The 70864-nt window shown below is 49.2% G+C and overlaps 2 protein-coding genes across 2 annotated transcripts; one reads left to right on the top strand and one right to left on the bottom strand.

Moving 5' to 3' along the window:
• The first annotated feature begins 5064 nt into the window (after positions 1–5064).
• Positions 5065–14688, top strand: KLF11 (KLF transcription factor 11). Its single transcript, XM_012778974.2, has 4 exons — positions 5065–5305; positions 6822–7091; positions 8010–8973; positions 12060–14688. The coding sequence occupies exons 1-4, from the start codon at positions 5261–5263 to the stop codon at positions 12338–12340; spliced, it is 1560 nt and encodes a 519-aa protein (XP_012634428.2). The 5' UTR covers positions 5065–5260; the 3' UTR covers positions 12341–14688.
• A 5897-nt stretch (positions 14689–20585) lies between these two features.
• CYS1 (cystin 1) lies at positions 20586–43574 on the bottom strand. Its single transcript, XM_020288024.2, has 3 exons — positions 43208–43574; positions 26676–26728; positions 20586–21999 (listed from the first exon to the last, which is right to left on the bottom strand). Exons 1-3 carry the CDS (start codon positions 43547–43549, stop codon positions 21894–21896), a joined length of 501 nt encoding a protein of 166 aa, XP_020143613.2. The 5' UTR covers positions 43550–43574; the 3' UTR covers positions 20586–21893.
• Positions 43575–70864: the final 27290 nt, after the last annotated feature.

Raw genomic sequence — 70864 nt, forward strand, 5'->3', positions numbered from 1 at the left:
TCTCAGAATGATGATTCTTAAGTTATACTTAATGTCTTAGTCTGTTTTGTGTTGTTATAACAGAATACCTGAGAAACTGGGTGATTTATTTATTTTTAAAAAAAAAATTTTTTTTGCCGGGCGCGGTGGCTCACGCCTGTAATCCTAGCACTTTGGGAGGCCGAGGCGGGCGGATCGCTCAAGGTCAGGAGTTCGAAACCAGCCTGAGCGAGACCCCGTCTCTACCAAAAATAGAAATAAATTAATTGACCAACTAAAAATATATATACAAAAAAAAAATTAGCCGGGCATGGTGGCGCATGCCTGTAGTCCCAGCTACTCGGGAGGCTGAGGCAGTAGGATCGCTGAGCCCAGGAGATTGAGGTTGCTGTGAGCCAGGCTGACGCCACGGCACTCACTCTAGCCTGGGCAACAAAGTGAGACTCTGTCTCAAAAAAAAAAAAAAAAAAAAAAAATTTTTTTTTTAAGAGATAGGATCTCACTCTGTCACCCAGGCTGGAGTGCAGTGGCTTGATCATAGTTCACTGTAGCCTACATCTCTTGGGCTCAAGTGATCCTCCCACCTCAGCCTCCCAAGTAGCTGAGACTATGGGTACATGTCACCACACCTGGCTAACTTTTTCTTATTTTTTGTAGAGATGTTGCCCAGGCTCAAACTCCTGGGCTCAAGTGATCCTTCTGCCTTGGTCTCCCAAAGTGCTGGGATTACAGGTATGAGCCACCATGCTTGGCCCAAGGCTGGGCAATTTATAATCAGAAATTTATTGGCTCATGGTTCTGAAAGTTGGGAAGTCCAAGACAGAGGGGCTGGCATCTGGCCAGGGCCTTCTTGCTTCATCACCCCATGTGGGAAAGCAAAGAGAGGGTGACAAAGAGAACAAAAGGGAGGGGACTCATCCTTTTATAAGGAACCCACTCCCACAACAGCATTAATTCATTCACAGGGTGGAGCCCTCATGGACTAATCACTTCTTAAAGGTTCCACCTCCCAATACTGCTGCATTGGAGATCAAGTTTCCAATACATGAACTTTGGGGACACATTCAAACCAAAATATTGTATGGAAAGAAAATCCATTTTTTTACCTTATTTTTTCTCATTCACAACAAAACTCTGAAAACTAACTTGATCATAGTTCAGGGCCGATTAGAAACCCAGAGCTAATCCAACCCCACTTTGCAGGTCTGAAAACAGACTCAAAGAGGAGAAAGGGACCTGCCAAAGGTGACCCAGCACATTAACACCAGGACCTATGACAAGAACCCCATTTTTTGTCCAAGGTCATTTTAAAATTCTAACTGGGTTTTCAATGCCAGGAGCCATCAGTCCTGCCACTCCTCCCTGGCTTAGTCTTTAACACATTTCTCTCTGGGTCAGTTTCGAACCTTTCTCCTCTCACCCAGTCCCAACCTCACCAGGGCCCATGCCTCCAGCAGATGGCTTGTCCTCACAGGGTCACCAAGGTGGTGGATCACATGTGAGCACCCTGACCCTCTCTTTTCTCTAGCCCCAAACCTTCCTGCATCTCTAAGCATCTTCTCCTCCTATCTCATCCTAGTCGTCTCATGAAGCACATCCTTCCTCTGCATGGGGCTGGCTCCCTGCCGGGTGCGCTCCCTTCCCACCCTCCTCACCCCCCCACCTCTCCAACCTCATTCTGCTACCAGCTCCCCCTTGAATTGTTCCATTTTCTCCACTGACTCCTTCCCTTCAGCATAGAAACATGCTCAAGATTTTATACTACCATTTAAAATTCCTTCTAAAGTTCACAGAAAATCAAGATGGCTTTCAAATATAGGAAACATTCTCCAGTCCATCAAAGAAATACAAAATAATATTATAAGCTCTCATTTTTTTTCACTTAGCTTGGTAAATGTCACAAAACCTAAGGTGGCCTAGTGTCAGTAAAAAATGGGAAACTGGGCTGGGCGTGGTGCCTGACACCTGTCATCCTACCAATTTGGGAGGCTGAAGTAGGATAGCTTGAGGCCAGGAGTTTGAGACCAGCTTGAGCAACATAGCAAGATCCAGTCTCTACAAAAAATTAAAAAATTAGCCGGGTGAGGTGGTGCATGCTTGTAGTCCCCGCTACTGGGGCAGCTGAGACACAAGGATGGCTTGAGCCCAGGAATTTGAGGTTGCAATGAGCAGTGATGATGCCACTGCACTCTAGCCCCGGGGACAGTAAGACCCTGTCTGAAAAAAAAAGAAAGAAATCGGGAACTGGCTTTGCAGTCCATCGTTATTGGTGGGGTAAACAAGCAGGAAAGCACATTTGGAGGGCAAAATGACAGTATCTTTCCAAATTAAAAATGCACATACCCACGTATGAAAATTTTCATAGCAGCTTTCTTCACAACAGTCTCAGATTGGAAACAATACTAATGTTCACCAACAGAAGAATGGACCAATAGATTGTGATATATTCTACAACGAGATTAAATAAATTGCAACTACATGCAGCAACACATTGAGTGAAAGACTGTAGACCCAAAATTGAATATACAGCATGTCCTTTGTAAAAGTCGCAATACATACAAAACCAACCAGTGGTGTTAAGAAGTCATGATAAGGATTATCCTGTGCAGGGGGGTCAGAGAAGAGGAAAGTAGTGGCTGGAAGAAGTCTCTAGGGGTCTTTTGGGATTCTGCAAGTATTCTGCTTCTTGGTCTGGATGCTGGCGACACAGTGCAGTTGCTTTGTGAAAATTCATTGAATTGTACACATTTTTGCACTTTTTTATATCCGTGCTATACTATGCTGCACTTCAATAAAATGTACAAAAAAGAAAGAAAGGAAGAAAAGAAATGCACAGATCAGTTACCCAGCAATTCCAATTTTAGGATCGGATGCTATAGCTTTCCTTCCATGTGGGCAATGGATGGACATTATGTTCCTGGCAAACTGGAAACAAGCTCAATGTCCTGGTTATGTAACCAGAGGGTTAAATAAATTGTAACACATCTATATGATAGAATATTATTTAATGATCTTTATTATTTAATGATCTTATTATTTAATTGATCTTTATGTACTAACAGCAATAAACTCCAAGATGTATTTAATATTATAAAGTCAACAAGCAAGGCACAGGGGAGTATAGAGCACTATCCTTTGTGTAAGAATATGTGTGCATGGGGGGCATGGGCAATAATACATAACCTTAACATTTGTACCCCCATAATATGCTGAAATTAAAATATATATATATATAATAAACAGGAAAAAAAGAAAAAGAATATGTGTGCATATCCATGGACTCTCTGGACTTATGCACAAGAAAGTGGTGGCCTCCTGGCCTGTAGTTCATGCTTCTATATAGGAGTTATCTGTGGCCACGTCTAGTCGGCCTGCCAGACCCTGCTGTACCCGAGGGTCTGTGGGGCTTGGTGCCAACAAAGTTCTCAGTGATGTCTCTGAGTGAATGACTCGAAACTGTCTTTAGCTTACAAACACGTCCCAATCTCTCCGACTATGGGCAAATCAGGGGTCTGGCAGTGACCACAACCCATCTGCCCGGAAGACTGGCTAGGCGAGGGCGGAGCAGGGGCTTGTGTCTGCAGCCTGAGCCAGCCTGCTAACCACATTTCCACATAGGCCTGTCGTCCAGGGAGTAGAAACAGAGCCTGGGATGAGAGAAGCCAGAGACCAGCTCCTGAGAGAGCTGCCGCTACCTCCTGTCCTGCCAGAATGAGGACTTGGTCAAGGTCACAATGGCAGAGCAGGCATTTGGATCCAAGTCTGACTCTGAAGCCCATGCACTCTGCCTTCTGCTGAGTCAGTTAATCATGGTCACTTCATCTTCACCCTTTCTGTTACTTTCAGCAAATACCCTCTTCTGCCTACTCAACCCCTGTGCCCAACCAGAGAACTGTTGGTGGCAAGAGCCCTGGGCCAACCTCAGTTTCCTTCTCAGAATGAGGGGGCCACTCTGCCTTCTCGGGTGACCTTGCTGAGGCTGAGCCTGTCCCCGTGGGCCCAGGGCTTCTCTCACTCAGAGCACAGTCCCCGTGGAGCGGGGATGCTGTCTACGCTCACAAGCTGTGGGTGTTTTTAAGGATGAGGATCCTCACTGCGGCCTCGGCACCTTGCTGTGCGCCAGCCCCTGTCAGGGCTCTGCAAAGGTGGGCGCCATGGACGAAGGGGGCGATGTCCCACTGCTGCACTGCAGGCTGAGGCGATACAAACACCTGCTCTCCAAGAACTTAGCGCTGTAGAAGTGGAAAAACCACACCAAGAGACACGAGCAAAGTGCAGAACAAAAAAAAGGAGCACTGGCACAGGGCCAGCTTTCTCATTTAGGCCTGACGACTTCCCGGAGGGGGTGGCATTTCCACAGAGGCTTGGGAAAATGGGCGGGTTTTACCGGGCTCCTTGCAGGTAATTACCCATCCTGGCTTCCCCGACCCTGTAACCGGGCGGCAGACTTCAGCCCAGAGACGCCTGAGGAGGGGCGTCCGCGAAACTCCGGCGGAGCTCGGGCTCTGGGTGTGGGTAGATGGAGCCAGGCAGGAATGTCACCTAGAACCAGCCAGCTCTCAAACCTCCTCCCAGTCGGGGATGCATTCCTAAGAACCGAGGGTAGATTACCAGAAAGTAAAAACAAGCAAACCGGGTCGAGACCTCCGGGTCGGTCCTTGCTACCCGGCGGACTCACCCCGCGTGGCCAGCTCTCCGGGCAGATGCAGGCGGCCCCTTTAAGCGCGACCCCCCACCCAGGATATACTGCCCATCCCTGGCCCCGGCCCAGACCCCGGGACTTCCCAAGCCGCCGCGGCGCCGCCCCCTCCGCCCCAGCGCCCCCTCGCGCCGCGCTCCCGCCGCGCCGCCGCCGGGACCTTTCCCCTACTTTCCAGGGACTCAGGCCCCGCCCACTCGCTCCGACCAAAACACGTGCCGCGTCCCGCTCCGCCGGATCACGCCGCGACCAGGCTCCGATCACGCGGCCCCCTGCGGCGCCCATTGGCTGGTCGCGCACGGGCCGGCCCCGGATTGGTTGGGGGCGGTCGGCCCCGCCCCGAAGGGGCGCGGTCTATTTTGGTTTTGCTTGTGCGCCCCGCCCCCGTGCGGCCGCTCCATCCGCGGCAGCCCCGCCCCTCCCGCGCCGCGAGGGCCGCGCCGGGGCAGAGCAGCGCGGGCGGGCGGAGGCGCGCGCCGGCTGCAGGAGCTCCGGGTTGCCGCGGCCCGCCGCGCACGTGCGGCCGCTGCCGTGCACCGAGCTCACGCCCCGCGGCCGCTTTGTTGCCTCCTGGCCGCCGGCATGATGCACGCGCCGGGCTCTGCTGGCCCGGGCGACGCGCGCGCGGTGAGTGAGGGGCTGGCGCGGGCGGCGCCGCCTGCGCGAGGGGCGAGGCGAGGGGCGCGCCGCGGTGCGGGGCCGGCGTGGGCGGGCGGTGTGCGGGTCTTGCTGCGGCTGCCGCGGCCGCAGGAGTAGGGGCCCGGGGCGGGCTGCGGGCCGGGCGGGGCGGCGGCCGCGCGGGGCCGGGCCGGGCCGGGCCGGGGAGGGGGCGTGTGCCCCGCGCCGTCGGAGGCGCAGCTTTGTCTCGCGCTCCGGCGGCCGCCCCGCCCCGCTGGCCGCGGGCTATTTCCAGCCATGACGTCACCCCGGTCCAGTGCGGAGGGCGGCCGTTAGGCAGGGGCGCGGCTGGCGGGAACGCGGCACGCGGGTGGCGGGGCGGGGCGAGCCCGAGGGGGCGGGAAGGCGGGCTGCCGGGCGGGCGTGTGACAGGGCCGGGAACGCCGCATGCGGGCGGCGGCGGCCCTGCGCGCCTGGACCTGCGGGTTGCGGGGAGGCGGCCGCGTGGACTTGGGCCGAGCCCGGTGGCCATGGTGTGCGGGCAGCTGCGGGCCTGAGCGGCGTCCGGCGGGCGTGGCAGGGCCTTCGCTGCGCAGGCTGCTTGCTCCGGGGTCCGCGACGCCAGACGCCGGGGGGCCCGCGTTGTGACTTCACAGAAGCCAGGCGGAGTGGCATCTGTAAAGGCCTTTCCTTTACTCATTTGGTCTGTGGGGAACACGGGCAGGCAGGAAGTTTTGGTGCTTAGGCAAATTGAGTGGAATGTGTGTCTTTGCAGACTTTCTTTTGGAAGAAATCAGTTTATTCCATTCGCTTTTCTCCTCCCACTTAAAAAGAGATGGTGCCATACACCGGGAAGCGATCCCTCTCCTGGGTTGTGGCAGATCGCTTAGACTCTCGCTCATCCTCTACCATCCTTGGGGCAGTAACAAGTGACAGTGTTTCTGAATCTGTTAAGGAAAGAGGCTAAATCGCCATGGGGTCTACCTGCAGGAGCCCATGGAGTTCATCCGCTGGGCAGCTGAATACCTTGGCTTAAAAGGCCAGGGTGAATGCCCCAGCGAGTGTCTAAAAAGGCCTCTGTAGGGACACTGCTGTGGTGGCTTTGCGAACTCAGCCATCGTCAGAGGGCCTTATTCACTGGTAGACCTGTTAGATGGCCTCAGTATCAGTTCATCCTTCCTGTGCGACAGTTTCACAGGGGCCACTTGGGCTTAGACCTCTTGGGTTAAAGTCTTACTAATCATTTACCCAAGAAAAACATGAACTCGGTAACCTTTTTTAAGAGTCAGGGTTTTGGTGGAAACTGCTTGCCAGCAAGTTCAGTCTTCATAGTGTTGGCTTGAAAGCAAAGTTGTCATGAGTGTTCCCTTAACAGCTTTTACTAGCACATAGAGCTGCTGCATGTGGAATATTGCACGTGCATTACATGCATAATATAGGCTTCTGGTGTGCGTATTCACATACCCATCAAGGGTTACCTTTCCTGTTTTTCCCCTGCACTGAGAAGCCATTGTGTTGCCTTTAGGTTGACATCATGGACATATGTGAGTCAATCCTGGAGAGGAAGCGGCATGACAGTGAAAGGTCTACGTGCAGCATCTTAGAGCAGACAGACATCGAAGCTGTTGAGGCTCTTGTTTGTATGAGCTCCTGGGGTCAAAGATCCCAAAAAGGTGACCTATTAAAGATAAGACCCCTCACACCTGTCTCTGACTCTGGGGACGTCACCACCACTGTGCATATGGATGCATCTGCACCGGAGCTACCAAAGGACTTCCATTCTTTATCGACTCTGGTAAGAGGAAGTGGGAACAGAGGGGCATTTCTGTGAAATAACTAGAGTAGCTTAAATAAATGTGTTCCTCACAGAGTTCTTCAAGGACTCATGGGGAGATTCTCTGGGATGCTAGTAAATAAGTTGCAGCCCTCCCTTTGTGTGGGTCGGAAGGGGTAAAAACTCCCTTTTCATTTCTTGAAAATGTACTCTTTTCATAGCTTGCTAGCTATGTAGTTAGCGTCCATAGGATGAAACCTACAGATTGATGGAGAAAGTGAAATTTACTTGTTTTCCTGGGGAATCCTGGATTGGGGCTGAGATTCTCCCTACGACCTAGTCTCAGTCTAGGAGCACGGTGTGTGGGTGGCAGCTGGAGAAAGCATGTGCTTTGACATCAGGCAGCCTTAGTTGGGTGGCACCTCTGCCTTCCTGTGGCAGCCAACTTCTGTGAGTTGGGTGCTGTAAATCACTATTTTTTGTCTTTTAGCTTGCTACAGCTATCAAAGTACTTAGAGAAATGGTTTCTCAGCTTGGAGAATTTGAGAGCTAGAGGTTACTAATAGTGAAAACTGTGATGTGATGTCCTGGGCTGGAAGCTTGCACTGGAAGAAGAGTGTAGAAGGCAGATCTCCAGAGGGGTCAGAAGGCACCGTGGTGGCGGACAGGGTGGTAGAAGTGTGGGCCTGGCTGCTGGGAGCCCCACTGAATTCCGCAGCATTGGGATCTTCTGCAGGTTTGAGAGGGCTCAGTGCCGTGGGCAGAAGCTGAGAAAGCGAGTTGCCTCGTGCAGCCGTGAAACCTGAGGTGTTAAGAGCAGGCTTAGACCAGTCTCCTCTAGATGTTTCTGTTTAAAGGTGTTGGGGGCAATGTGATCAATTAAGTCTCTTTTAAAATTTAACCAAAATGACATTTTCACATGGTACTTTTGTTTTTAAGTGTATAACACCTCCTCAGAGCCCTGATCTCATGGAACCATCAACGGGGTTACCTGTTCCTTCCCACGCAACTGATTCCAAAGCACGCAAAGTCATGGCCACCTCCCCAGCCTCTGCTGTTGCAGCCAGAGTGCTGAGCAGCAGGCTGGAGAGGGGCTTGCCAGGTTTGAAGCCAGAGCCATCAGAGCCAGCCCCTGGCCCCCCCTGCAGGGCCGTGGTGACTAGTGTGATCCGCCACACTGGGGAGAGTCCTGTTCCTGTCCACTTTCCTGCTATCCAGACTCCAGAACGACGACTTTCTGACAACAGAGAAGGAGAAGCACAGTTTCTGGGACATTTTGAAGCTTTGCAGGACTCGGGCCTCACAGACCGTTTACTCAGCACTAACCTGGTGTCCTGTCAGCCTTGCTTGCGCAAGTCTGGGGGCCTGCTCTCCGCTGACAAAGGCCAAGAGTCAGGGGGGCCCATTGCAGTTCAAACCTGTTCACCAAAGAATTGTGAAAATGACTTGCCAAGGAAAACCACCCCCCTAATCTCTGTCCCCGTCCCCAGTCCCCCTGTCCTTTGCCAAATGATCCCTGTGACTGGACAAAGTGGGACATTATCAGCTTTTCTGAAGCCCCCTCCCCAGTTGTCTGCTGGGACTGTCAAACCCATCCTACCCCAGACTGCTCCGGTACCTCCACCTGTGCTGGTGGGACCGCCTGTGCCTCAGGGAGCTGTCATGCTGGTTCTGCCCTCAGGAGGGGTCCCCCAGCCTGCCACCTGCTCTGCCAGCGTCATGACTATTGGGAATACCAAGTTGTTGCCCCTTGCCCCTGCTCCAGTGTTCATTGCGTCCAGCCAAAATTGTGCCCCTCAGGTAGACTTTTCCCGAAGGAGGAACTATGTTTGCAACTTCCCGGGCTGTCGGAAGACCTACTTCAAAAGTTCCCACCTCAAAGCTCATCTTCGTACTCACACAGGTAAGTAAGTACTGGGGCAAGGTTGGGCATTGGGCAGGTGAGACCCTGTGGTTAGGCAGCACACTTTGAGCCTTTGGGTGGGAGGGAAGTGTGAGGACCACTGGAGAAGGTGGAAGTGTGCTTTTTCTTTGGTTCTGAAAATCCCTCATGATCTTCTAGGGGTTGGGTTATCACTAGCACAGCCAACAGAGTGGCCAGCTGCTCACCCTGGGGATAAAATTTGGTATAGATCTGTGATTGGGGTCCTTTGATAGCTTTTAGGGTGACTCAAATTTACCGTACCCATTTCAGTAGACATCTCATGCTTTGCATTCACATTCAGTAAATGTGTCTTACCAGTGTGACTTAATATTTACTGTGGGGGAAAGGCTTGTCTATACTACATAAAAGTTCAAATTCTAGAATATTTTAAATGAATATTGTTTCTTTTGAGAATATATAGTTTTTAATTTACAGTAAGTCACACCAGAAACTAGTGACCTACTGACCTAGTGACTTATTATCTAATCAGCTTTGTCCAATAGAATTTTCTGTGACAGTGGAAATGTTCATTATCCATTAGGGTAGGCACTGGCCACATGCACTTGAAATGTGGCTAGTGTGACTGAGGGACCAAATTTTACGTGAATTATTTACATTTATTATAAATAGCTCCATGGGGTGGGCCAGCAGCTACCATGTTATCTAGCAGCAGTCCGGGTGTTGCCTGGAAGAGAATCACTCTAGCAGATGAGGGTAGGGTTTCTCAGATGTTCTGTGGAGCTTTTGTTCAGTGAGTTAGTGTTCTGTTGTTTAGTTTTTTTAAGGGTCTTCTATGATTAAGTTGTATGCTTGTTAAATTCGCTTTTCAGAAATTCACACATGCGTTACATATAAGCACTTTTTTTTTTTTTTTTTTGAGACACAGTCTCTCTCTTTTTGCCTAGGCTAGAGTGCATCAGCCTAGCTCACAGCAACCTCAAACTCTTGGGCTCAAGCAATCCTCCTGCCTCAGCCTCCTGAGTAGCTGGGACTACAGGCATGCGCCACCCTCCCTGGCTAATTTTTTCTATATATTTTTAGTTGGCCAATGGATTTCTTTCTATTTTTAGTAGAGGCGGGGTCTCGCTCTTGCTCTGTCTGGTCTCGAACTCCTGAGCTCAATCTGCCTGCCTCTGTCTCGGCCTCCCAGAGTGCTGGGATTATAAGTGTGAGCCACCACGCCCAGTCCCCATATAAGCACATTAACAGAGTGGTTGCCACTTAATACTTAGCATAGGAAAGCTCTGATCATGGTAGCCTCGTGCGCAGAATGAAATGCAGCCTGGTATTCAGACCTTCTAAGAAGAACTCTACTATTTCTTCACGCCACAGAGTGGCTGTTTGCTTTTGGGAATAATGTTCCAAACCTATTTGCCTCTCTGCCTTTGCAAAAACAGCCTCTCCCAGGTTCCATGTCTGCCCTTCACCGTCAGCCCTCTGCCCATCTCTGCTTGCTGGAACCTTCCAAGGGCCTTCTCAGAATCAGTTCTTAGAATCTTTCCTGATCTTCTTTCCTTCTTTAACCCTAGTCGTTTATTGTATGTCTCACCAAATTCTTCCTTTGCATTTTACTCATTTATATACTCGTCTTATCTCACCTGAATCTCTTCCTGAGGCCTGACACTAGTAATGATGGCCAGTGTGGGGTGAGCATGGGGGATATGACTTGCTTGGCATTGTCATGGGCTGTTAATTTGGTAAGTGCTAGTCTTCTCTGAGACTACCTAGGTAAACTTCAAATCACAGCACAGCTTCCAGAGTTGGAAGGGGACTAAATGAGGTTCCGTTTATTCAGTTTGCCTTCTTGGGTAGAAGTACTGATAAAATGGCATAAGATGTGGTGATCCAAACAAGTTCCTTCCATGGAGTTCCTTCCTTCAAGTTAAATAACCATAAGCCTGGTGTGGTTGCATGAATCTACAGCTACTCAGGAGGCTGAGGTGGGAGGATCACTTGAGCCCCAGAGTTACAGGCTGCAGTGAGCTATGATCAAATCACTGCACTCCAGCCTGGGCAACAGAGGGGAGACCCCGTATCTACAAATTAAAAAATCAAAAATTTCAATAACCATAAAGGTTCTGAAGAATACCCTTGTTCCATTTTGTAAACTCAGTTGGTATTTTCATGATTAATAGAAACTTTGGGTAAGATTACCTTGGATAATATCGCTTTTTATATATTCGTACCAACCTGAAAAATATTTAAATTGGAATAAGGTAGAGTGAATGGATGCTACATTTTTGTTAGGTTGAAAACAAGTAGGGAACTATATATTAATATATCCTATGCCAAGGGGCTGTTAGTCTGTGCAACACCCGGACATCGTGGTATGCTGCCAGCCGTGACGGCAGGACCTGGGATCAGGTAGGACACCTCATGCTTTATAGCATGGGGTATTTGAAATCATGAAGTTTCAAGGCCCTGCTGCTTAATTAAAATGGTTTGTGAAAGACTATTGTGGTGCTGAATCTCCTTGTTAATTCAACTCTGAAAAATCGCATATGTTTGGTTGGTCTCTTAAACTGTTTGCCACCTGCTGTATGAAGTGCTGTGCCAAGGGCTTTGCTGACAGTGGTGGCTGAGCTAGACAAGTCATAAATCCATGGAAAGACAGGCCACGTAACAGCACATAGCAGCGTTTTACAAATCAGTGGTTGCACATGGCATGTGAATGTCATAGCATGAAAAAGAGAAGCGCTTCAGGTGGCAGGAAAATCGATGCTCTGCTACTGGCTAGGAAAGCCCCAGAGGGCTCTATTGGGGGGTGTGGCTCCTGGTGGGGGCTCCCTCGAGTACCTTGTAACTCCAGGAAGACACAGGACGGGGTACTTTATATCATCTTGTGAAAGATTAGTTTGGGCCCTGACATATTATGTTTTAGGTGTGGCAGAAAAATTCATCTTGGAGGATTTCTTGACTTCTGAATCACACAATACCAAAATGATAGGATACTATTTTCTTCTTCTGAGATTTTGGTGTCCAAAATATTGAAATGACTTGAACTAACCTGTCCAATAAGGTTCATACTGAATGTTTACTTTAATACGTGTTTTCTCACCTCTTAGGGGAGAAGCCTTTCAGCTGCAGCTGGGATGGCTGTGATAAGAAATTTGCTCGCTCAGATGAACTGTCGCGCCACCGCAGAACTCACACGGGGGAAAAGAAGTTTGTGTGCCCGGTGTGTGACCGGCGTTTCATGCGCAGCGACCACCTGACAAAGCATGCCAGGCGCCACATGACTACCAAGAAGATCCCTGGCTGGCAGGCAGAGGTCGGCAAACTGAACAGAATTGCCTCCGCAGAGAGCCCCGGGAGCCCACTTGTGACCATGCCGGCTTCTGCCTAAAGGCTGGCTAGGGGTGGCCCAGGGGATTTTTAAAAACCTTCTTTTCAGGAATGGAGGTGATGGGTTCCTCTACAAAAAACAATGCTCTTAGGGGTAGGGGAAAGTTGGGGAGTTGGTTCTGATGAAAGTATGTTAACTTTTCTTTTCTGGTTGGGACCCTGTTCAATATCTTTTATAGTTTGAGAATTTTTTTTAAGGAAATGGAAGAAAATTTGGTAATTTAAATCACCAGCATTCAGGCAGACATTTCGGCAATAAAGTTTACAAAATCTGGACTTTTACGACCTTTCTATTCATGTTTTGTAGAAATGAGACAGGGTACTAATTTTTATACTATTTTTTATAAGAATATTTATATTGTTGGTGCTCCCATCACCAATTTCTAGATAGATGATTTTACAACCTTATTTTCAGTGTTTAATACGAATGTTTTATATGACCCTGCCTTTAGTAAACTTGACACAATATTCAGCCAAAAAAAAAAAATCACATGTTTTTTTATCAGGCCTTTTAGATCTAAGAATTTTTTGAAATCAGAACAGGTTGAATAAGGGCCTATTAAAGAAAAGGGAAAAATAAATTTTGCAGTCAACTTCTTTATAACATTTTCAAGGAAAACTCCAGGCAACCGTTCCTGTCATCCAAGGAACTATAGTTTTGGTTGACTTGAAGTAGTGACCTATGTCCATAGTGGGACTTGTGAAGGACGTACCCCAGAGGGTAGCTTAAGCCCCTGGATAGATCCCAGGAGCAGGAGCCAATGCTGGATCGAGTGTCCGTGTGTGATGCTGTCTTTTGGGTTACTGCTCTGCTGAAAGCAAGGCATTCAGTCTCCTGTCTTTGTACCTAAAACACCAAAAAAGACAAGGTAGACACTCAAACCCATCCCCTTTGGCGATTGTCTTCTTTTGTTGTGGCCTTATCCATACTATATTGTTGGTAGAACAACAACTTAGATAAAAAGGACACGTATGTGTTGGTTGATGAACTTTCCACCAAAGTATAGCTTATCTGAAGTGAGGTGCATGTGCAGGTAGATGGCTCCAAGGATCTGATTTTTTATTAAACGTTAAAAACTATAGGAAATGCAAGTTACATTGTGGCAGTAATACTACCCAGCTGCCCTTTCATTCATTTTCTTTAAAGGGAATTGTTTTGATCAAACAAAATTACTTGGAATGAGGTTTTTTACAGTCTACCTAGAAAATAGACTGTGGACACCACTTGCAAGCTGTGTGAGCACATGTCCTACATGTACAAGAGACTGTGGCCTCCTGCATCCAAGCAGCCACTGAAACTGATTTTTGTTAAATATTAGAAGTTCAGGCAACAGAATAAATGTAAGATTACACAGAATGTTGCACTACTTTGGTAGTCTGGGAATATTTTTTTATTGTGCAGTATGTGTTTAGAGTTTATCTTGGCCTGTTAGTTATTGGCATTTACCTTTAAAATGATGGTAAGGTGAAATATCAAATAATTGAATAAAATGAGGTTTCGTGTTCAGGTCTTTCTAGTGTGATACGGCTCCCATCTGGTCATTCATTGTTTGTTACTTAATACCATTAAGTTGCCCTTTACTATCAACTGTTATGTGACATATATGTATGTATGTATTCTTAGGAGGTTTTCATATGTTTGGATGCTTCCATAGGTGTGTGTTCCTGTTGTCATGAGACGTAGCACAGTTGCAGGAAAACTGCAATTGTACGTAGCTCATCTCTCCCCATCCTTTCTCCAACTCACGTTAAATCAGCATAAACATTTTGACTGCATGCCATAAATGGCATCAAATTTGGATATTTTTCTTAATTATGACATGCAAAGTAATGTTAGCCCTGTTAGTGTTTGGTGGATAATACAAGGCCTTTGAGTATTCAGTTGCTTGTCACATAGAATGTCATTCTCTGAGCGGTGTTGTTTCTGCAGAATAGATACGTTGAAAATGGTTTTAAATTATACTTCCATTTCCTGATTAGATTTGGAAATACCTCTGTAAGCGATTCCCCGCCCCCACCCCATTTGTCTGTTGACTGTGTTGGGAAACAGTTCCCGTCTGAGAAACACTCTCCTGAGCTCCAGAGCCCTCCTCGCCGCTTCAGCTTGCAGCGTCCGCGGCTCTGGGCGCTGGCGGTGCAGCGGGAGCAGGAGGGTCCCCAGTGCACTTTATCGCCTGAGCAGTTTTGCTTGATCTTTTTTGACTTTGAGCCTTTTAAGTAGTTTCAATTATAAAACTTTAAATGTTTCGTAATTATGTTTTATGTAACAGACTTCGACTTATTTAAATGAGTATGTGTAATATAACTTCTTTCTTTGAATCATATAAAACTTTCTCGATTTGCAAACTAGACTGCGTCCTGTGTCATTGAACTGCTTCATGTAACATAAGTACACCCAGAGGGCCCAGGAGTACCCCATAAGTACACCCATAAGTACACCCAGAGAGCATGGTGGCTCATGCCTTTAATCCTAGCACTCTGGGAGGCTGAGGCTGGAGAATTGTTTGAGACCAGCCTGAACAAGAGCCAGACCCTGACTCTACAAAAAATAGAAAGATTAGCCAGGCATGGTAGTGCATACCTGTAGTCCCAGGTACTTGGGACTGCAGTAGCTGGGACTGAGGCAGGACTGTTTGAGCCCAGGAGTTTAAGGTAGCAGTGAGCTGTGATAATGCCACTGCACTCTAGTCCAGTGACAGAGCAAGACCCTGTGTCAGAAAAAAAAAAAAATTGTATATCCTGCATCTGACCACTTCTCACTACATCTGCTGTTGTCACCTGGTCCAAGCCACCATTGTACCTCCTGGATTATTGCTAGCCTCCCTGCTTCTGTCTGGGCCCCTTCAGTCTGCTCCGCAGCCACAAGAAGCGCTTGTGTCGGGTCATACGGTCAAACGTCGGGCATACGGCTCTGCCTAAACCCCTCCAGGGGCTCCCATCTCTCTCCAGGTGAAAGCTGAAGTCCCCACAGCAGCCTGCACGGCCTTAGCTGACCTGCTGCTGCAGAGAGCCGCCTGCACCACTTCACTGTTTCCACTCCACCCAGTAGCTCTTCTCGGGTGGTGACAATGGCACTGTGTCTTGGGTCAGTTTCCCTGGAAAGAGACCTTCGAGACAGACTCACATGCAGGACAGTTACTGGATGAAGCCCCCAGGAACACCACCTGGGAGGGAGTGAGGGAAGAGGATTGGGCCCAGGAAGAAAGTAAACTGCAAAGCCAGTGCGACAGCTGGACCCCACAAGAGCTCTGGCGCTGGGAGGGCCCTGCGGAGGGGTCCCAGGCTGGGACAAGGAGTGAAGCCTTCCTCACTGGATGAGGGCTGCCCCAGGGGAGGAGTTGGCCTCGGGCAAGGGAGCTGCCTTCAGGCAGAAGCCCACTCCTGCTGGGCTCGCCACTGTCCCCTCTGCTGAGGGGCCCCAGCACCCACGACCTGTTGCTGGCACTAAAGGGGCCTACTGGGCCAGTGTTGTATCCACTGGCAGCAACACACCCCAAACCTACAGGCCCTGCATCTCAACCCTCACCTGCTCCCCAGCCTACTCTCTTTCCACCTTTAGCACCGTCTCAAATGTGCCCTAAAGCTCTAAGAGTTGGCGGTGAGGTCCTGGAAGGACTGTTAGACTTGGAACAGAAAAAGACCTAATTGAATCCAGGTTCGACTACTTCCTAGCTTTGCAAACTTGGGCTTTATAATGCTGACCACACAGGGGAGTAAAAGGAAGATTTGTGCCGGAGTTTAGTGGAACCCATGCATGTGTTCAGTAAATGCTCCAGAATATGATCACCATAAGGGCAAGAACTGTCATCTTCCCACTGCGATGTCCCTTGGCCAGCCCGGTGCCTGGTCTCAGTGTGTGCTGAGCACGTGTTTGGATGCCACTCCTTGCGCTGGACTCCGTAAGCCCGGTGCTTGGCTGTCCATGGTGGGGTGAGCTCAGCGTTGGCTTCTCGTCCCCTAGCTCCTCTGCAAACAGCCTGTGGGAGCAGCGAGCGGGCCTTCTGCTGGGGCTCCCTAGGGGTTCCGGGAAAGAGCAATCCGCGTCCATGTGGGGACGGTTGCAGTCGTGTGGCGAATACAAAGGGCCCTACCTTCCAGAGACGCCTATCTGGTAGGTGGTGGACAAGACCTGGAGGTGCGATCTTGTCACCCACACTGCTCCTAGCTGTGTGTGCGTGCGTGTGTACAGCCATGTCACGGTTTAGTACGGAACAGTGGCCTTCACACGCAGCATCTCACCTGAGAGTCTCTCTGGTTCCCCCTGTGGGTGGCGGCCATAAGCCTGTTACCGTCAGCTTTATGACTCTGTATCTGCTATTCTCCCTGTTGTCACCAAGGTTCTCAACTGCTTTCTGGCCAAGACATCACTGTTTCTTTACTTTCAACCTGCCTCTTTGTTCCCCTGAACAAAGGGGAACAAAGGGGGACTTTTTTTTGAGACAGAGTCTCGCTTTGTCGCCCAGGCTAGAATGAGTGCCATGGCATCAGCCTAGCTCACAGCAACCTCAAACTCCTGGGCTCAGGCAATCCTCCTGCCTCAGCCTCCTGAGTAGCTGGGACTACAGGCATGTGCCACCATGCCCGGCTAATGTTTTCTATATATATTAGTTGGCCAATTAATTTCTTTCTATTTATAGTAGAGACAGGGTCTCGCTCTTCCTCAGGCTGGTTTCGAACTCCTGACCTTGAGCAATCCACCCGCCTTGGCCTCCCAAGGGATTTTTAAAATGAGGAACTTGAGACATTTTCCTAACAGTTGGGCCCCATCCTGGGAGTGAGCCTGGCCCACCCCAGGGATACAAGACACCCAATCCTCTAAGTCTCGGAGGTTCACTCTCACCGTCCTCTTGCCTTTCCTCCTAAGACATGAGCTCAAAGGACAAATTGGCCAACAAACAAAGATGACAGAGAGGAAACAAGGCAGCACGGCCGAGTGCTTGGGAGGAGGAGCTGCGCGTGCACAGTGGGCCAACAGTGCAGAGCGGCGGAAGCCGAGGGCCTGTGTCCCCTGCTGCCGACTCTGCTGCAGCCGCCTCAGGGGAGCTTGCCCAGGGCCCCTCTGCATTCCTCCAAGACCAGAGATTCTGACCCCTGCTAAGAACATGCTGGGATTTACTGACCTTAGTTTACTGCAAATCTCATTTACCTGCTAAAATATATGTAAGCTCTTCCATGACAGGGATATCACATCCACCCAGCCAGCCAGCCACCCACCCAACAAGCATTTCATGAAACCCAAAGATGAATTGTCCCAGTTCTTGCCCCCACAGAGCCATAACCGTGTGGGGGAGACGTGGGAAAACGTGATGCACAGAGCACCAAGCACGCTGTAGAGGTGGAGAGGGGACCGGGGAGCACCAAGCAGCAAGTGGCTGATCTGCCTGTGCTGCTGGATAAGTCTGGGGACAACTGTGGCCTGAAGGTCAAAGAAAGGGTTTCCAAAGCCTAGGACTAGAAGAGCAGGATGCAGAACAAAGATGTCACGTACACGCCAGGCGGTGGGGGCCCAGTGAGGTGGAGGGGGACAGCTGGGGAGGTCACTCTGAGTCCCTCACAAAGGGCCAGCGAGCCGAGCCGAGGGTCTCCCGGGGCACGAGTGAGGAAGCAGCCCCGCCCCCACCACACTCACCTGAACTCTCGTGTGCACGTGGGAGGGATGTGGGCGTGCGCCGTTAAAGCCTTTGCCCCTCTTCCTTCTTCCCTGAATTCCCAGCACCCGGCCACCTCTCTGGGCCAGGCAGCCCAGACATCTGTCACCGCACCCTCACAGGTGATCACACCTGTCTACGTACTATCTATCTCCCCGTAGACAGAGTTCCCTGAGGACAGAGTGGGAGCCCTTCCTTGGGGCTTGTCTGTGTCCCTAGGGCCAGGACGTCGGGGGGCTCAGGAGGTGGACCCGCCTGCGTGTGGCATGGACGGAAACTGCTTTGGCCGGACCACTCTGCGAGACGGGCACGGCGTGGCCGGGCAGGTCAGGTAGGAGAGGAGAGCCCAGGGGAGGACGCGGCACGCAAGGATGGTAAGGACTAGGTCCCGAGAGGCACAGGCGGTGACGTCTGGGTGGGAAGGAGGAGAAGGTGGAGATGAGGTGGCTGCCCCCACCCTCCCAGCACACACATGCCACGGGGCAGGGCAGCGTGGACGAGGGAGCGGCCTCGCCCCCCCCCAGGCCCCTCGGCAGCGGGAGCTTTGCTTTGGAGCGGGGCCTGGTGCAGAGTCCGTGCGTCCAGCTGCCGCTTGCTGAGAAAGGGATTTTGCCCTCCTAAGGCTTTAGTGTCCTTATTCATAAAACGAGGACCGAACAGAGACCACCTCTGATCCAGGCCTGTCTCGGTGTCAGGCACTTTTATTTTCTGTGTAGAAGAAAGTCTCAGTTGTTCTCCTCTAAAAGGAACCCGGGCTCCTGGAAGGGCAGCTGTCGTAGGGCACGCACACATCAGAGTGGCCTCAGAATACTCCTGTGTTGCCAGAAGCCTTCCAGGGTGCCACGGGCAGGGCCACGGCAGCAGAGAAGTCAACGCGTAGGGCGCCCACTGGCCCACGTGGGACAGGCTGAGCACTGAAATAATGCTAGTCCCTCCCTCTGCAGTTTCTTCCCTTCCCACAAATTATCCTAGACCTCCGGGGACCTCGGGGCCTTTCAACTTCCCCAGGGACTGCGCTGTGACGCCTGAGCCGCCACTGTGTGTCTCGTTGCCACATGGTGTGACCCTGCTGGAGGCCGAGATCACGGGACAGCCTGGTCCCCTCAGCACTCCTTTACCTGGGTTCCTGGAGACTTAGCTTTCAGGGCCAGCCCTCCCAGCCTCTGGGGTAGCCACCTCCCAAGGCCCCGGCTACGCGGGGTGCTGGCCAGCCGTCGCCCACCTCTTGTGGACTTCAAGTGCCACCTTCTTTCCCAGCCACGCACACTCTAAAGAGAAGGCAGCTTCTCCTTCCCAACTCTTGCAACTAAAGGGTTTCCTCACGCCAGAAAACAGAGCCCCCGCCCACCTCTTAAGGTCTGCTTTTGTCCCCGGGGGTTCCAGACTGTCACCACACCTCCTAGAGCCTGAAATGTGATTTATCCTCTTGATGGCAAGTGCGACTTTTCTCCTGCCTAATGATTGCCGGAAAAGAGAAGAAAAGCCCTCAGGTGTGATCTTCCACGGGGTGCCCATCTGCATGTCCTGGACAGCCCTACACTCCAGCGTCACCTGTACCTGGCCCTGGGAGCAGACGCCCCACTGACCCACGAGCCCTGGCCTGCAGCCAAGGGTCGGACTGCCGGCGGCAGGCGCCCAGGCAACGTGGGAACCGGCGCAGCGTTCCATGGAAGAAGCGTCTCTAAGACTTTGGACGGCAACGGAGAAGGGTCGTCTCACAGTGAGAAGCAGGGGCCTGGGCCAAGAGTGGAAGTGGGAGAGGCCAGGAGGGACGAGAGGAGAGGCTGGGGACCCCGTGCCAGGAGGAGGGCAGTGGCACAGCTGCACTTCCTCCCCAAGAAAACACACGGCACTCTGGGAGCTGGGGCGGGGCGTGTTCTCACTTCCCAGGGCTCTGTAGCATCTCAAAGGAACTCTCAAGTCTACAAAATCGGAGGCACGTTTGTGGTCGCTTAAGACTTCTCCAGACAATAACATGCAACATCATTTTCGATTCTGAGATGCTTTTTTCTGCCTCTATTTCAGCCACATTCCTACCCTCGGTGAGCAGGTGCCACACTCAGCTCCAGGGAAGGAGGCTCGGCCTCTTAGGCCACATCCGGGACAGGAAGAAGCCTGATGGCACAAGGTAGGTGCTCGGCACACAGTAGGTGCTCAGCACACTGCAGGGCAGGGGGCCCTCCCCAGGCCCACGGCTGCAGGGACGCCCATCCCTGCTGCCTCCAGCCCAGCCCCCCCATCTCGCAGGACAGGGGCAGGAGGGCTCCCTTGGCCAGCTGCTGTTCAGATGACACTTCTCCTGCATTCGGGAAATTAAAAAAAAAACCTGAGAAAAACTGCTGTGCCGTCTTAGCTCTGATGAAGTGCTTTCACTTTGCCATTGACAAGAGACTGTAACTACTTCAGGACTGTTTTCCCTAACACTTTGATCTGATTAAGGGTTTTATGGGTTTTTCCACTGGAAAATGCAGAGGTATCATCTTTTTCTTGGAAACCAGCTGAACGTGTTCTGTTTTAACAAAATAATGAGGTAAAATTGTAAACATTTACATCATTAAATTCAAAGCCATCGGGTGGTAAGAAATAAAATTTCAACTCTTATTTTAAAATAAGTATTTATATTATTAAAATAGTAATGTCTTTCATCTTCGTATCAAAAGAAACGGTTTGGGCCTAGGTGAGAAGCAGCCCGGCTTGGGCTTCGGGGAGGTTGGAGCCAGCCCCCCAGTCCGGCTCTCCAGCTGCGCACAGCTGGCCAGGGGCACTCCCGCTGTAGGTTGGAGTTCATGGGAACCCCGTCTGCCGATGACGCGCGGGCCTGTGGGTCTGGGGACAGTGCCAAGCAGCTGTCCGAGGGATCCCATGATGCGTGTTCTGAGGACACGTGGGCTGGAGCTCTTCTCAGGAAACCACGGATGCCCCGGGGAGGCCGCTGCTTCGTCGGGTAAGGGCGAGGTAAGCAGAGACCCGTTCTGGCATCAGCAAAAGCCGAATTGTTGCCCGGTCCCCCTTTGGACTGCGGCCCTGGCCAGCTGCTCGGGAGGAGCCTGCCTCCCGGCCTCCCCGCGCTGCGCCCGCCAGCTGTGCTCCACCACGCCGCCCCTGGCACGCCACACCTGGCCGGCCCCCTTCCAGCAGGGCCCGCCTCGGACTCCCAGGGCGCCCTGGCAAGTCAGTTTTCTCCTCTGACAGCCAGCAACTTGCTAAGAAGGCTCTCTGGCCTCGCTGCTGTGATTTGTTCCTTCCACGCAGGCAGGGAGAGCATTACGAAGTCCCACAGGCCCTAGTCGGGCTGACCGTGGGGGGAGAAGTAGCCAGCAGGGGGCTTAGAGACGCTTCCAGGTGGGGCCCGGGTGCTCACGCCCAGAGGGAAGGCAGCGCTGCGCCCCAGGGCCATGGGGGAAGGACGGTGACAGCCTGGATTTGTGTGAGCCCAGATTGTCAGAGCTGGGGAGGGCCTCAAAGAGCCTCCAGGGCTCATTTTCCAGAGAGGGAAACTGAGGCTCAGAGGGGGAAGTAAGGAGCTCTACATCCCACTGCTAGTTAATGCAAGGCCAGGCCTAGCACCGGGGTCTGTGTCACCCAGCCCAGGCGGGCAGCTGAGGCCCGGAGCAGCTCCAGTGCCGAGAGGAAGAGCCAGAGGCCTAAAGCTTAGGCTCAAATCCTCGCTCCCCACGGTGCAGCAGGGGCTCCGGCAGCTTGGGCCCGGCCGGGACCTGCATTTCAACAACATTCCCTGGCTAGACCGGCATCCTCTGGGGACATGGGGGGACAGCTGCGGACCTGCACACCCTTCTACCCGGCCGCTCACAATGGCCACGCGAGCGCCGTCTGAGTGGAATGTGACAGGGTCGGTTGTGAAGGACACAGGAGCAGCCACACGTGGGGGCGGGCGGGCGGGCGGCCTCAGCGGCAGTACTCGCGCTCGATGCTCGCCATCAGCTCCTCCTCCGAGTAGTCGTAGGAGATGGACGACTGCCTCTCCGGCCTCTTGTGACCACTGCCCGGGGCTCTGCGGGCGAGAACAGGGACAGCGCTGTCAGGAGGCGGGTGGGGCCTTCGAACTCTCCCCTCTCCTGGCCACCACAGGGCCGGCCCCTAACGGGTCCCTCCTGACACCCAAACCAAAAACCTTTGCCCTGGGGACACCCTCTGACTCTGTCACCCAGCACATGGCTGCGGTCACTCCTCTGTCTCTTCTCTGGCTCCATCTCCCGCTGGGCTGTCCGCTGAGCCCTTGCCCTGGCGGGAAGCCAGCCCCTGCGGTGTCTGAGAGGGACGGTGGCGACCCAGCTCTGCCACTCACCAGCTCCGCAACCTTGCGCGAGGCGTTGGGACCTCTCAGCCACTATTTTTTTCCTTCAAAAATGGAGCTTTCAGGCCGGGCGCAGTGGCTCACGCCTGTAATCCTAGCTCTCTAGGAGACCAAGGTGGATGCTCAAGGTCAGAAGTTCGAAACCAGCCTGAGCAAGAGCTAGACCCCGTCTCTACTATAAATAGAAAGAAATTAATTGGCCAACTAACATATATAGAAAAAATTAGCTGGGCATGGTGGTGCATGCCTGTAGTCCCAGCTACTCGGGAGGCTGAGGCAGGAGGATCGCTTGAGCCCAGGAGTTTGAGGTTGCTGTGAGCTAGGCTGACGCCACGGCACTCACCATAGCCTGGGCAACAAAGTGAGACTGTCTCATAAATAAATAAATAAATAAATAAATAAATAAATAAATAAATAAATAAATAAATAAATAAATAAAACCTTTAACATAGTGCCTTGCACAAGGCAAAAACCCTATAAATATTAGCTATGGTATTGTATACACCTAAACAGACACCAATGATCACTGTGACTAAAACTAAAACATGGTAAAAAGTATAATTTAAAAAAAAAATGGAGCTTTTAGATCCAATTATTTTTGTTAAAGAAATAAAAAAATGGAAAAAAAAAGTTTAGAAAATTAAAAATAAAAGACAAAAAAGAGAGAGACAAACATGGAGCTTTATCCAGGAGTGCGTTCTGAGGCATAAGGAAGGTAGGGCATGGGCAGCACGGGCGGTGGAACCCGCACTCCCCGTCCCCTAATAAAGAGGAACTGGCAGCCCGACGGCCGTAGCCCGCTCGCGCCCGAGCCTGTACCCGCTGGGGCTGCACAGGAGCTGCTGCCCGGGGCGGGACCTGGTGCTCAGGGTCCTGGCCACTCTCTCCAGCACCCGGCACGAGCGAGGCGGGACCTGGAACACAGCTCCTGTTCCTGCCGCCGGAGCTCCAGAGAGCGAGCCCGCCAGCCTGCACCTGCCGGCCCACCCCTCCTCCCAGACTCTCTGGACTTCGTCTGGGTGGTGCTGCTGGGCCCCTGCTCTTCCCCAGGTTGTGCTGGCGTGTGTGGGGCCCGGCCTTGCTCCCACCCACGGCACCCAGTGCCGGGTGTGACGCCTCAGCCAGCCACTGGGTGCCGCCTTTGAAGGGTGTGCGGGTCTGCAGCTGCCAGGCTCTGGGAAAGGGGCCCCTGCCAGCGTGGGGCGTCGCCCCCCAGCCGCCAGCCAGAGACTCTGCCGTGCAAGGGAAGGAGCCCTGAGCTGCTCTGCCCCTGCCAGCCAGACAGCTGGAGCAAGCTGCCCCTCTTCCTGACCTCAGTTTCCCTGCCTGTGAGCTGGGCTAGAAGGGCTCCAAGGCCCATGTGGCTGCTGCAGTCATGCTCCTGGAGAGCAGGCTCCAGGACCCCCCAGCTCTCCCAAAAGGAGGACAAGCGCCGGGCCAGGGCACAGCCACTGGACTTTGCCACCCGGGGGTGCAGTCCCCAGGGACTTCACAGGAAGGATACCCATCTAACAACAGGACTGCGGGCATCTGTGGGGTTGACACCTCCCGTGGCCCAGAAACGACACGCGCCCATTGCACAGTGGGCTGCTGGGCACCGACCTGCGCCAGTGCACAGGGAATAGCGTGTGGTGTTGCTGTTAACATATGCAGGGTTCCCAGCATGGAGCCTGTTCTCGAAGGTGCCCAATAACTGTTCCTTTTTGCCCTGGAGACACAGTGCAAAAAGCAAACCCTCGAGGGGCAGGCAGATCTCGCTCTGGCTCTGACCTGCAGCAGCTGTGTAGCCTTGGACCAGTCATTTACTGACCTCAATCCTGTCGGCAAAAGGCAACAGCTGCGCCACGAGGCTGACCTGCGGCTTGGAAGAGGTGCTGCCTGCGGGTGTCTAGCAGAGAGCGGGACGCCCAGGAAGTACTGAACAGAAGTCCCTGCCAACGCTGTCGGCAACACCAAGAGGCCCCAGCAAAGTGCCTGGCCCCTGCCCGTCCTGCTCCTCCCGCCCTCCTAGGCTCATCTCCATGAGCACTGCTGGGAAGGAAATGAATGGGCAGGAGGCACCCCAATACCGTAGAGGGTAACATGGTCTCCTGGCCACGCCTGGGGCTGAGCAGGAAGCCAGTCCTGCAATCCAGAGGCCACTTCTGGGCCAGAGACCCCTGAAGAAATAAAAGCCCCTCGGGGTTCACCCAGGCCAGCCCCGCTTGCCTGCGAGGTGAAGGCTGAACCCAGAATGAGAGGTAGCTGCCCAAGGTCACACAGTGACTCTCCTCCCTGTGTCCTTCCTCACTCAGCACCCCGATGCACGCTGGAGTTGGGACCCCGGGGAGAAAGGGGCCCAGTGCTGAGCTTGCTTCCCCACCGCTGTGCCAGGGAGGGGCCGGCCGAGCCCTGGGCACCGCACCCCAGCCCACAGCCTGAGTGCCTGGCGCCGTACTCGGGGCAGCTCCCATAACGCATGCTAAATGAATGAGGAAACGAATGAATGAAGTACCCCAAGTGTGAGGGGCATTCTCGAGTATGCATGTGTAAAAATCAGAAGGAAAAGAAATAGTTAATTCATTCATGGTAGAATTTAATCATTAATTCCTTGGGTTGACGAAAACTGTAGAGAAAATCACTGCTAACAACCACTTGGCCTTGGCTGAAGGTGCAAGAAGCAGAGCTGTGTCACTGTCCTCACAGTGGTTTCCTAACATCAGGGCTACAGCGTTCTGCTGGAGAGCAACGGCCAGCCATTTCAGTGCGGCATTCAAGGCCCTCCCACTGCAAATCCTCTGGCTCCCAGTTCCCTCCCACAGACCCTCTGCTGAACCGCCAGCCTGCGTGCAGATTCCTTGAAAGGTCACACTGTTCCCAGGACCGGAATGCCCCTTCCTCCTCCTCCTCCTCCTCAGCGAACTCCTCTGTCCTTCAAACCATCTTAAACGCTGGCTCCGTGCGGGCACAGTGGCTCATGCCTGTAATCCTAAGCGCTCTGGGAGGCCGAGGCAGGAGGATCGCTTGAGGTTCGGAGTTCGAGACTAGCCTGAGCAAGAGTGAGACCCCGTCTCTACTAAAAATAGAAAAATTAGCCAGGTACAGTGGCATGTGCCTATAGTCCCAGCTACTCGGGAGGCTGAGGCAGGAGGATCGCTTGAGCCCAGGCATGGCCGGGCTTGAGACCGGGCAACAGAGTGAGACTCTGTCTCAGAAACAAAGAAAAAACCAAACAAAAACACTGGCTCCTCTGGCTCCTCCAGCGAGGAAGTCCCCCGGAGCCCACTGGCCACCTTTCCTGAGACCGTGCCCTCCAGGCAGGGGCTGAGTCCAGGCGGCTGTCAGCACGGGCTGCCGAGAAAAACAAATCTTTAGCCAGAACTTCCAAATTCTTTCAGCTCCAACATCTCAACTGAGCACCACAATCAGCTGCAACCCCACCATCTCCTGTCAGTTAGAAGTGAGCAAGCCACAGGGTGATGGTCGGGGTCACAGTCATGCGGGGCCACAGCTCTGTTGCTGGGGTGGGCTGGGACCAGGCCTGGGAACTCTCACGGGAGAGAGACGGCATCCTGGCTCCTACTTCCAATGGGTTTTAAATGCGTTTTCCTGAGGACGCTGGAATGGAGCTACTGGTAGACAGCTGTCACCCTGGAGGCTGGGAACTCCTCCAGACCAAGGGTTGCGTCTTGTTCACAGCTGTAGCCACTGCACATGGCACAACACTTGATACTGAATATTTTTCTTTTTATTTATTTATTTTTTTTGAGACAGAGTCTCACTCACTCTGTTGCCCAGTCTAGAGTGCCGTGGTGTCAGCCTAGCTCACAGCAACCTCAAACTCCTGGGCTCAAGCGATCCTCCTGCCTCAGCCTCCCAAGTAGCTGGGACTACAGGCATGTGTCACCATGCCTGGCTAACTTTTATATATATATATATTTTTTTTTTTAGTTGGCCAATTGATTTCTTTCTATTTTTAGTAGAGACAGGGTCTCGCTCTTGCTCAGGCTGGTTTCAAACTCCTGACCTTGAGCGATCCTCCCACCTGGGACTCCCAGAGTGCTAGGATTATAGGCGTGAGCCACCACGCAGCCGATACTGAATATTTCTGAATGGGTTAGTGAGGGCGGGAAGAGGGAACAGGGAGGGTCAGGGATGCCCTGGTCTAATCCAGCTCATGACCTTTTTAGGAGGAAGGTGGAAGCTGAGAGATGACAAGGTTTCAGCAACCTCCCTGGCTGGACCCTCCTTGAGGGGCAGAGTTTTGCGTGTACAGAGGGAGCTGCCTCTGGAAATTGGGGGGGGGGGGAGGGGGGAGGTGGCTTTGCAGGTAGCTGGAGTCAACAGAAAGAACCGGTAGCTTCTGGAACAGGAGACGTGCTCCCAGTACTTACTCGGAGACACTGCTGCTCCCTGGGTGGTCTCCTGCGCTCTGTTCTGGGGATTCCTTGGGAAGGATGAAAGGAAGAGGCATCAGAAGCTTGTCAACAGTGCGGCCTGCCTGACCTCTGGCTCTGTGCGGACACAAGTCAGTCGCCACTTTCAACCCAGGACCCGCAACCCTCAGAGCTGGCAAGGCTCTCTCAGGTCAGGTTCCATCTGCTCACGTCACAGGCAAGAAAACTGAGGCCGCGAGAGCAGAGCGACTTACACAGCTCTCGCAAAGAGCAAGTGCAGAGCCGCGGCCAGGCTTCCTGCATCCAGGACTGCCCGCTGGCACGAGGGCACCCTGTCTCTCATCTCCAGGGACGGGTGACCACTGCCACCTAGGATGAGGGCATCCTCACATCCATCTCTAGGAATCAGCGACCACTGCCCGCTGGCACGAGGGCACCCTGTCTCTCATCTCCAGGGACGGGTGACCACTGCCACCTAGCATGAGGGCATCCTCACATCCATCTCTAGGAATCAGCGACCACTGCCCGCTGGCACGAGGGCACCTTGTCTCTCATCTCCAGGGACGGGTGACCACTGCCACCTAGCATGAGGGCATCCTCACATCCATCTCTAGGAATCAGCGACCACTGCCCGCTGGCACGAGGGCACCCTGTCTCTCATCTCCAGGGACGGGTGACCACTGCCACCTAGCATGAGGGCATCCTCACATCCATCTCTAGGAATCAGCGACCACTGCCCGCTGGCACGAGGGCACCCTGTCTCTCATCTCCAGGGACGGGTGACCACTGCCACCTAGCATGAGGGCATCCTCACATCCATCTCTAGGAATCAGTGACCACTGTCCCCTGGCACGAGAGCACCCTGACTCCCATCGCCAGGGACAGGGATCACTGCACCACCCGGCACGAAGCCATCCTGACTCCCATCTCCAGCAAGCACGTGACCCAGCCCACTCTCAGCGCTGCCCAGAGCCGTTCCCTCCGCTCTGCAGCGCCTTCTCCTTGCACAGCACGGTCTGTCGTGGACTCTGTTCCCTCACTCCACTCACTGCCCTGTGGCAGTACCACCACGTGTCACTACCATAGCGTTAGACAGGCCTTGATATCTGCTGGAGCTAGTCTTCCTGCCTTTTTTCCTTTTCCAAAAGAGTCTTGGCAATCCTTAGCTGTTTGCACTTCCACCTACAGATGTTCCTCAACATACAATGGGTTATGTCCCCATAAACCCATGGTAAAGTTGAAAAAATCGTAAGTCAAACCCTTCTGCCGAGTGAGGATGCAGCGAAAAGGTGCCATCCTTAAAACAAACTAGTGTCACCAGACACAAACCTGCTGGCACCTTGATCTTGGACCTCCCAGCCTCCAGAATGTAAGCAATAAATTTCTGTTGTTTGTAAGTTGCCCAGTCTTAGGTATTTTATTACAGAAGCGTGAGACGCAAGGATAAAGGGAAAATCCTTCAGGTGTTCAGGAGGGAGGCGCAGGTGGAGACAGGCCACCTGCAGGCGGCAGCACACTGCTCCTCAGCAACCCTGGACTCCACTGTCACAGTGGCTTCAAAGATGTAACGGAAAGGTATTTTAAACTCAGATTTTAATTCCAAATAAACTGTTAATCACGTTTTAGAGCAAATGGAAGATATTTTCTGACAAGCAAAGACTCAGAGTTTATCTCCTATTATCCTTTCTGGGGAAAAATCTTTTTTTTTTTAATTTTTTTTTTTTCAAGCTAGGAGTGAAGGAAGGGGAAAAATCTTTTTAAAAGATTTTTAAAAAACTCATAGAGGAGGCCAGGCGCGGTGGCTCATGCCTGTAATCCTAGCACTCTGGGAGGCCGAGGCGGGTGGATTGCTCAAGGTCAGGAGTTCGAAACCAACCTGAGCGAGACCCTGTCTCTACTAAAAAAATAGGAAGAAACTAATTGACAAACTAAAAATATATATACAAAAAATTAGCCGGGCATGGTGGCGCATGCCTGTAGTCCCAGCTACTCAGGAGGCTGAGGCAGGAGGATCGTTGAGCCCAGGAGTTTGAGGTTGCTGTGAGTTAGGCTGACACCACAGCACTCACTCTAGCCTGAGCAACAAAGTGAGACTCTGTCTCAAAAAAAAAAAAACAACTCATAGAGGAAAGGGACTCGATGAGCCTAATGAACTTAACTCAGACATGCAAAGGAGTAGAAACTTCTAGAAAGCATCCTGTCCATGTCTGAAGTTTCCAAGACACAAATTGAGTGATTAAGATAGCTGACTTGGCCGGGCGTGGTGGCTCACGCCTGTAATCCTAGCACTCTGGGAGGCCGAGGCGGGCGGATTGCTCAAGGTCAGGAGTTCGAAACCAGCCTGTGCAAGAGCAAGACCTCGTCTCTACTATAAATAAAAAAGAAATTAATTGGCCAACTAATATACATAGAAAAAATTAGCCGGGCATGGTGGTGCATGCCTGTAGTCCCAGCTACTGGGGAGGCTGAGGCAGGAGGATCGCATGAGCCCAGGAGTTTGAGGTTGCTGTGAGCTACGCTGATGCCACGGCACTCACTCTAGCCTGGGCAACAGAGTGAGACTCTGTTTCAAAAAAAAAAGATAGCTGACTTGATTATCCGAAGAGCTCCTGTGTGAGAGAGGGGGCACATCCCTTCCGCCGAGGTGGAGGCTCGGTGTGCACACTGCCGGGAGGTGGACTTTGGCTCAACCCAGAGAACTGACAGAGCTGCCAGCCCGGGAAAGGCTGCCCAGCTCAACGGTTTGTTCCTCCCAGGCCAAACGCACGCCCTGGAGTCCTGCACTGCTACTACTCATCATCACAGTGATCAGCGGGGAGGAGAGGGAGGGACAGGGAGAGACGGTCACACTCAGCTCTCCCACTCGCCTTTCAGGCCTTGCTGTACTCATCCAATGCCCCCGAGGTCCCCGCTCTGCCAGCGTGGCCAGGTGCCCTCTGATGGGTTTGGCTTTACGCTGACTTCTAGGGCTGGGCTCATCATGTCGTTTTGTAAATCGCAGGAGACTCCCCTGAAGGCAGGAGGGACCCACCGCACCAAGCGCAGGGCGCGTCTGCCACACAAACACTGAGCTGCCTGCTGCCGCCCTCCAGCGAGGGTGGCCGGACCCGTGCCACAGGCGCTTTGGATGCCTGGCATAGGCACCTTCGTTTGCTCCGCTTGCTGCTAACTGGACAGCACCGCGGCCTCAGGGTGGCCTTGCCGACAGACACCATCTTGTGCGTGAACCGTACCCCCAAGCGCAAGGTGGAAAAGGAAGGGTGCACTCTTTCTTTTAAATCTCCCTGATGGCTCAGCCTTGTGGTATCTGCTCAGTTTCCGCCTGTGTTTCTCTCTGGGCCTGCGGTTTGAATGTGGCCCTTTCTCTGGCCAGTCTGTCTAAGCCTTTAACTTGACTTTCTGCATGGGAAACGCATCAGTCTCCCTCCAGGATCACACGGCTTGCTGGCAGCGAGGATGAGCTGGTACGAAAAGCAAAGACACAGCAGCCCCTGGTGGCAGCTTCAGGCCTAATGCAGACACAAGCTCCTGTCACCAGCCAGCGGGCTGCGGGTCGGACAGCCAATGGGACATGGGGAGCGCCTGGGCTGAGCTCAGGACGAGCGCGGCTCTATGTGTATGTGCGTGCATCGTGTGCGTGTACGTGTGCGGGCACATGGACGGGGTGTGGGTCATCCCTCGAGATTTCTAGGGAGGCTCTGGAAAAACCACAGCTGAACAAGAAGTAGAACACACAAGAAGGAACCAAGTAAGAGGATATCTCAGTCCCCTTAACTCTCACAACCAAGGTTTTTGTGAAAAGTACACTTCCAAAGGTTACTTTTTAGAAAATCCACTGCATATTTTATTTACCAAAAGAGATTATATCCTGCTTCTTTTATTGAAAGAGTTCTCTCCCTAACTCTCAATTTTTATTTATTTATTTATTTATTTATTTTTGAGGCAGAGTCTCACTCTGTCACCCGGGCTAGAGTATAGTGGCCTCAGTCTAGCTCACAGCAACCTCAAACTCCTGGGCTCAAGGTATCCTCCTGTCTCAGTCTCCCAAGTAGCTGGGACTACAGGTGTGTGCGACCACACTCAGCTAATTTTTCTATTTTTAATAGAAATGGAGTCTCACTCTGGCTTAGGCTGGTCTCAAACTCCTGAGCTCAAGCAATCCTTTCAACAGGGCCTCCCAGAGGGCTAGGATTACAGGTGTGAGCCACCACGCCCATCCCAGCCAACTCTTAATTTTTAACAGCTTTATACACACACATACAGATAATTGACAGAACTACAGATGCTTAAAAAGTACAATTTGGTAAGTTTTGACATATATACTTATATACATGTATACATACACACATACATCCATTAAACCTCTGCCACAATCAAGATAGTATACGAATTCATCACCCCATGCTTTCGGCTGCCCCTCTGGGGAGCCTCCCTCCTTCCGCGCCCCCATCACTGCTCGGCCACCACTGACTGCCCTGTCACTACAGACTGTGGCGTCCTTTCTAGATCTGGATAAACGGAAGAGCACAGCCGGCACCCTTTTGCATCTGGCTTCTTTCACCCGGCAGTGCTTTTTTTCGGATCCATCCTTGTTACGTGTGTCAGTGATAGCTCACTCCCTTTTATTCCACTGTATAGACAGACTCCTCTCCTTCCACTTTAAGAATTATCCCTCTTCTTTTTTTTTTGTTTGAGAGGACATCACTGAGTTTATTTTAGGTATGTTGAGTCTGACATGCTTGTGGAGCTGGCGCACAGGAGAAAGAGGCCAGTGACACCAATTTGGGAACTGCTGACGCCATGGAGTATATGAGATCCACCTGGGAGAGGGAATTATCCTTCTCTGAAGCCCAGGTTTGTTTCGTTGGTTTTTCTACGTTTTTAGATGGAAACTTGAACGCCTGCGACCCAGTCTCCCGACCCAGTCTCCCCAGTCTCTGCGGTCAGCTGCGCCGTTCACCGCTAGAGGGCACTGCTGTCCTGGCACAGCGACCATAGCAGTGTCCCCTTGGGAAGCTGCACGTAAGAGCTTCTGGTGCAGCACTAGCTAGCTGGGAGGTGCAGGTGGTCTCCCGGGGAGAGCTGTTTTGCGTTGCTAAAATGACAAGGACTTGTTCCAATAGAGGCTCTAGAGAAATACCCCCTGGCTGTGAGACTGCCAGTCTGGGGCCGTCTCCCAGGGCGAAGACCTAGGGAGGCGTTCCCAAAGCCACAGAGGAAGAAGGCAAAGGTGACCTAGAGAGCCACAGAAGGTGGGACTGGAAGAAAAGAGCAACAATTACATTTATGTGGAGTTTTAGCACCTTGTGAAGCACATTCACATGCATTTTCATAAATTCCTCTAAACCTATGGGTGCAAACGTTCCGTGAGGACTTGTCCACACTGGCATGGGATGGGCTGCGGTCACTTTCATCCAAACCCCAATCTCCCACCGGCCAAGCCAGTGTGGGTGAGGTGACAGTCCTGTCTTTGTGTGTGGTTTGAACCCTAGTACTGCAGGGGGAACTTGGACAATGGCCTTGCTGGGCCCCTAAGGCTACAGATGCAAATAAGAAGGTGGGACTGAACCATCTCTACCATCCCTTTTGCTCCAGTCATCTTGGATTCTAACGATGTAAAGAAACTAAAAGGGTCCTGGGCATTTGCCATCAGGAGGCATAGGTGAATGGGAACCTGAATGGGTGGCCTTGGGCTACAAGTGGTTTTCCTTGCTGGGTAATGGGTTCACAGCATTTGCCTCTGTTCTGTCCTAACCATTGCCCTGACTTTCCTCCCCAGAGTCTAATTAGGGTCTGTCCCAGCCCTATAGGAACTCAAAGCTCTTAGGCTAAGAGTTATTGGTCAGCATCTCTCCAGGGAGTGTGTGCTCTGGCACCATCCTGTCCATGTCTGCATGTTGTTTCCTCTTTATAGAATGCGCCATTCTTTGTCAACTGATGGACAACTCTACTGATCCTTTAGAACCAACTCAGACTTCAAATCCACCGGGAAGACTTCTGCCTCAGCTGGGATCACTCAACTTCTCTGAGCACGGGCACATATACTAATTGGTGCATACCTCTGCCACAGTGCGTAGGCATAGAATTACAAATGCCCACTTACACAGCCCTTCCCAGCACAGTGTCTTACTCTTCCTTATCTCCTAGATTGATCAAAACACTTACTGCCATTTAAATTTGTGTTCTGAAATAAATAAATAAATAAATAAATAAATAAATTTGTGTTCTGGGCCAGGCTCGATGGCTCACTTCTATAATCTTAGCACTCTGGGAGGCTGAGGCAGGAGGATCACTTGAGCTCAGGAGTTTGAAACTAGCCTGGGGAAGAGTGAGATTCTATCTCATTTTATTAAAATAATAAAAATAATAAATAAATAAATTTGTATTCTTTGCTACAGACCTGAATGCAGACAAATAGTGACTTTTTTTCTGCAAGTCCATTATATTATCTATCACCTTTAAATCCCTCTGGTGGAGCTGATTTCCAGCTAGGTGCTCATTTGATGGCTTTGTTTTCACCTGCACATTCCACAGGAGCTGCAAACCAGGATTACAGTATAGTCCCAGCTGGTGGTAACAGACAAGAAAGAATTATCCTGATCCTCCTTGGCCATAGCAAAATCGAATCTTTGCAAAAACAGCAGATAACAGAGTCATTCAGCCTGAAGAGATGATATGATTGCCCTGGACTTTCTTGCAAAGAACAGGCTATATTCCCAACAACAGAAAAAGTCTCAGAAAATGTGCTTCCCTAGATCTTGGGTGACCAGGTTTATTAGGCACATGGAGAGAAAAGTCTGAATTACCACCTCGTAGTAAAATATACTAAACTCATGTCTATTGGATTAAACTGAAATTTCTCAAAGAGTGGTGGGAAGAGGCCTCCCACCCTCAAATTTCCCTAGGGCATCTAATTCTCTAAATTTTCTCTTATCCACCCCATTCATGGACTGAGATTTCATGGTTAATTCCGTATCCTAACAGAGCCCTCCTTAGGGCTGTATGCTACCACTGCGCTGCAAAAAGGACCTTCCTGCACCAGCTGAGGATACTGCAGCTCCTGCTTCCTGTTCCCCATGAACTCCAGCCCTCCAGGACCCCCTCCCGCCACTCTCTGACCCACCTCTGACCAAGGGTCTTGGCACCTCCAAGTGGCTAAATTCAGTGGCCAGCCCTCAGGCTTCGTCATATCATCCTGCCAACAGCATTTCCAATAGCTGATCATTCCCTACTTCCTCAAACACTTTCCTGCCTTGGCTTCCAGATGCCACATTCTCTTGGTCTTCCCCCCCTTTGCTGGTCATTGCTTCCCTTTAGGATGTCCTTTGGGATGTCCCTTGTCTACTCAACTTTTAAACACCGCAGTGCTCAATCCCTGGCCTCTTCCCACATCGTCATATACATGAAGCCCCAGAACAGTGTCCCGCACACAGTGCTTTGTAAGTGCTGTCACCATTGTCATTGGTGATCTGATCTAATCTCACAGGTTTAAATCCCCTGATATTCTAATGGCTCTCAGGTCAACTCCAAATCTGACCTCTCTCCCCTGAATGCCAAACTCTTACACAGATCTATTCACTTGACATCTTTGTTTGGATTTCTGATATGCATCTCAAATTTAACATATTCAAAACCAAATTCCTGGTTAATGACACCCAGACTTGCCTCTCTCATGTTTGTTTCCTGCGTCCTTAACTGCGAGCTGCTCCAGCCAGAATTCAGGGGTCACCTTTGACTGCTTCCTCACCCATCCCACAGCCACCCACAATCCACACGGTCCTCACCACCTCTCCGGAACCTAGTCCAAACCACCCCCTTCTCACTTGGCTGACTGCAAAAGACACCACCCCAGACTGACTCCCAGCTTTTGTCCTGAGCCTGTCACCCCACCCTCTCCTTCTTCAACATGGCAGTCAGGGTGAGGCTTAAACGCCAATCAGACCGCATCATCACCCGCTGTGGTGTTCCCAACCCTCCAGCAGCTTCCAGCTCATTAACGTAGAAGCCAAAGGGGTCCCGGAGGCCCTGTGAGCTGGGTGCCCACCCGGCACGGCCCCTCTCATGCCCCCCTTGCTCTCGCTCCAGCCCCAGGCCGACTCCCTGCTCTGTGCACACACCCCACCGCTGCCCACCCCAGGCCCCTGACTTCTGGCCGCTCTTTCTCTCAGAAGCATGGTGGCCCCTGGCTTACTGCACAGCTTTGCCCAAATGCCCCCTCAGTAGTACCTCCCTGCCCACCCTGTTCAATATTCCAGCCCCACGCCCCCAAGCCTGCCCTCCCAGGCTTCATTTTTCTTTGTGTTTCATTTTGCCTGCTGTTGGATTTACATGACCAGTCGGTAAGGACAGGTTTTGTCTGTTTGGTACACTGATGTAACCAGCACCTGGCACAATAAGTGCTCAGAAAATACACGTGGATCGAATGAACCAATAGTAGACAATATGTTTTTCTAATTAATAGGCCACGGATTGGCAGAGATACTGCTGCATTTTAAAAAAAATACAATTTGATAAAATAACTTAGTAAAATACAAATGTAAATCCATAGCGTCTCTTACACAATTTTCCCACCCTAAATATTTTGCCATTTCAAGTAACCCACTAAAATACTGGTGATTTTAAAGTTTTATTGACACCAGCCCAGTGGCTCACGCCTGTAATCCCAGCACTCTGGGAGGCTGAGGCGGGCGGATCTTTTGAGCTCAGGAGTTGGAGACCAGCCTGAGCAAGAGCTAGACTGCGTCTCTACAAAAAAAAAAAAAAATTAGCTGGACAACTAAAAAAAAAATATATATATATATAAAATTAGCGGGCATGGTGGCGCATGCCTGTAGTGCCAGCTACTCGGGAGGCTGAGGCAGGAGAATTGCTTGAGCACAGGAGTTTGAGGTTGCTGTGAGCTAGGCTGACGCCATGGCACTCACTCTAGCCTGGGCGACGAAGCGAGACTCTGTCTCAAAAAAAAAAAAAAAAAAGTTTCATTGACTTTGGGAAAGGAATTCTGCCTCAGGCACCTAACTCTTTATAGAGGACAAAGTTGAAAATTAAACCACAGTAAAAGAGGATGTAAAAGGTTTACAGGATTAAGATATATGCATCTGATGGAATATTTTATATTGATTAAATAATTAAGAATAGGAATGTGAAAAGCTGTTTACGAAATAGTTTAAATTGAAAAATTCAAACTGGAATGTTATAATTTCAACAATATCAACATTTTTAGATAGAAAGATATAAATTTGAGAAACAACAAGAGAAAACAGCTGATAAGTTAGAGAAAAGTATATTGAGAGCCATTTTAATTGTCAATGATACAATATTACCTCTGTCTTTAAATTTTTGTTAAGATTCTCAGCATTGGCAAAAACAAAACCAAAAACTCAACCTGGAAATTGCCTAAATATCTCATAATAAGGGACTAATTAAATAACAGCACTCCATTAGGTAGGCATATTATGAGGACATCATGATGGAAGAAATTCTTATGTTAAAGGATGCTAGGTTTAAATACTATATATATGCTATGAGCTTAATGACATAAAAGGTATGTACAGAGAGACAAAATTGGAGTACATCAAAATATTATCCTAAATGTCTGTGGAGCGTAAACTATGAGCCATTATTATTTCCTTTTTAAATGTATTTCTGTTCTCCAATTTCTCTATGATAAGCATTTATTCCTTTACAATTATAAAGGTAAGACAGGGCTCATCTTTTGATTTTAAAACCTCTTGTTAAGAAGATCACTTTCATTTTTTTATTGCAGAGAACAACCAGGAATACATTTTTTCTCTTGTGCTTGTATAGTCCTTATTTTAATTTTAAAAATAAACATTTAAAAGTAAGCCCGGCTGGGCGTGGTGGCTCACACCTGTAATCCTAGCACTCTGGGAGGCCAAGGCAGGTGGATTGCTTGAGGTCAGGAGTTCGAAACCAGCCTGAGTGAGACCCCATCTCTACTAAAAAATAGAAAGAAATTAATTGACCAACTAAAAAATATATATATAGAAAAAATTAGCTGGGCATGGTGGTGCATGCCTATAGTCCCAGCTACTCGGGAGGCTGAGGAGGATTGCTTGAGCCCAGGAGTTTGAGGTTGCTGTGAGCTAGGCTGACACCACGGCACTCACTCTAGCCTGGGCAACAAAGTGAGACTCTGTCTCAAAAAACAAAACAAAAAAAAAGTAAGCCCAACCTTTGCTGTACTAAAGCAATCTTCAAGATTTGCAATATGTCTCGTAGCAAGCAGGACAGCAGGCTCCTAGACCCAGGGAGCACAAGAGGAAATTGAGGACAAGGCAAACGCAATTAAAATTCTAGCCTGTGACTGGGTGGGGTGGCTCACACCTATAATCCTAGCACTCTGGGAGGCTAAGGCAGGAGGATCGCTCAAGGTCAGGAGTTGGAGACCAGCCTGAGCAAGAGCGAGATACTCTGTCTCTACTAGCACTCTGGGAGGCCGAGGTGGGTGGATTGCTTGAGGTCAGGAGTTCGAAACCAGCCTGAGCGAGACCCTGTCTCTACCAAAAAAATAGAAAGAAATTAATTGACCAACTAAAAAAAATATAGAGAGAAAAAACTGAAAGAAATTAATTGGTCAATTAATATATAGAGAGAGAAAAAATTAGCCGGGCATGGTGGCACATGCCTGTAGTCCCAGCTACTTGGGAGGCTGAGGCAGAAGGGTTGCTTGAGCCCAGGAGTTAGAGGTTGCTATGAGCTAGGCTGACGCCACGGCACTCTAGCCCAGACAAGAGTGAGACCGTCTCAAAAAAAAAAAGAAAGAAAGAAAGAAAGAAATTAGCTGAACAACTAAAAATATATAGAAAAACTTAGCTGGGCACGGTGGCACATGCCTGTAGTCCCAGCTACTCAGGAGGCTGAGGCAGGAGGATTGCTCGAGTCCTGGAGTTTGAGGTTGCTGTGAGCTAGGCTGACGCCACGGCACTGTAGCCCAGGCAACAGAGTGAGACTCTGTTTCAAAAAATAAATAAATAAAGTAAAATAAAATAAAATTCTAGCGTAACACAGAGCACAGGGCAGAGAGTTTACTGTCAGAAAGACTTAGATCAGCTCCTTACATGGCACCTAGCCAAGTTAACCAACCTCTCTGGGCCTGGGTCCCCTCCTTTGTGAATGGAGTTGGGGGAGGGGATACCAATTCTGCCAAGTTACATAATATATATAAAGAGCCAGCTGTTGGAATATCCTTAAGGGGTAGTGGCTATTTGGGGGATGCCTTTTCCACATCTGGAAGAATTTCTGAGTGATTATAAGGGAACTGCAAAGCCCTCTGTTTAATAAGAATCAAAGCTGGTACAGAAGGAGGAATGGACCTCCCTCTCCTTTTTCCCTCCTCCCTCTCCCTATCCCTTCCTCCTCCATTGCTCCTTCCCCTCCTTCCTCTGTGTCTTCCTCCCTCCCCTCCTCCCCTCCTTTTTCCTCCTCCCCTTGCTCCCTCCCCCTTCTCCTTCCCTCTCCTCCTCCTTTCCCTCACCTCCTCTTTCCCTGCAATCAGCAACATGCACAATCTCACGAACATGCTCAAGTAAAACGGACACCACCATTTAGGGATACAGCACAGGAAGTAAATAATTGTAAACCTGCACAACTTTAGTAAACATGGTATGAGCCCTCAGCATATATGCATATGAATAAGCAGGCTGGTGGGGGAACATTCAACTGGTATTACTGGGAAAGAAGCGTAGTAACAGACAAAATAAGAGTTCTGGATAAATTTGCTCCAGGTAAAAGTGACAGAATTACTAAACACTAGGGATTAATGAATTTTTAAATATCATACAGGAAAGATCAGTGGGGAAGTCTTTATTGTAAGTAGAATGGCTGGAAGTGTTGGATCTGCCTTTTGACTTGAACATCTGTAGGAAAATGGAAAAGACATGGACCATGTTGGGTTGTCTAGGGCTGGAGCCTGGCGGAGCTGTGTACAAATTCTGACTCCCGCAAGTACTGGCTGTGTGACCTGATAAGTTATGAATCTCTCTGGGCCGAAATGGCCTCATCTGTAAAACAGAGAAAGCAATATTCACCTCTAAAGGCTATCAGAAGGGGAAAGCAGCAAGATAATAAATATGAAATACCCTGAATACAGTCCTTAACACAAAATTGGTGCCCAACAAATTCATTTCTCCCTCTCTTTTTTTAGTATACATATTATCTGCAACAAAGCTAAATTATCTTCACAAGCATGTCTCCAGTGAACATGTACTCAAACTTAAAACTGCACAAAAGGAAAAACTGTTTCTAGCTGATTTGCATTATGGAACTGGGTTGGAAAACAGGAATATCATTTGATGTTCTCTTTATTTGGTGAACTGTCTCAATTGCTGTATTTTAGTGCATGTCAACACAGACACACACAGACTGTCACACATTTACCAGTGGCCTTGGTCTACTAATCCCATTTTTCCCATGTGATCCTAAATTTCCTGGTTATGGGGATTTGTAAGCCCAATAGAAGGGCCAACCTTATCCTATACATTTGTATTTTACATCAAATCTGTTCATAATTTTTCCTAAGCTTATGATCCAGAGTGAAAATCCTGTTACTCAGTGTTTCATTACAAAGTTTTACGGTTCACATACAAAAAAGAGTTTAACTGAAAGCTGCTTCTGCCAAAACGTAAGAGAAAATTTATCCAATATGCGGCATGTATACCATGATGGCTGAAAAACTCCATGGTTAGAGAGTTTTTAAAATTCTTCATTTAAATACTTCTTAAAGGTTAATTTTAAGGTAGGCATGGTGGTATGTGCCTGTAGTCCCAGCTACTTGGGAGGCTGAGGTGAGAGGATCACTTGAGCCCAGGAGTTCAAGGCCAGCTTGGGCAACATAGTGAGACCCCCATCTCAAAAAAAAATTAATTAAAAAAATTATTACCAGTTTTAGCAGAATATGGCAACACTTCATTCTTCTCCAGCAACCTTAACTATATCAGGGAAACAACAAAGAATTTAAAAATAAGAGAAAAAGAACACTTGAGCCACTACAATAATTGCCACAAAGCTCATTCACAAAACGATGATTCTCCAGGCCAACGAAGAGTCTCCTCCAGGCCTTGACTCAGAGGTTCTGGCCTGTGAAACAGAGCTGCCCCCACGGTGCTCACCTATTCCCAAACACAAGGTGGCTCAGAAGGGCATCTATTAGGGCAGGGGGCGCTGGGGGATCAAGAAAAAGTGGGCTGGTTGCATGTAGGCTGACAACAGTAAAAAGTGACAATTGCAAGACTAAGGAAGAACTAAGGACAGAAAAGCAATGACAAGCAAAAAGCACAGCTGCCAGGGGCCAACTGGGTAAGGGTGCAGGGGTGAGACTGTCTGGGTTCTCATCTCTGCTCTGCCATAAGTGCGGGGCTTTGGACAAGTCCCACAGCCTCTCTATGCCAGTTTCCCTGTTCTCGTCTGTAAAAAGGGACAGTAATAATGGCAAAGAGGAAAAGAGTTCATACATGTCTGAGACCCAAGTGCTCATTAAGATGCCAGCTACGTTTCTTTCTTTTTAAACTTTATTTTATTTATTTATTTATTTATTTTTGAGACAGAGTCTTGCTTTGTTGCCCAGGCTAGAGTGAGTGCCGTGTCGTCAGCCTAGCTCACAGCAACCTAAACTCCTGGGCTCAAGCAATCCTCCTGCCTCAGCCTCCCGAGTAAGCTGGGACTACAGGTCCACCATGCACTACCATTTCCGGCTAATTTTTTCTATATATATTAGTTGGCCAATTAATTTATTTCTATTTATAGTAGAGACGGAGTCTCGCTCTTGCTCAGGCTGGTTTCGAACTCCTAACCTTGAGCAATCCGCCCGTCTCAGCCTCCCAGAGTTCTAGGATAACAGAGGTGAGCCATCACGCCCGGCCTACATTTATTTCTTGAACATAGTCAAGTGTAATACATAATATTCAGAATGATGATTCAAGCATATACATAATCAATCTCTAAGACAGTTGAATCAACAGTGGTTTAAATTTAGATACTTAAAAGAATAATTTTCACTCAAGTTTGATGTTTGCTTATGAAGAATACATCTTTCCCCCCAAATGCTAGACAGTTATGAACCTAAGGAAGGTTTTCTGTCTTCCTTCCAAGAGAAACTATTAACAAAAATAGTATTATTATACCCCTAATCAGGCAGCCTTTTCTCTATTCTTGGGAACATTCTTTCCAACATTTTGAAGAAAGGCCAGCTTCTATGTATGGGTTTTGATACTGACTCACCAGTCTCCCAACTCTTTCCTAGCTCAATGGTGTCTTGTTAACTCCGAGTCTCGTAAAATGTGCAACTGCAGAGAGAATCAATGAAGGGATGTAATCGGTAAAGATGAAAGCATAAATCAAGGGCAAGGGCAGTAGCTTTAGAGCCAGTAAATTATGAGGCCTCCACCTTTTGACTTTGTCTCCCCAGGCCTGAAAATAATGAATTGGGTCCAAGAGCTCCCCTACAGCTCTAATAATCTATGATTCTAGGAGTTATTCCTTTATTCAAGAAACATTCCCGGTGCCAAGGATAAATACAACGTGCACTCAAAAGGGAAACCACAGCTGGCTGAACTCACTTCCACAATACCCTGACTCCAGCTCCTCTGCAAGCCCGTCAGGCTGCTGCTTCGGTTCAGGACCTGACCACCTGGATGCTGCAGTAGCCCCAGGTGATCATGTCGCCCCTCATCTTACTCTGCCCAGTTCATCCTCCCCACAGCTGTTGGTGTGATCTTCCTAAAACACAAACGGTCAAGACCCTTACCCTTCAAAGATACCCACAGCTTTCACAGCAAAGTGCAAACTTCCTGAAGTGGACTACCCCTACCGTTACGCACCCATGGTGTGGCATACACTCTTAAGACCTCTTTAAACCATGCCCCGCTCACCAGCCACCTGGCCACCATCGGCTTTGCCTGTGAGGGTCTCTCTGCACAGAATGTTCTTCCCCTCTTATTTGCCGGGTGAATGTCCACAGACCCTTCTGGATTCAGGTCAACCGTGGCCCTCCTGGGATGTCCACCTGCCTCTCCCAGGATTAGCTGCACTCCCGTGGGCCCTTTATATGGTTCTCTTGCCACACTGCGCTCTGTCTGCAGGTCTTTCTCCCAGGTCAGGCTGCAGGTGGCTTCAGGCCAAGGCTGTGTGCCACATCTACCCACATCTCTGGCCCCAGAGTTGCTCAAACAGTAGTTGGAAAATGACTGAAAAAATGAGCAGTCACCATGACATTTGGCGAATCAGAGGGAAAGACATCCCCTCTTGCTGTTTTCCTCTCATTTTCACCTCTGAGTTTCCAAAGCATTTGAAAATGAACACTAGAAGTAATTGCCTCCTTGCTGTGACAGAATTTTCCCCAAATCTCTCAACTGTTTGTCCATTTTTAGTGTTATATAACTGCATGCTGATGTAGTCTTAAAGGAATCTTGTTATATAATTCAGTCCTACTCACCGCAGCTCACTTTTCCTTTTCGAAAACCAGGGGAAGAGTAGTAGCAGGGAATGGGGGCAGGAGGGAGAGAGCTCTGTGCACTGTGGGGTTGGGTTGTCCCCCTCCCCACCCTCCCTGAGGCCTTTTCAGGATCCCAGCCCTGGTGACCGCCCAGGAAGGCACTTCCCTCCAAGTGCCCAAGTTGTTCGAGACTCGAGGTTCAGGGAGGAGGACGCTGCCGCTGGCAACCTCCTCAAGCCCAGGAGCTGATGTTAAGGATCTTGTTCATTCAGCTCAGCTGGAGCAAAGGCTGCTTGTTGCCAAGCCAGAGTGCTCATTTTTTATTGTTTTTTAGAACAGAAGGTCTGTCATTACAAGTGTTCTGGAATACAGAGAAAGGAAGCTCAAAAGAGATTCCACAGCATCTCAAAAATCGCCAGGAATATGAGAATTGTCTGAAAAGCAAGGCACAGGTCCGGACGAGTCGGACGCAGCAGGGCCTTCTGAACCACTGTGTGGCCGTCGGTCCCACACTTAGCACCCTGCTCCACCAGTGTCCCGGGAAAGGGCCAAGGCCAGGGACGTGAGGAAGAAGCCAGCACCGCTGGCCAGCCCACAGCCGGGCTGCAGGAGGCTGCACTCCAAGGGCGGGCACGCGGGTCCCAAAGGGAAAGAAAGGGAGCTGTGGCCGAGAAGAGAACTTGAGACGGCACGTGTTTCTGCCCAGGGACGTCTGTCCCTCTGCCCTTTAAGGTGCTACTCCTAGCACCCCAAATCTGGAGACAGACCCGCACCCAGGGAGGAGGCAAAGTGGGAGAAATCGAGTGGGGAAAGTGAGGCTGTGTGATTCGGCAAGAGTCCTCGGAGGGACTCGGAGACCGTGGGGACACGCGCCTCAGCGAGCGCGGCGCGGGCGGGGAGGCTGCGCGGGACGCAGGGATGCGGGGCCCGGCTGGGAGGAGGACACGCGCGGCGCGGCGCGGCAGGCAGGACGGCGGGGCGCTGTGGGCAGGAGCACGCGCACCCGAGCGACCAGGGCGCGGCCCGCGGTGGGGGTCCTGCGCCGCCCGCCGGGGCGCCCGGCCGACTCCACACTCACCGCGCTCCCGGCGCCCGTGGCGGGGCGAGATCCGGGCCGGGCTGGGCCGCGCGGGGTCGGCTCCACCAGGCCCCAGGCCTCCGACTCGGCCAGCAGCTCGTCCAGCAGGCGCAGGGTCTCTTTCCTGCCGTCGGGGGGCGCCGCGGTGCCAGGGTCGTGACCGGCCGCCTCCTGGGTCGCCATCGCGGCTGCCCCCGCGGCTTCGGCCGTCGCCGACCCAGTCGCCGACACACGCGGCTCGGTCCTGCCCTCCGGGGCTGCGGCGCAGGGACTCGCCGGGCGGTTCTCGGGGCCCCGCCGCCGCCTCAGGGCCCGGCCGCTCCGGCTGCTGCCGCTGCCCATGGCGCGCCCGTCGCCCGCCCCGCCGCCGCGCAGGCCCAGCGGGGGCGCGGCCTAGAAGCGGAGGCGCCGCCGGGGCGTGGAGCTGGGGGCGCGGCCCGGCCGGGCGGGGGGCTGCGAACCCGGGGGTGACGCGTGGGTGATGCTGGGGTGGGGCGGCAATCCCCCAGGAAGCTGGCGTGACTGGGCCAGGTCGTGAGGGCACGACCGAGGGCTGGGGCGCGAACCCGGCCCCGGGGAGAGGCGAGGGCGAAACCTCGGGGCAAGGAGGGCTCTGGGGCGCGCGCGCGGCCCCCTCCTCGGTCTCCTTCCCGCTCTCCCGCTCCCCGCCGCCCGCTCCTTGCAGCCGGCCGCCCCGGCTCCGACCCTCCCATCTACCCTGTCCCCACAGCCTGGAGTAACTGAAAGCACTCGGGCTGCGACACGCTCGGGGCGACCCCAGCCGGGTTTTGTTCATTTGCGGAAACTCCTCGGGGCACACACCAGCCTACAGGCCTGTGGGGACGGTGGGGAGAGTCTGGAGGTGACGTCCCAGGCTGGCCCTAGACTGGCCAGTTACTTCTCCTCTCCCAACCTCAGAGCCCTCAAATGTTAAATTGGGGAGGGCCAGGGTGGTAGAAATACCATTGAGGGGCTTTGTAAGATGAATGCGCAGGGCCTCGCACCTCCCTGACCTCCCGCCTTTAAATGTCTGTCCCCCTTCCCCAAAACACATACACACACACAGGCAGGACTGGAGGGGAGAGGGCCATCCTCGAGGAGCCCTCGGGCCTTCCCTTCCCTCCCTTGCCCCATCTGAGATTCCTGTGAGAATGCTGAGTCTCATCAAAACCCCAAAATAGGAATCACTTTTGGGGAAAGAAACTTTTAAATGAGGAAAAGAGGAAAAGCAGCCCCCCCCCCAAGGAAAAAAGCAAAAGGAAATACCAGTAGGTATTGGTCATATGGCTAGATTTTGGTCATTGGATACTGTTTAAAAACAACAACTACCCTCTTATTTTTCAGTGAACTAACTTCAAACCAGGAGTAGGAAACACTCCAAAGCTGTCTGATTCAAACTCAGGGGTCCTTACTGCTGGTTGTTCCTGTGTTTTACTTAGACCTTCCTTTCCCCACTTCCTCTAAAATCCAACCTTTCCAAAGCAGGGCAATTCAAATGTCCTGGGTTTAACTCACGTATCTTGACTTCACATTAATCAGATCCTGACTGGATTGTAGAATAATTGTGAAAATGGAATTTTAGCTAAAGTTTCCCAACCATAGACTTGAAAATTTGCTACTTTATGATTTTAGGAGTAGGCATTAAAAACTTTATGCCCAAGAAAATGGAATAAATATGGGACTCAGATCCATATACATTTATTTTTGTTAGAGAACAAGAAAGCACTTATAACCATCCCACCCCCTTTTTCATTCCTGCAGCCCACTTACCAAGTGACCCTACCCCTTTTTGATGTACTGTCTTTTTTTTTTTTTTTTTTTTTTGCAATCAAGACCCTAGTGAATGATGTACTGTCTTAACCATGCAAATGTAGAACATGGGGACAAACACATTAGATGTCATTTGGGAGTTCTAAATCCCCAGATGTATCTAGTTTGGAAGCTATTGATGTAAGTTTTCTCTTTAAGAAAACAAATCTCATCTTGAAACACTTTAAGCCTGAAAAAAATTCAGAGGGAAAAGAAATTTTTTCTTGAATAAGTTCAACTCAGTTTAATCATTTAAAGGAAAACATTTTACTTCTGGCTAAGTAGAGTCTCGTCATGCGACTCAGTTCAAATATATCCACAGCTCCCTGTGTTCACCTCCCAGGGCAGCCGATTTTTTCTGGCCACTCTTGATTCCAGCCCTGTTTTCCCAGACTTGTCTAGTTAGCTCTGCTTCAGTGTAGAAATACTGCCAAAGCCTGTGTTCTTTCCACTTTGAGAGTACATTTAAAATTGACTACATTTGTAGACCTGGCTTCCATCAGATATGCCATGAACCCAGATTGATTTTATTAGAAGCTTCCCATAATATTAAATCAAAAAACCTAAGCTTTTCCCATGACTAATGCCCCTAAGACCATTTGTAGAAATAAATAAGAATCTTTGTCCCAAGGAGTTAGCAAAGTACCAGGAATACTGGAGAACTGAAAATGAGGTCTACTCCTGGCTGGGCATGGTGGCTCACGCCTGTAATCCTAACACTCTGGGAGGTGGAGGCAGGCGGATTGCTCAAGGTCAGCCGTTCGAGACCAGCCTGAGCAAGAGTAAGAGCAAGATCCCATCTCTACTAAAAATAGAAAGAAATTAATTGGCCAACTAAAAATATATAGAAAAAATTAGCCGGGCATGGTGGGGCATGCCTGTAGTCCCAGCTACTCAGGAGGCTGAGGCAGGAGGATCGCTTGAGCCCAGGAGTTTGAGGTTGCTGTGAGCTAGGCTGACACCATGGCACTGTAGCCTGGGCAACAGAGTGAGACTCTGTCTCAAAAAAAGGGAAAATGAGGTCTACTCCTTATTAAGAAACATCTCGGCGGCGACACCTCTGCGCAGTGACGGTGGTGGTGGGTGCTGGTGATGGTGCATGGACGACGAAGCCCAGCTTGGGAGCTGTCTGCTTGACTCTTGGAAAATAAGAACTTCCTTTCTGTAAACAAATTAAACTTTGGAAGAGAACTGCACTTATGATACTTTCAGGAGGAGACAGGTCCATGGCGGTGTTTTCCTTGGTAACAGAACTAGCCTGGCACCTGGAGATGAAGCTGGTCCATGTGCACCGCAGCCTGTGGTCCTGTCTTATAACAAACCCACCCACATTGTTTCAAAGCCCCACTCAAGTGCCCCTTCTTCAGGCCCCTGGGGTCTATTCTCTCTGCTCAGATCCTCGATAGTTTTCCACCATTCATGACACACCACAACCCATTAAATAAGATGTGTTATGTAAGTACTGGTTATTATGAATATACAGAAAGATAGTATTTATATTCAGGTGACAAATGACTATAGTCCCCAACCCTACAGACGTAGCCTGCTACTACCTGGGTCCTGCCCTGTTATGAACTGGGCCGTGGCATCACTGCCTGAGCTTCCCCTTCTAGCCCCCACCTCTTAACCCTCATCCCCCATCCATGGAAAAATTGTCTTCCATGAAACTTAGGAACCAGGGCCGCACAGCAGGAGGTGAGCGGTGGGTCAGCCAGTGAAGCTTCATCTATGTTTACAGCCGTTCCCCAGGACTCGCGTCATCACTTGAGCTCCACCTCCCCACCCCCTGCCCAATCCCCCATCCATGGAAAAACCATCTTCCATGAAACCGGTCACTGGTGCCAAAAGGGTTGGGGACCGCTGACAAATGAGACAGCATTTGAAACATAAGCAAGCCATGTTTCTATCTTTAATCTTTAATCAGTAACTTGAGAGAGCCACAGTGCTATTAGTGCTGATAATGTTGGACCATAATATCCCATACAGTTGCTATTATCTTTTTCCAGTGTCCAAGCTTTTGCATTTGGTTTCATGATTTCACCATTGAGAGGGGAAAAGAAAACGTAAGGGAAAGTCACCACTATTCATTAAGGACAATTAATGAGTTACAGAACTCTTTTGCAATATTTACTCGGAAATAAAATATCTTAGGTCCTCAGAGTTGGCATGTCTAGATCATGGCTGGTTTGGCCTATTTTATAACATTGTAAAAAAATTCTGACCCTATGCAGTAAAACAAGAATGTCCTATACCCTCTCCCCCTCCCATTTAAGCAAACGGTGGGAACTGGAATTAGTGATTCAGACTTTCCGATACTTGACCAGTTCTTGTTGCTCAGAGAGACATCTGAGGGCTTCTGGTTCAAAACAGCGGATCAGGTGCAGAGTTGGCTTCCCTTGTTATTTGAGACCTCATTGAAATTAAGATGAAAGAAAAAGGGATAGAGGAGGAGTTGTAAGCGGAAGGAAAATCACAAATGAGAGACTTCAACAGGTTTCTGGAAGATGGAAAGCCGAATGCAGAGAGTCGGCAGATGAACAGGCAGAGACATTGCAGCCTACAGTATGATGTCGGGCTGGAGAGGAGACGCCCCAGCCTGCTGCCGGACGAGGTCGGGTATGAAAGGAGTGGGAGCGAGGAGTGGGCAGACAGACCGGGATTGACTGAAGGTCTTTATGTGGGACAATGGCATACCCCCCAGGCCCCCTCTGCTCATGTTTAAGAAAAAAGGCCCAGGAGCTGGTGCAGTTTCACTCTGTTGCGGTGTACATAAGACTCTTTTCCTACTGGGCTCTACCCGGAGTAGGAATTTGACCACCTGTGTGGGGTGGGGCAGCTGGGGCTTCTCCTGGGCAGGCTTGGATCAACTGAGAGGGCAGGAAGCTGGCCACCCTATCCTGGGCTACTGAAGGGTCAGGCACCCACCCTTGGCCCTCTGAGTAGGATAAGGTGTTGGGTGGAAGGGCTGTTCCTTCTCCAGGAGCTGTGGACACTGCAACAGAAAATGTCTCTGGGCAGGGCAGGCACCGTGACTGTCCGTGTGGTACCCACAGTTGCTGGCCTCCGTGAACGTGAGCTCCCTTCTCCTTGCAGATCTGCTGCACAAAGATGAGCTGTAGGCCGGGCGTGGTGGCTCACACCTGTAATCCTAGCAAACTGGGAGGCTGAGGCGGGAGGATCGCTCAAGATCAGGAGTTCGAAACCAGCCTGAGCAAGAGCAAGACCCCGTCTCTACTAAAAAAATAGAAAGAAATTAATTGGCCAACTAAAAAAAATATATATAGAAAAAATTGGCCAGGCATGGTGGCGCATGCCTGTAGTCCCAGCTACTCGGGAGGCTGAGGCAGGAGGATCACTTGAGCCCAGGAGTTAGAGCTAGGCTGATGCCACGGCACTCTAGCCCGGACAACAGAGCCAGACTCTGCCTCAAAAAAAAAAAAGATGAGCTGTAAGTTAACTCACTATGCTGTAAACCCACAGTTTTGAGCAGACATTTGGAGGCCACTCGAAACACATTCAGACTTTAGGCTTTGTTGGGTCATTTATCACCCTGAGGAAATTGTGCAGGGAGAGGGGAGAGGTGGGGAGGAGGAATTGAGCCTATGCAAATGTGGTTATTAACACATAATGTTTCTCGTAGAGGTTAGCCTTTGCAATGCCACTGGCTAAAAGGAGTGTGCAACAAACACGAAATGTCCAAGTTTACGCTCAAACACACCCCCCCACCCCCGCCATGGATAGCAACTCCTCTTACATGGAAACTGCCTAGTTTGGACAGCCACTTTTACACACAACCAGCCTGTGGGCCAAGAGAGCTGGGAAGATGCTTCAATTCCTACTTCTAATCAGAGATTTGAGGATTAATTAGTCAATTAATCAGCTAAAAGGAATAGAGGTCTCCAGTTAAAGCTCAGGTTAAATATTAAAAGAGTTTGTTGGAGCTTTAACTTGTAGCTCTTTAACTTGCCAAGCGGAGTTGAAGTCCCAGGCTGCTCCCAGGGATTACTGATTAATGCCTGTGTGCTCTTTTTTTTTCTTTTCTTTTTTCCACAGCTAATTGGACTGAAATTGCCTGTGCACTCTTTGCACAAGTCCTGGCTGGAAGGCTCACCTGTCCTCGGGTGTGCAAGCAACCTGCACCCAGGAAGGGTCACTGACACTTTCTGAAAGGCTGCCAGGCACTGCCTGTCCCTTTACAGACCTTGGCTCATTAAAATGAGCACACGACAACTTTATAAGATATCGTCTTACTCCATTTTATGGATGGCAAAACTGAGGCTCCAGAGAGTTGGGCGCTTGCCTAAGGTCTCAAAGCTAGTAAGTAGCAGAGCTGGGGCTCAAATCTATCTGATCCCCACGACCTTACATTATGCTAGCTCTAACCACATGAATGGGAAACCTAGCAGAATATGAAACTGAACTCTGAGTATAAGAAACTACTGCTGGCACCCAGGGCTAACACATACATAGGGTGACTAACAGTTTCTATTTGCTGAGGACTGAGGAAATCCCCATGTCGTGGGACTTTCAACCAGATGACTTGAGTTAGTCACGCTACATGTAGGGTTGTACAGGCTGTTCACTGAACAAGAGTCCCCGACTGAGGAGAAAATGGAGGCTGCAAGCTAGCCATGCTCCACTCACCACGCTGCCCACTCTCCCATTCTCCTAGAGGGAGGTGCGGTATGGGCTAGCTAAGGCCTCACTAGTTCCTCTGACCCTGTAAACCTAGGAGTTTGAGTAGTTCAGTGATTAGGGTAATGCCTTAATTTTAAACCAAAGCTTTATCCTCTCTTGTCAGGGAATTTCCCCCATTCCCTCCCCACCCCACCCCTCACACCAATAAAACACACATTCCTGATCGCATTCTTATGGACTGTTCCCGTCACAGATGGGAAATGAAGCTGGAGAAACAGGATGGATCCTGAACGCCGCATCTGATAGTCCCGATCGCTGTTCTCCAAGTAGTCTCTGAAAACTGCAAACCTGTGCTATTCTTCGGGGACATTTGCACTTGATTCAGTGAACCATGTAGATTCCCTGGGGAACAACACAGGTTTGCAGTTTTCAGAGACTACCCTTCTCTATGTCACTGGGGGGTTACGTTTGATAGTGGCGTTTGTCTTAAATAAATTCTTAGAAACTAAGATTTCAAAAAGTGTGATTATGATTTTCTTGGCAAAAGTTACTTTAACAGTAGTCACATAAAATCTCTGTAAGTCATAAAGGAAGCAAATTTATTTTCCTACATGTTTTAGAAAGTTAACCTTTCTAGCTGATTGTCTTGGGCTTTCTAAGCCAGCACACGGTGCTGCATAGTTTTGTGGCTAGTGAATCCACACAGCCCCACACAGCTCCCTTCATGGCCCAACAGAGCCGAAAGTCAGTCACTTGGTAACAGAGTGTCACCGAGAAGAGAACAGACCACTGAAGGCAGAGGGAATAAAGAAAGGGGGGCTCTACCCAGGGAGAAGGTGAGTCATCCCTGGGTCTGAAACTGTCATCCGGACACACGGATCTGACCTCTTTCCCATCTTGACAGCCTTGCTTTTTCACTCGTAATTCGATCGCTGTTTTAATACTATAAATAATCATGGTGCCATATTAACCTTACAACTTTGGTAGCTATTTCTCCCTTTTACGTAAGGATGGTGTGTGTTATGGATAGAAGCTTTGTGTTCCCCAAAATCAGTATGTTGAAATCCTAACCCCCAGTGTGATGGTACTAGGGGGTGGGGCCTTGGGGAAGTAATTAGGTCATGAAGATGGAGCCCTTGTGAATGAGATTAGTGTCCTTATAAGAAGGGACGTGTGGCCGGGTGTGGTGGCTCACGCCTGTAATCCTAGCTCTCTGGGAAGCCAAGGTGGGCGGATCGTTTGAGCTCAGGAGTTTGAAACCTGAGCAAGAGTGAGACTCCATCTCTACTATAAATAGAAAGAAATTAATTGGCCAACTAATATATATAGAAAAAATTAGCCAGGCATGGTGGCGCATGCCCGTAGTCCCAGCTACTTGGGAGGCTGAGGCAGGAGGATCGCTTGAGCCCAGGAGTTTGAGGTTGCTGTGAGCTAGGCTGATGCCATGGCACTCACTCTAGCCTGGGCAACAAAGTGAGACTCTGTCTCAAAAAAAAAAAAAAAAAAAAAAAAAATCTCAGTAATGAATACTTTATTCATGAAGAAAAGGAAGTTAATATTAACCACCTAAGATTTTTAGTAACTTATTTTTGCCTTCTTACCTAATGCAGCATTCTCACCTGGGGCCTCAGGCAACATTGTTGAGCTATAAAATCCAAAGTAAAAAGGTTCTTATAAATAAATCAGCCTTCCTAATGTTTAAATTCCTCCTTTTGTAAGAACCAGAAACTAGACCTGAAATTCATCTTTATTTTTCTGCTTCTCCTACATTTCTTTTTTCTTTACAGATAAAATTTTAAAGGCATTTGCTTCCCCTTGTTCTTTCTCTTCCTCAAACACAAATAAAAGGATAAAATTTTTTAGATTTCCAGTTCTGCAAGTGTCCACATTACAGGATGTCCCAAAAGTCGTTATACATAGGGAAAATGGGAAATTGTGGCTAAATGTATCTTTCTTTACAAAATATTCATTATAAACCTTTTCCTTTGTATGGAGACTTTTGGGATACCCTGTAGAAATCTATTAAAAGTTATTTTTAATCCACTCAAGAATACTTACCCAAATATATTTTTATTACTTAAACTGAAAGTTAAACTTACACCAAAATGAAATTATCAGAAAAGAAACAGTCTGTTAGAGCAAGTATACGCCCCACATATTCAATTTAGCTCAACTCCTCAAACATTTGTGAGGATCTCCCATGTGACAAACGTGGGGAGTGCAGACGTGAATAATCCGTGATCCTCACCCTGGAGGTGCTCGGGGCAGTGGGAGAGACAGGAATGAAAAACAGCTAAAATGATGGGAGGAACATCAGGTACAAAATACAGAGGCAGGAGAATGGGCAGGAGTTAATGACGCCGGACAGGCTGATGAAAGGTCACGGAGGAAACACCAGAGCTGAGTTGTAAAAGAAGAGCAGAAGTAGGAGAGTCTCCAAGCAGAGCAGAAAGAGCAGCTGAGGCTGAGATGTGAGGACACGGGACCTCCGGGGAGCCCGGTGGACCCTGACAAGGGCAGAGGAATAAGAGGTGGCGCTGTTTTCCAAATGCCCCACATGGATTTAGCTCACTGCCTACAGTGAGGAAAAGAATTATCTGATCTCTAAAAGGAATCCTGCATTTTGAAGGCAATGAAATCCAATGGTGAAGAAAGGCCCCCTCCCCCACCATGCGCCATCCTGCACTGGGGGTGTGTGGCCCTGCGTGGTCCCACGCTGGCACTGTGTGCGCACACGGCAACACACGTGGTCGTGGAGTCAGCAGTGGCAGGAACCCTGGACAACTCGTGCTCTGGGAACAGAGTCCCAAAGAAGGAAAGGTGACTCGTCCAAGGTCACGTGGCAAGTATTTCAGAGCTATCCCTTATTGAGGGCTGTGGTGTTTTGGGGCGTCCTAAAAAGCTGTGAAGTTCCCCTTGGCAGCAGTATGGGGTAGATTCTGCAGTCCCGCATTTGATAGAGGAGGGCACCGAGGCTCAGAGAGCCCAAGACACTCGCTGACAGTCACACAGCTAATCTGTGGTGTAGCCTCACGAGGTTTCGCTCCCAGGCCTGTGCTCTCGTGACACCCTCCTCAACCTGAGGCCCTGATCCTGGCTCCCATGTGGGGCCTTCATCACCAACGAGCCACTGCAACTAGCAGACCAGCAGACAGTTGCACAAACGGCTTTGGTGTCCCTGTCCTCAGGGGACACCCTATCCCAGACCAGAGCTGGAGCAGCCTCTTCTACTCCCTAAAAAGATCACAGTCAGGCCGGGCGCGGTGGCTCACGCCTGTAATCCTAGCACTTTGGGAGGCCGAGGCGGGCGGATCGCTTAAGGTCAGGAGTTCGAAACCAGCCTGAGCGAGACCCCGTCTCTACCAAAAATAGAAAGAAATTAATTGATCAACTAAAAATATATATATACAAAAAATTAGCCGGGCATGGTGGCGCATGCCTGTAGTCCCAGCTACTCGGGAGGCTGAGGCAGTAGGATCGCTGAGCCCAGGAGATTGAGGTTGCTGTGAGCCAGGCTGACGCCATGGCACTCACTCTAGCCTGGGCAACAAAGCGAGACTCTGTCTCAAAAAAAAAAAAAAAGATCACAGTCAATCTTGCAGTCTGTAAACCTGGCACCCACATGCCTACCTCTAGCGGCCAACTGCAGGAGACGTTTTTGTTTGTTTGTTTGTTTTTTAAGACAGAGTCTTGCTCTGTCGCCCTGGGTAGAGTGCAGTGGCGTCATCATAGCTCACTGCAACCTCGAACTCCTGGGCCTAAGCCATCCTTCAGCCTCAGCCTCCCAGAGTGCGAGGATTACAGGTGGGAGCCACTGCGCCCGGCTTGCAGGAGAGGTTTATTTGAATTTGTGTAGCCTCTGAACCATTATCACATCAGACTCTCTACTGCATCTCCAAATACAATCTGAACACCACCTGCCCTTACAGCAAGCTCTGGTTGCCATGGTAACCGGGCCATCAGGCTCTCCCTGGCTCCAGCAGTCCAAGTGACACCACTCAGGTCTTAGCTGCGAAGCTCGGCACACAGCAGGGCGCCGCTTGCCTCTAGGTAGCTGCCTGTTTCAGAACTCTGGGCGGGACGAGGGGCTCTGAGTAAGGTACTTCCCTTGGTCATCTGGTCTTCCTCCGATCAGCCCTTCAGCTCAGTCACTTGCATGGATTGAGCACCAAATACAAGTGATGCCAAGCTTGGGAACGGGGACACATTCAGCACACGGAGATGAAACCAAAAGTCTAGGGGACTCCCAGCCTATAATCCTGCAAATGCTTGTCGTGGCCCTGCTATGTCGGGCATTGTGCCAAGCACCGGGCAGGTGGATCTGACACAGACCCACCCTGCCCTCCTACAGCAGGTGACTGACTGGGGAGACAAAGGGTGAACAAGTGACTACAGCCCAGTGGGATAAAGCTGGTGGAGGTTGCATATGAAGTCCCAGGTGCATCGAGGTAGACTTCCTGGAAGAGGTAGCTTTTCAACTGCATCTTAAACGACACGTAGGAGTTCATCACATAGAGACCAGGGAGAAGGGTGTCTCTAGGTGGTGGAGCCCTGAAGAGCAAGCGAGGCCCAGCAAGCCTGGAGGGGAGGGGAGGGCGTGGGGGCGGTAGGAGGGGTGGGTGGGTCCGGACCAGAGGCACCTTGAACTCCATGCTGAGCAGGCTGGTCTTACCCTGAGGACCGTGGGGAGGAGAATGGAAAATAGAGCGGAGAGGACAAAACCAAAGGCCCGAAGCCGAGCTGGGAGGCTGTCACCTTGGTCCAGGTGAGGTGGGGTCTCTCCTCACAAGCCAGTGTTCTTCAGCCTCAGGAGCAATGGCAGTGCCAACGCTTTGATCCTGGAGGAGCTCGGGAGGGCCACCCCTTTCCTCAGGCATTTGTGCCCGGGCCGGGGAGTATGCATCGTAACTGGGTTCTTCTGCTGTCTTCCAGACTCGGCCCTGTGGATTAGAAGTGGCTTTGGTGACCAGGGATTGGCAGTCCCCGAGCCTCAGAGCTGCAGTGAGTTGGGAACCAGGTCAGTGGCCAAGGCCAGGGACAAGGACCTGGGCTCAGGCTGCTCTCGTCCTGGAGCCCCTGGCTCCCTGAGGGGCCCGGAGCCCCACCGAGCCAGCCACCTGCCAGATCTGGGCAAGCTCTCCTGAGCAGGGGCCAAAGGAAAGGAGAGGGAGGCGCCAGGCAGTCACCTCGAGAAGACGAGGGAATTGTCACAGATCAGGGAGACGAAGGAGACAATGACACATAGGTGGGATCCTGGGCCAGAAACATGGCAGTAGAGGAGAGCGGGGAGTCCAGATCCAGCCTGCAGCGGGGCCAGTGTGAGTTCCTTATTTTCGGTCATCGCACTGTGGTTATGAAGATGTTCACGGCAAGGACAGCAGGTGGCATGTGGAACCTGCAGGGTCCTCACACCTCTTCTCTGAGATTATTTCAACGTGAAGTTTTAAAATCATGTGTTTTTCTTCATGAAAATAAAAGGAGGTCCTGGCTCTCATATCTTAGTGCACTGTCAATAATTTTGTTGTGTCACCTTGTTTCTTTGTCCCTCCCAATTTCCCACTAAGTGTAGAGTCACCTAGACCACTGGACACTGGGCTATGGAAGTCATGGGGAGACAGCGAAAAGGCGGGGGGGGGGGGGGGGCTCTTCTTAAAGCTACAGCGTTGTTCCATGTTCTTTATTACTCCCGTCACTGAAGCCACAAACCTTGGAGTTAGCCTTGACCACTTCTGTCTCCCACAGCCACCTGCACGCCACTAGCAAGTCCCTTCGCTCTGCCTACAGCCTGCACCTCATCTCTCTAACACAGTCTCCCCGCTCCCACCTGACCCGGCCGGATCTCCACTCAGTAGGTCTGGTTATGTCCCTTCCTCACAGAAAGCTAGCGACTGGTCCCCACTGCCTTCAGGGTAAGAATCCCTGAGCTCCTTGCCCTTCCTCAGCCGTGCCCGGCCCGGGCGCACCTCGGGGCTTCTACCCGGACCATGTCTGCAACACACTCCGGGGAGTAGCTCACATCCACCCGTGACATCTCACCTCCTCTGGTCTCTCTGCACGGAGTCCTGTGTTACATGGAAACCCCCTCCTACACTCCAGACCCCTTTGTTTTGCTCTATTTTCTTTCCATAGCTCTTTCCCCTTCTAATGTGCAATTCAGTACACTTACTGACTATGTTTACTGATTACTACTATGTTTACAGCGCCTGGCCCTTGGGAACTATTTGTTGCCTCCGGGAATATTGTGAGAGGCGGGTATGTGAGAGCCGCTCTCTCTCCAGGAACGAGTGTGAGCAAACCGTCCTCGGCACTGTTCTTCCATAGTTTTTTTCCTTCTAGAGCAGAGATATGTCTAGCCACGTGCATGATGTCATCTGGCGCAGTGGTGAGTCCGTTCCCACGTGCTAGCTTCATGGAGCGGTGGCACTTTGCAGATGGAGACACTTAGACTTGAGTCCGGTTCCACCATCTGTGTAGCTTTGGACAGACTATTTATTCTCACTGTGCCTCAGTTTCCTCATCTTTCACGTGGGGATTAACAATACCCACCTGTGTTATTGTGCAAAGCGAATACAATTAAACGTGATCATGCATGTCAATCAGGTACAGTGTCTAGCACACAATAAGCACTCAACAAGTGTGCACTAAAAATGCATTTGTGAAAGACAACGACTACTTAAAACTTAAAACACATTTTCCCAGAAAATCAATGGGAAAAACTATTCCCTAGAGTTTGTGAGAAAAGCTGGTAACTGAACTGAGAACGTATAATCAGCTAAATAAAGGCTGGTATCAACTCAGTGGACATTTCTGAGGACCCTGCTCCAAGGACAGGCAGGACTCCTTTAAGCACAGCACAACTTCATTTTACCTCTGGCTCTGGACGCATCGATGGAATTGGAAATCAGAGGTGCTCCGAGCTCAAAAAACCCAGATGATTCCGTCTAAACGGCACCGTTCAGCATGAGCAAGCTGAGGCCTGAAGAGGCTGTAAACAACTCCCCAGGTCACAGGACTAGGGGTGCCACAGACCACCTGCTTCCCCAGGGGCTGGTTCCCAGAACCGTGATTTTTTTTTTTTCAATCTGTCACCCAGGCTGGAATGCAATGGCATGATCACATGATCACAGCTCACTGCAGCTTTGAACCCCTGGGCTCAAACGATCCTTCTGCCTCAGCCTCCTGAGAAGCTAGGAGGACAGTCCCATGCCACCACGCCCTGCTAATTTTTTGTAGTGACAGGATCTCGCTGTGTTGTCCGGGCTGGTCTCGAACTCCTGGCTTCAAGCGATCCTCCCGCCTCAGCCTCCCAGAGTGCATGCTGTTTCTGATGCTCAACTGACTGTATCAATAACTGAGGTGTAATAAAAATGTCTCCTCTGCAGTAAAAATATGTCTGTTGTCCTGTAGTTAGTGAACAACTGTGTCACTGCCCTCAGCCTCCAGATATGAGCACCAGCTGGCGCCCCGGCTCCCTGCCTTCGGGTGGCGTCCCCGTCGCGGTTTCGCCCGGCTCCGCCGAGCGGGGGCGCTCGGCGTCCGTCCCGCGCCGGCATGGCGTGAGCAACCGCGGGGCCGCGGGCGCCCCCTGGCGGCCGTCACTGGCGCACCCCCCAGGCCCGCGGTCCGCTCCCGCCCAGTGAGAGGCTCCGGGAGCTGCCACCTGCCCGCAGGTGAAGGGGCGAGAGTGGCTATGGGACTCAACGGCGCCGCGGGGAAAGAGCGCTATTCGATTTGGGTCGTCGGTGTATTAGAGAAGGGGAGGGCTGGGGACACTGATTGTCCCACTCCCCTCCCCGGCAGCATCACTGGCTCGCTCCTTCAGCGTCTCTTCACTAAGGTGAGTATTTATCACGTCCTACTGTGTGCAAGGCACTGTGCTCAGGGCTGCGGGAATGCGAGATTATAAAGATCTTTACGTCTAGCCCCGAAGACTAAAACAGCATGCTGTCCCATTCAACCTGCGGAGCACCTACCATGTGCCAAGGACTGTGCTCTGCAATTGTCTGCAGACAGTAATTGTCTACAACTTCAAGTGTGGGACACAATCACTTCTTAGCAAACATTGAGGCAGGGTGTGTGCTCTGCAAATGTCAGCTGTCAACGTCTTTATTGTTGGGCAGGCAGAAAGGGACTCATTGAGGGTCCCGGAGTGGGAGATGGGGCTTTTGGTGGAATAAAGGAGATTTAAATATATATAAATAATGTATAAAACATATAGATATGTTTACAAACTGGAATTATTGGGGAAATTGGAGAGCCTGGCTCGGCAGGCTGGGCAGCAGAGAACACAACCAAAGTTATGCCTCTGAACCGTCTGCTCAGGACCCAGGGCTGCCACTGCAGCCACTGCACATTCGTCACACAGGAGTGTCTCTGGTAGCCCCTGGAACTTGGGAACCCTCCCTAGAGAGGCAAAGTGCCAGGCGAGAGTGCTCATCCAGCTGAACCTAGGTCAGCCCTGGTCATGGGCTCTACTCATTACGAGTGGGAATAGCCCTTCGTTGGTCTCCAGGGGGAGGGGGCTGCCTTTGGATATTGGAGCCAGATGCTGACAAAAGCCCACTAAAGACTAAGAGAAGGATAAGAGGTGGCTCCCCAAGGAGAAGCCTGAGCTGTGTGTTCAGGAACGGGCAGGACCGAGGAGACCAAGGGGAAGGTCTGAGAAGGGTTCCCAGGCCAGACCCATGTCGTGGTGCAGGCCTGTAGTCCCAGCGACTTAGGAGGCTGAGGCAGGAGGATCACTTGAGCCCAGGAGTTTGAGGCTGCAGTGAGCTATCATGACACCACTGCACTCCAGCCTGGGCAACAGAGCCAGATCCTGACTCCACAAAAAAGGAAAAAAGTGTCTTTCCTAATTAATTTAGCTTCTTTTTCCATTTTGTACTCCATTTTCCACTGTGTGCTCCCACGAGCCCATCCTTAGTGCTCCTCTTTCCCAGCACTGGCAGCAGCGAAGGGCCTGAAATGGAGCCTCCCTGGTAACACTTGCATCCGTTGCCCATTCCTGATGGGTCAAGAGAATAGAAAATGTCCCTCCCCAGACTTTGGGGACAAGGAGGACAGGTGGGGAGTTTGAGAATGGGGGAGGGTGGTCCCCAAGTAAATGGGAAGAGTTGCTAACTACAGAAGCTGGGCAGGCAAGAACAAGAGATGTCCATGATGTTAAAAAAAAAAAAACGAAAAGGAGGCCAGGCATGGTGGCTCACGCCTGCAATCCTAGCACTCTGGGAGGCCGAGGCGGGTGGATCACTCATGGTCAGGAGTTCGAAACCAGCCTGAGTTAGAGCGAGCCCCTGTCTCTACTAAAAATAGAAAGAAATTAATTGGCCAACTAAAAATATATAGAAAAAATTAGCCGGGCATGGTGGTGTATGCCTGTAGTCCCAGCTACTCGGGAGGCTGAGGCAGAAGGATCGCTTGAGCCCAGGAGTTTGAGGTTGCTGTGAGCTAAGCTGATGCCATGGCACTCTAGCCTGGGCAATAGAGTGAGATTCTGTCTCAAAAAAAAAAAAACAAAACAAAAAAACCGAAAAGGAGAGAAATACACCTAAACTCCACGGGTGCTTACTTCTACTTGATGAGAACAGGGATGATTTTGTTCTCGTTCTCTATTTTTCCTCATTTTCTTTCTTTCTTTCTTTTTTTTGAGACAGAGTCTCACTTTGTTGCCCAGGCTAGAGTGAATGCCGTGGCATCAGCCTAGCTCACAGCAACCTCACACTCCTGGGCTCAAGCAATCCTGCTGCCTCAGCCTCCCGAGTAGCTGGGAGTACAGGCATGCTCCACCATGCCCGGCTAATTTTTTCTATATATATTAGTTGGCCAATTAATTTCTTTCTATTTATAGTAGAGACGGGGTCTCGCTCTTGCTCAGGCTGGTTTCGAACTCCTGAGCTCAAGCAATCTGCCCGCCTCAGCCTCTCAGAGTGCTAGGATTACAGATGTGAGCCACTGGGCCTGGCCTTTTTCCTCATTTTTCCACCATGGGTATGTGCTAGTTTTATCAGGAGAAACTGTGATATATTTTAACTAAAAAATTTAAGAGGTCTAAGCTTCTCTGTGGTACTAAATAATTGTTTTTATATGCATTTCTTTTGTCTTTCCAGTTGGCTGCAAACTCCATGTGAACAAGGGCTCCATCCCACTGTTTCAGCACCCCCATGACACATAAGTGCCTCCCGAGTGCCAGGAGTCCCGCTAGCTGCCTGCTGCACCAGTGAGCAACGCAGATGATGCCCACCTTGCATTCCAGGGCAGGACCCAGAAATGGGAAAAAGTGCACTGGAAGGTGATTCGTGACATAGACAGCGACCGGCAGGTGGTTGGGGAGCTCCGGGTGGGTATTGATGGTGGCATTTTGTGCAAGCCCAGCGAGGCCTCACTGAGAAGGTGACTATGGACAAAGACAGGAAGGGAGTGAAGAATGGGTGTTGGTTGGGCATAGTGGCTCACGCCTGTAATCCTAGCACTCTGGGAGGCCGAGGTGGGCAGATTGCTCGAGGTCAGGAGTTCAAAACCAGCCTGAACAAGAGTGAGACCCCATCTCTACTATAAATAGAAATTAATTGGCCAACTAATATATATAGAAAAAACTAGCCGGGCATGGTGGCACATGCCTGTACTCCCAGCTACTTGGGAGGCTGAGGCAGTAGGATCACTTGAGCCCAGGAGGCAGTAGGATCACTTGAGCCCAGGAGTTTGAGGTTGCTGTGAGCTAGGCTGACGCCACAGCACTCACTCTAGCCTGGGCAACAAAGCAAGACTCTGTCTCAAAAAATAAAAAATAAATAAATAAAAATAAAAATATATACACAAAAAATTAGCCGGGCATGGTGGCGCATGCCTGTAGTCCCAGCTACTCGGGAGGCTGAGGCAGGAGGATTGCTTGAGCCCAGGAGTTTGAGGTTGCTGTGAGCTAGGCTGACGCCACGGCACTCACTCTAGCCTGGACAACAAAGTGAGAGTCTTTCTCAAAAAAAAAAACAAAAAAAAGAATGGTGTCACAAGCAGAGGGACCACAGGCCAGAGGAGGCCCTGATGTGGCTTTGTGTCTGGAGTGTCCCAGGAGCAGCAAGGAGGCCATTGCAGCTGGAGGAGTGGGCATGGGGAAGGCACTGGGAGAGGGGCTGGGGGCGGGTCACGGGGTGCCTTGTGGACTTGGACTTCTGCTCTGAGGGGGACCACAGGAAAGTCTGGGCACCTCAGGACCTGCTCTTCCCACTGCACCGTCTGTCTCTCCATTTCCTGGAATGCTTTCTTGCCACTTGGGGTTATGCCAATCCACCCTAAGTGTGATTATGCAGGTTTTTAAAAATGTGCAGCTGCCAGGCCCAGTGTCCAGCCTCACTAATCTCTCCAGAACTGCCGGCCTGGGCCACGGGCCAGCTGATAAGCCTGTTGGGCTGCCTATCAGGCGCCGTCAGAGAGAAGGGCAACACCTCCCCAGGGCTCCCCAGGGGTTTTGAATGGTGGGGAAATGGGCGCCTTGGTGAACCCCGGAGCAAAGCTCACAATCATCACACCAGCCACCATGCACTAGGGTTGCAATATGCCAGGCACTGTGCTAGTATCTGCCTCGAATTTTCTCATCTAAGCCTCGTGACGTTCTATTGAAGTATCGGTAGCCTATTTTACAGAGCAGGGAGGTAGGCCGGATGAGTTGATGTAGTTTCAGGTTACGCAGCCCGGTGTGGCAGCCTCGGGAATCAGCCTAGGTCTGTCTGACTCCAGTGGCACTAAAATTAAGACCCCTTCTGTTACCATGTCCCACCGCAAATGAATCTCTGGTCTCTTGTCAAACTTTTTCAACGTTTCTCACCAGACAGGGTTATGTGATATGCAGCAGATAACAGTATCATTTTTGTTCTAAATTCTACATTGCCAACCTATTAAAATGCACTCTATAAAAGTTTATGCTGGAAATATAAATCAAAACCACCATGGTTGGTATTTTAAAGAAGACAACAGAAAATAACAGGTGAAGGCAAGAATGTGGGGAAATTGGAACCCTTGTGCACTGTTGGTGGGAATGTAAAATGGTGCAGTCGCTGAAACAGGATGGAAATTCTGAAAAAAAATTAAGCATTGAGCTATCTATCACATGATCCAGCAGTTTCAATTCTGGGTTTATACCCCAAAATATTAAAATCAGGGGCACAAACAGGTAATTGTACACCCTTGTTAACAGCATCATTCTTCAGAATAGCCAAAAGGTGGAAACAACCCTAACGTCCATGGATGAATGGACAAACAGAATGTGATACGTCCACACAACGCATTCTTCTGCCATAAAAAGGAAGGAAATTATGACACATTACATGAATGAACCTTGGGGACATTATGGCATCATGCCATTGCACCCCAGCCTGGACAACAGAGTGAGATCTCATCTCTAAAAAATAAAAAATTATATAGTCTGGGAAGGAGGAAGAGGAAAAAAATAAAAGAAAGAAAAAAGGAAAAAATAGTAAAAATAAAATAATTTCTCATTAACCTATGGGTAAGGAACTATTATTATGCCTACTTTACATGGAAAACTATCTAGAAAAACACAACTCAGAAGCTAATTAATGTATATAACGCTAGAAACAAGAAAGTAGCAGGTATTTACCCTCCTGCTGTTACTACTGCAAAAAGATCAAATCGATTTATTTCTACAAATATTTATAAAGTCCTTACCATGTACCAGGGACTATACTATGTACTAGGGATAAAAAGACAGGGTTAGTGATGAGCCCTGCCAAAGAGCTCACAATCTGGTGAGGTAGATCAATTTTTTTAAGGGAAAAAAAATTACAATAAGATCAGTAAGTATATTAAGGGAATATAGAGTGTATAGAGAAGGAAGTGATTCACATCCTGCAAACTTTCTTTTTCTTGTCTGTTTTTTATTTTTTTATTATTATTATTTTATTCCTTCATATTATGGGAGCACAAATATTGTTAGGGTTACATATCTTGCCCCTGTCCCCTCCCCCACCCCGCTATGCCAGAGCTTTTAGCGTATCCCGCCTCCAGGTGGTGCGCACCGCACCCCTCCCCCCCCCAAGTACATACCCTTCCCCTCCTGCAAACTTTCTGATCTCAAAAGAAATTTAACACTAAGTTATGCATTAACCAGAACAGAAGAATGAAAATAAATGTAACAAGAGTGTGAGCAAAAATGAGTATGAAGCAAAGTACATAAAACTGAATCTTGGGCCAGGTGCAGTTGCTCATGCCTGTAATCCTAGCACTCTTGGAGGCCAAGGCCGGAGGATCACTTGAGCTCAGGAGCTCAAGACCAGCCTGAGCAAGAGCAAGATCCCATGTCTACTAAAAATAGAAAAATTATCAGGTGTCATGGTGAGCACATGTACTCCCAGCTACTTGGGAGGCTGAGGCTAGAAGATCACTTCAGCCCAGAAGTCTGAAGTTGTAGTGAGCTACGATGACACCACTGCAGGGTGACAGAGCAAGACTCTGTCTCCAAAAAAATAATTAATTAATTAAATAAAAATAACATAAAAGCAAAGTAACCAAAATTTGGTTGTTTGAAAGACTAATAAAATTGATAACAACTGGCAAATGATCGAACAACAAAAAAAGAAGGTATAACTATCATGTTATTATGAACAACTATCCGCCAACAAATTTGAGAATGTATATGAAACGGACAAATTCCTATAAAAACAAAACATCAAAAGATGTAAATAGACTAATATCTTTTAAATAAATTGAGTCTATAACTTAAAACCTTTTCCCAAAGAAAACATCAAGTCCAAATGGCTTTCCCAGTGTATCCTTCCAAACTGTTAAGGAAGAAATAACATCAATCTTAAATAAATAACTCAAGAGAATAGAAACAGAGAGAAACTTCCTTATTCATTTTATGTGGCTTGCATAACCTTGATATCAAAACTTGAATTAGCCAGGCATGGTGACACATGCCTGTAGTCCCAGCTACTCGGGAGGCTAAGGTGGCAGGATCGCTTGAGCCCAGGAGTTTGAGGTTGCTGTGAGCTAGGCTGACGCCACAGCACTCACTCTAGCCTGGTCAACAAAGTGAGACTCTGTCTCAAAAAAAAAAAAAAGAAAAACAAAACCTGACAAAGACAGAAAAAAAATGCCCTCTAGTGAATACGGATGCAAAAGATGATAAACAAAATATTAGCAATCCAGCAATCTATAATGTAAAAAGTTGGATTTGTTTCAAAGTTGGATTTGAATGCAAGCTTGATTTAACATTTCAAAAATCAAGGCCTGGCGTGGTGGCTCACGCCTGTAATCCCAGCACTCTGGGAGGCTGAGGTGGGCGGATTGCTCAAGGTCAGGAGTTTGAAACCAGCCTGAGCAAGAGCGAGACCCCATCTCTACTATAAATAGAAAGAAATTAATTGGCCAACTAATATATATAGAAAAAATTAGCCGGGCATGGTGGCACATGCTACTTGGGAGGCTGAGGCAGGAGGATTGCTTGAGCCCAGGAGTTTGAGGTTGCTGTGAGCTAGGCTGATGCCACAGCACTCACTCTAGCCTGGGCAACAAAGCGAGACTCTGTCTCAAAAAACAAAAGAGAAAAAAAATCAACCAATGTTTTTCATCACATTAACAGAAGAAAAAAGAATAAGAAGCATATAATCTTCTCAATAAATGCATAAAAACATTTAATAAATTCAATGAAAATTTTTAGCAAACTATAAATAGAAAGAAATTTCTCTAATCTAATACAGGGTATCTACCGAAAAGCAATAACAAGCATCACACTTAATGATCAAATATTGAAATTTTTCACCTGAGATTGTGACGGAGGCAAGGATGTTCACTATTCCCCACTTTATTTCAATATTATATTTGGGTCCTGGCCACACAGTAAAGCCAAAATTAAAAATAAATATGTTACAGACACATGTATATACAAAAAAAAAAATAAAAATAAATATGGGCAAAAAGATTGAGTAGGAAGAAGTGAAACTGTTATTCTTCATAAGCATCATGACTATGAATGAAGAAAATATAAAGAAGCCCACAGATAAACTAAATAACAAATTCATCAAGGTTGCTGGATCTAAGAGCACTAACACACACAAAATTTAATTTTTATATACCAGTGCATAGTATTAGAAAAAATGAAAAAAATTAAATGATACTATTTACCAAAATATAAGAAATAATAAATACCCAGGAAACATTTTTTTAATGTTCAAGACCTCTACATAGTTACAAGAAAAATTACTGAAAACGTGTAAAGACAACATAAATAAATGGAGGGATATGCCATGGCCTTGGATTGGAAGACTCAATATCACAAAGATGTCTGTTCTCCCAAAATTGATCTAGCAATTGTAATAATGTAATCTGAATCAAAACCCACTAGATTCTTTTGTTTTAAATTAATAAACTGATTCAAAAATTTAGAAGGGAATTACAAAGTGCCAAAAATAGCTAAGACAATCTCAAGTAAAAAGAAAACTACCAGACATCAAGATTTCTTTTTTTTTTTAATTAATTAATTTTTTTTGAGACAGAGTCTCACTCTGTTGCCCTGGCTAGAGTGCCGTGGCGTCAGCCTAGCTCACAGCAACCTCAAACTCCTGGGCTCAAGCGATCCTTCTGCCTCAGCCTCCTGAGTAGCTGGGACTACAGGCATGTGCCACCATGCCCGGCTCATTTTTTCTATATATTTTTAGTTGGCCAATTAATTTCTTTCAATTTTTAGGAGAGATGGGGGTCTCACTCTTGCTCAGGCTGGTTTTGAACTCCTGACCTTGAGCAATCCACCTGCCTCGGCCTCCCAGAGTGCTAGGATTACAGGTGTGAGTGCTAGGATTACAGGTGTGAGCCACCACGGCCAAGATTTCTTATAAAGCTCCAGGAACGAAGACAGGACAGAACTAGTGCAGGGACTGATCTATAGACCAATAGAACAGGATACAAAATCCACAAACAGATCCATAGATATATGGACATTTGCTAAATGGCAAAGGTGATGATATAGAGCAGGCATCCTCAAACTATGGCCCACGGGCCGCATGTGGGTGTTTTTGCCCATTTATTTTTTTTTACTTCAAAATAAGATATGTGCAGTGTGCATAGGAATTTGTTCATAGTTTTTTTAAACTATAGTCCGGCCCTCCAATGGTCTGAGGGACACTGAACTGGCCCCCTGTTTAAAAAGTTTGAGGACCCATGGTATAAAGCAGTCAGGAAAGAACAATCGATATGAAAAATAATGAATCTTGAACTCTATCTCTCACCATCTGTAAAAATCAATCCCAGGTGGATTGTAGGTCTAAATGTAAATGGTTAACAAGGAAACTGGTAAAATAGAAGATAAGAGAATAGCTGGGGTAGGCAAAATTCCTTAAGTAGGACACAAAAGATAGCAACCACAGACACACAAAAAAAGATTGAGAAATTGGACTACCTTAAAATTTAAAATGTTCATTAAAAGGCATCATTAAAAGAATAAAAAGGCAATCTACCAATCAGGAGATGTTTGCATGTGTAAAACCAGCAAAAGGCTCAGGTCCAGAACACACGAAGCATTCCCAAAGTTGGGATCCTCCCACCTTGGCCTCCTAGAGTGCTAGGATTACAAGCATGAGCCACTGCACCCGGCCAAACCTGAAAATTTATGATGCAAAACTTGACAAAACTAAAGGGAAAACAGACATATTTATAACAGGAGATTTTAACCTACCTCTCTCGTTAAGTGATAGAGCAAGAAAACTTTACTCAACAAAGTTAACATAACTGACAATTATAAAACATCCCAAAACTTTTCAGATGTATGCAAAATATTTACAAAATAATAACTACATATTGTTCCTGAATACATATATGGATGGAAAACGTATAAAAATGAGGCTGAAATAATACACACCACATTCATAGCAGTGTTTCCTTTGGGAAAGATGGAGGTGGAAGTGGGTATGTGGACATAGAATGTGTTTAAGAGACAAAGGGAATTTATTGTTCCTTGTATGTTTTTGTTTTGTTTTTTTGAGACAGAGTCTCACTTTGTTGCTCAGGCTAGAGTGAGTGCCGTGGCGTCAGCCTGGCTCACAGCAACCTCAATCTCCGGGGCTCAGCGATCCTCCTGCCTCAGCCTCCCGAGTAGCTGGGACTACAGGCATGCGCCACCAGGCCCGGCTAATTTTTTGTATATATATTTTTAGTTGGTCAATTAATTTATTTCTATTTTTAGTAGAGACGGGGTCTCGCTCAGGCTGGTTTCGAACTCCTGACCTTGAGCAATCCGCCCGCCTCGGCCTCCCAAAGTGCTAGGATTACAGGCGTGAACCACCACGCCCGGCTCTTGTATGTTTTCTTTCTTTTATTCACTGAAGTTTATTTATTTATTTATTTTGAGACAGAGTCTCACTCTGTTGCCCAGGCTAGAGTGAGTGTCGTGGCGTCACAGCAACCTGGCTCACAGCAACCTCAATCTCCTGGGCTCAAGCAATCCTCCTGCCTCAGCTTCCTGAGTAGCTGGGACTACAGGTATGCACCAACATGTCTGGCTAATTTTTTTTTGTATATATATTTTTAGTTGGCCAATTAATTTCGTTCTATTTTTAGTAGAGACAGGGGTCTCGCTCTTGCTCAGGCTGGTTTCAAACTCCTAACCTTGAGCGACCCACCCGCCTCGGCCTCCCAGAGTGCTAGGATTACAGGCGTGAGCCACCGTGCCTGGCCTATTCATTGAATTTTCAACTTAATTGAAAATTTAAAATTTTCACAGATAAAAATGTTAACAATTTGCTGGGTGTGGTGGCGCCGCACCTGTAGTCCCAATGACTCACTTAGGAAGCTGAAGCAGGAGGATCACTGGAGTCCAGGGGTTGGAGGTTGCAGAGAGCTGCAACTGTACCACTGCACTCTGGCCTCAGCGACAGAGTGACACCCTGTCTCTAAAAATAAATAAATAAAATGAAATTCTTGGTCCGTCACTTCTAATTTCTTATTTTGTATAGTATTTGTAATCCAGTTTGGTTTTTTCTTTTAAAGTAGTTTTACTTTGGCAGTCGGTTTCATATTCCCCCCGGGCGAGGGTTATCAGCTGCTCAGGGCGGGCCTGCCCTGGAGAGTGGGCCCACCACCTACCATGAGTCACAACCTACCTACTTCTCCGATAAGGAGTCACCTTCACCCTCAGGGAGACGGAGCCATGGCTAGAGAGGAGCTCTCCCCTGACTGTGAGCCTCCTCATAGAATTGTTGCGAGGATTAAGTGAGGGAATTCATGTAAAGCACTGATGAGCGTGCCGGAATATTGGAAGCACTAGATAAATATTAGTTGCCATTACTATGATTTATCTAACCAATCCCCTGTAACAAACATGAAGGTCATTTCCAATTTTTCACAATTATAAACAATGCTGCAATGTATATCATTGTTTTTCCTAGAAGTAGAATTGCTGGGTCACATGGTGTAAACATTTAAAATTTGGATAGAAACTAACATTTCCTTGTTGTCTTACTCTGAAAGTATTTGATTATTAGTGACATTGAATATGAACATTTATGTAATGTCCATTTATATTTCTTCTCCGAATTTACTTATATTCGTCCATTCATTGATTGGCTTATTCATCATTTTCTTATTGACTTATATAGGAGCTGTGTATGTTTTGGATGATAACTTTTTTTCAGTTATACATGTTGCAGTTATATTTTCTTAGTATTTCATTTATGTTTTTTTTCTTTTTGAAAAAATTATAAGCTTTATTTTGAAATAGTTTAAGACACAGAAGAAGTTACAAAAACAGTACAGAGTTCCTGTGTAACCTTCACCCAGATTACCTCAATATATGTTATACAACCATAGTACATTGTGAAAATCAGGAAACTGACATTGGTATAATATTAACTAAATTATGAACCTTGTTTGGATTTCACCAGTTTCTATACGAACTCATGCATGTGTGTGTGTGTACGTGGATGGTTCTTTGAAATCTTATCACATGCATAGATTTGAATAATCATCACCAAGTTGGGATATAGAACTGTTCCACTACCACAAAGAAAATCCCTGTGTGCTCCTTAATAGTCGCATACACCACCCAGCCCTAACTGCTGACAATCACTGATCTGGTCTCTAGCACCAACACTTAGTATTATATAGATGAAATAATATTGTTGTGGCAACGTGTACAGCTAGTGCTACGGCTCTTGACCTGGGAAAGAACCGAGCCGCACACAAATAGTTGGTGAACAGCCTTTATTCCTCCACAGCAGGCTCAGCACAGCTAGTGTTACAGCTCTCTTCTTGTCTTTTTTTTTTTTTTTGAGACAGAGTCTTGCATTGTTGCCCAGGCTAGAGTGAGTGCCGTGGCGTCAGCCTAGCTCGCAGCAACCTCAATCTCCTGGGCTCAAGCAATCCTGCTGCCTCAGCCTCCCGAGTAGCTGGGAGTACAGGCATGTGCCACCATGCCCGGCTAATTTTTTCTATATATTTTTAGTTGGCCAATTAATTTCTTTCTATTTATAGTAGAGACGATCCAACAGATCAGAATTCATAAATAAAAAAAAAAGAAAAAGAAAAAGAAAAAAAAATTAAAAAAAAAAAAAAGAAAAAAAATATAGTAGAGACGGGGTCTCTCTCTTGCTCAGGCTGGTTTCGAACTCCTGACCTCGAGCAATCCACCCGCCTCGGCCTCCCAGAGTGCTAGGAGGGCCACCAAGCCTGGCCCTCTTCTTGTCTTATGATCATCTCACCCCCTTCCTTGTTTTCCTCTTGCTTTTGTACTCTTGGTAGGGCTCAAAAAGCATCCAATCAGCAACAAGCTTTAACATCCAATCAGCAACAGTGGAATTCAAAAATTACCCAATCAGGACCACCATGGAGCAGTGCCACCTGATGACAGGAGCCAGGACAGCAGATGCGGGCAGGAAGGCTGGACAGCAGGTATCGGCACAGCACCGCCCGCAGGGACTGGAGGCCCGGCCCCAGTAGCGTGCACCCGCTGTGGCCTCCAGCCTGCCCCACACAGCACTGGCCCGCAGGGATGTGACAAGGTGGCCAGCATCCGCATCCCGGCACCTGATGGTTTTCCCCTTCAATATAACGTGTGCCCCTTGAGATTTGACTTTCTTTCATCCCAGTTGTTGAGTGTATCAATGTTTGTTCCTCTTCACTGCTGAGTAGTATGTATCCCATTGAATGGCAGGACATCTGTTAATTTTGCTTTCTAACTAGTTAATTTCTTTCCTTATCCCCCCCACCAACTGTGATTGGGTTTACTTTCTTCTTTTACTAGTTTCATAAATCAAATTCTTAAATTATCTTTTTTTTTTTTTTTTGAGACAGAGTCTTACTTTGTTGCCCAGGTTAGAGTGAGTGCCGTGGCGTCAGCCTAGCTCACAGCAACCTCAAACTGCTGGGCTCAAGCGATCCTCCTGCCTCAGCCTCCTGAGTAGCTGGGACTACAGGCATGTGCCACCATGCCTGGCTAATTTTTTCTATATATATTTTAGTTGGCCAATTAATTTCTTTCTATTTATAGTAGAGACCAGGTCTCGCTCTTGCTCAGGCTGGTCTCGAACTCCTGATCTCAAAGGATCCAGTGGTCTAGGCCTCCCACAGTGCTAGGATTACAGGCGTGAGCCACTGCGCCCAGCCTTTTTTTTGAACTTTTTATTTTGGAATAATTTTAGATTTACAGAAAACTTGAAGTTTTACAGAAAGTTCCTGAATACTCTTCATTTAGCTTCGCCAAATGTCCATGTCTTCCATCTGTTAAAAATAAAAAGTAACATTGGTACCCAGCTACTCGCTACAGACTTTATTCACATTTCACTGAATTTCTCACTACTCTGCTCCAGGTTGCAATCCAGGATCCCACACTGCACTTAGCATGCTTTTGTTTTGTTTTGTTGTTTTTTTTTTTTTTTTTTTTTTTTGAGACAGAGTCTCACTTTTGTTGCCCAGGCTAGAGTGAGTGCCGTGGCGTCAGCCTCGCTCACAGCAACCTCAAATTCCTGGGCTCAAGCGATCCTCCTGCCTCAGCCTCCCGAGTAGCTGGGACTACAGGCATGTGCCACCATGCCCGGCTAATTTTTTGTATATATACTTTTAGTTGGTCAATTAATTTCTTTCTATTTTTAGTAGAGACGGGTCTCGCTCAGGCTGGTTTCGAACTCCCGACCTCGAGCAATCCGCCCGCCTCGGCCTCCCAGAGTGCTAGGATTACAGGCGTGAGCTGTTTTGTTTTTTTAATGAAAACAT

This window comes from Microcebus murinus, chromosome 3 (genome assembly GCF_040939455.1).
Source record: "Microcebus murinus isolate Inina chromosome 3, M.murinus_Inina_mat1.0, whole genome shotgun sequence".
NCBI classification, from domain to species: domain Eukaryota; kingdom Metazoa; phylum Chordata; class Mammalia; order Primates; family Cheirogaleidae; genus Microcebus; species Microcebus murinus.

Coding starts and splice junctions, on each gene's coding strand:
- KLF11 (XM_012778974.2), top strand. CDS start 5,261: ATGATGCACGCGCCGGGCTCTGCTGGCCCGGGCGACGCGCGCGCG. Junction 5,306..6,821: donor GCCCGGGCGACGCGCGCGCG/GTGAGTGAGGGG, acceptor TGTTGCCTTTAG/GTTGACATCATGGACATATG. Junction 7,092..8,009: donor TCCATTCTTTATCGACTCTG/GTAAGAGGAAGT, acceptor TTTGTTTTTAAG/TGTATAACACCTCCTCAGAG.
- CYS1 (XM_020288024.2), bottom strand. CDS start 43,549: ATGGGCAGCGGCAGCAGCCGGAGCGGCCGGGCCCTGAGGCGGCGGCGG. Junction 26,729..43,207: donor CCACGGGCGCCGGGAGCGCG/GTGAGTGTGGAG, acceptor ATCCTTCCCAAG/GAATCCCCAGAACAGAGCGC. Junction 22,000..26,675: donor GGGAGCAGCAGTGTCTCCGA/GTAAGTACTGGG, acceptor TCTCGCCCGCAG/AGCCCCGGGCAGTGGTCACA.